Genomic DNA, 71810 nt, shown 5'->3' on the forward strand with positions numbered 1-71810 from the left:
CTGGCTCAGCCTCTGGATTACGTGTGACCCTAGGCAGAGTACTTAACTGTGCCTCCATGTCCTTGTCTGTAAAATGTAGATTATAACAGTACCTACCCCACAGCACTCTTGTGAGCATTCAATAAATGTACATAAAGCATTTAGAAGAGTTCCTGATGCACCATAAATGCTACAGGAACGATTCTATGTGAAGAAAGGTCAAGGGGAATGAAGACAGCCTGGAGTCTGGTGGGATGATTACCATCTTCAAACATTGGAAAGATTGTCATGTACAAGACCCTATTACAGAAAACGACAACAGAAGTGAGGACTACAGGAGGAAAGCTTTGGCTCATTGTGAAGAATGTGAAATGCTTTGAGCTACCCTAGAGTGACCAACCACTCCCAGTTTTCCCAGGACGGTCCAGTTAAAATAAAACGGAAAATCCCATCTTGGGAAACCTCTAAGTCCCAGGAACCAGGTGGCTGGTCACTCTACCTGTCTGTCCCCCACCAAGGCTTCCCTCAGAAAGCAGCAAGTGCTTGTCCCTGACAGGTCTGAGCAGAAACTGAAGAGCCACTCACGCTTCAGTTAGAGCAGTTATTCCTGCATGAGGAAGAAAATGGAACTACATAAACTTAAATCCAGATAAAGAACTATGTTTTAATGGAAATAGCTTGGATCTGGAGACAGAAAATACCCAACTTCAAATTCTGGCTCTGCCTAGCTGTGTGATCTTGGATAACTTAATTAACTTTCTGAGCTTCAGTTCCTTAATCTATAAAATAGGAATAATCATTCCCAACTTGTAAGGTTGTTGTATGGATTAGACATGTTGTATGTAAAGTGACTCACCCGGTGCCTGGCACAATGTAAGTGTTCAGAAAATTATAACTTTTCTCTCTAAGATGCAGCTCTAGGCTTCTGGAATCCCAGCTTCTCTAAGCGCTTTGAGAAAAGTGTGGTCCCTGGACCACTAGTGTTAGTGTCACCTGGGAGCTTATTGAAATGCAAATTAGCCACTCCACTCCACACCTACTGAATCAGAAGCTGGGGGTGGGGCCAGAAATCTGAGTTTTAACTAGCTCTCCAGGTGATGCTTGCTACACTAACAAGTCTGAGAAGCACTGCTCTAAGCGACAGTCCTTTCTCTGAAACACAAAAATGGAAAATCTCTCCAAAACTTGAAAAGCTCCCTTTTTATTCCTCCATAAAATAAAGTTATTTTAAAATGCTATTAACATTGGAAAAAGATTTTTCCAAACAAAAGAAAAGCAATTAAAATAAAAGTAATGCTGAAATTTTGATTTCAATGCCTTTTGTTTCTTTCTTTTTTTTAATTGCCTTTTAAAACAGGCCTCACGTGCCTGAGCACTCTGCTCTCTGGGGTAGATATGTCAGCATGACCTGGCATTGACACGTCCTCAGCCAAAAAGCACTGATAAATTGGCTAAGTTTAGTTACACTGTGTAAACCGCTAATTTGACTAACCATAAACTACACAGTCAAGTTGATTTTCCACACTAACTGAGGGGGATAAGTGGGCAGGATAGTTGAGAAAGAATTTCGTAAATTGTTGTAATTTACTTCTTTAGGCATAAAATCATCCCAGTGTAAGTAAAAAGAATCCTCACTGGAGTACATGTTAATTTTTTCTCTCTCCTAGCAAGTCCCAGAACACAGTGTCATGTTTACAACATACATTAAGATAGACAAAGAATCAGAAAAAAGTATTTTAAAACATTTCTAAACACATTTTATAAACAAAGATCTTTTAATATACAGAAATCTAATTCAGTCAGAATAAGCTATTTTTTCTTAAATTTGAAATATTTTTTACAACTTTTAGGAATGAATGTGAAGAACAATCTTCCCTTTTCAAGGTCCTGAAAATATCTTCAAAATATTTACACTGAAGCAGAAAGCTTCATCTACACAAAGCAATAACATGCAAATTCCACGTGTTTATTAGGTGTGGGAAGCAAAGTCTTTTGCTGTGCTTCCAACTGTGGTTTTTATAAAGCAATTCAAAGTCTGTTTATGAAGTGAGCACTTTATAATTTCCTTGCACTGGGAGAGGGGAGTATCCAGAGAGTCTCTCTCCAAGAAGGTCAGAGTCAGATGGAAGCAAGACTACACACACAAAAATGTTATTTTAAAGAGAAAAGGGTAAAATATACTGTGTTATATACTGTTGTCCTAAATTTTGAATTGAATATAGTTCAATGCCTAGATTTTTGGGGGACAGTAAGAACAGTATGAAGGAGAAAGATCCTTGCAGAAGGATGACAACAAGGAAGACTTGCTGGAAGAGATGGAACATACGATGGATGTCAAAGAATTGGTAAGTTTTAATGCTGGGACGTGTTCCCTTGTCACTGGCCTTAAAGAGTGCTATTCTTGTCTAGACTTTGCTCCTGATATCTTCTCTGCTTGAAACACCTTCCCACAATTCTGCCTATCTAAATCTTACCCATCTTTCAAGGCCCACCTCACGTTTCATGTTCTTTCCTCATTTCCTTCAATGAGGATCAATAATAAAATCTTTAAAACAAGCAAGGAGGGATCCTGTGCTTCTTGTCTTTGTGGACTACAAGAGAGAGGAAGAGGAGAGTTTGAGAGTCTGTGTCCCACTTGAAGTGAGAAAACCCCATGGGACAGTGTAGGCGGTGGCAACTTCCGAAGTAGAGACATACAAGCACTGACTTAACACATTATACCTCATCTTATTTTCATACCAATCCTTGGAGACAGATGTGACTACCCCTACTCCCACCCTTACCCCCACCTCCATCACCCTGCACCACTGACAGATTACTGTACCTGTGTGTTGTAAGGTTGTTCTGAAGATTAAATGAGTTTTGGTTGTAAAGTTCTGACACAAGTAAACATTCAATACCTGTTAGTTATTATTTAATTACTGCCAGGGAAAATAAGGATCAATCAACAAAGTTGTATAACTTGTCCAGGCATTCCAGGGATACCACACATTTAGGGATAATCTCTATGCTAATCTCTTGCCTTGGGGATTCCAAGACCAAGCGGGTAATGTCAAATACCAAAGCTACCTGAGATACAGACCTGTGATTGCAAGTTCTGAGGGGAGACTCTTCCCCACTACATCATCTGTAACTAATAACCAGAGGCAAGACCACCATCTGTGTTGGTGGGATTTTTTTTTTAGTCCCCCTTTTTACTTATAGTCTTTTCAGTGTTCTAGCATGAGTCCAAAGCTTCTAATTCTGTTTCCTTGTTAGCATTTAAACACAAGTCACTGGAATATGAAAAAACATCCTGCTCTCACCCACCACTATCTGAGTAGTTTTAGCACAGGCTTAAATACCTGTTATCTGGATTATTAGATGGCTCAGCTGTGCATTTATGAAGACATTTACTATTTCTTGTTTTTTGTTGTTTTTTTTTTAATCAAGCAAATGTAGGTGTTTTCTTGTTTTTCCAATCTGCTGGAACTAAGCTTCCTATCTTAGTTTTTTTACTGACAGTCAAGTTAGACTTGTTAAACTTTACTCCCAGTTCTTACCTAAGGGAGCATTTTGTGTAGTTTTAAATTCCTGAAAACTCACACACTTATAGCCAACTGATCTTTGACAAAAGTGCCAAGAATACATACTGGGGAAAAGAAACTCTCTTCAGTAAATGGTGCTGGGAAAACTAGATATCCACATGCAGAAGAATGAGACTAGACCCCTACCTCTTACCATATACTAAAACCATCTCAAAATGGATTACAGATTTAAATGTAAAACCTGAAACTATGAAACTACTAGAAGAAAACATAGGGAAACAATCTACAACATGGGACTGGGCAAGGATTTTTTAAATAAGACCTCAAAAGCACAAGCAATAAAAGCAAAAATAGACAAATGGGATTACATCAAATTAAAAAGCTTTTGTACATTGAAAGAAACTGTTAAGACAGTGAAGAGACAATCTACAGCATGGGAAAAAATATTTGCAGACTATACATCTCTCAAGGGATTAATATGAAGACTATGTAAGGAACTTAAACAACTCACCAGCAAAAAACCAAATAACCCATTTGAGAAATGGGCAGACGATCTTAAGAGACACTTCTCAAAAGAAGACACACAAATGGCCGACAGACATATGAAAAATACTCAACATCACTAATTATCAGGGAAATGCAAAACAAAATGACAATACCACCTCACTCTAGTTAGACTGGCTATAATCAAAAAGGCAAAAGAAAACAAGTGTAGGTGAGGATGTGGAGAAAACGGAACACTTGCACACTGTTGGTGGGGATGTAAACTAATATGGCCAATACGGAAAACAGTGTGGAGGTTCCTCAAAAAATTAAAAATAGAACTACCGTATAATCCAGCAATCCTACTACTGGGTATATATCCAAAGGAAATGAAGTCAGTATGTCAAAGAGATATCTGCACTCCCATGTTTATTGCAGCAAAATTTGCAATAGCCAAGATACAGAATCACCACACTTAGTCCAACAACAGATGAATGGACAAAAAAAAAAATGTGGTATATATACACAATGGATATTATTTGGCCATAAAAAAGAATGAAATCCTGTCATTTGTGGCAACACGGATGGACTTGGAGGTCATTATTGCAAGTGAAGTAAGCCAGGCACAGAAAGACAAATACCACGTGATCTCACATATGTGGAATCTAAGGGGAAAAAAAGTTATATCTCAAGGCAGAGAACAGAATAGTGGTTACCAGAGACTGGGGAGGGGAGAGAGGGGAGAGAAAACAGGGAGAGGCTGGCCAATAAGTACAAAATTACATTAGATAAAAGGAACACGCTCTGACGTTCTATAGCACAGTAGGGTTGCTGGAGACCAGCTCCGCAGGATTCGTTGGACCTGAATAGGTGGTGTGGCGTCGGCGAGGAAAGAAAGAGATGGACCACAGATGTCTAGTGCAAGTGTGGACAACAACCACAAAAATCTTGCTTTATTCATATGTTTTACTTAACCTTATACATGACGATTTATCTTTTAATCAAAACATTTATTATTTCATCTCTATAGAAAAAGAAAAACAGAATGTTCCAAAGCAATTATGTTGTGATAAAAGCACCCACTCATGCATCAATAGTTCACCCCAAAGCCTGTGGCCTGTGGCCAGGAAACTATACAATAGCAGCATGCTTAGCATTGAAGAGCGTCAGACTTTTAGTTTAAACTATAATTCTTAAACTTCTTAGCTTACAATTTAACCCTTTTTAAATCTTACTTATACTTACTATACTTGATTTTAATAACAATGATTAGTTATGGTTAACAATTTAATATTGCTTATACTCTATATTGATCATTTTAATTTATAATCAAAATCACAATGTTTATACCTTTTATTTCCCTGCCAATAGACTCCGGGAACAGCACAGAGGACAAAGCGAAAAGTTAAATGATCCTACTCAAACTAACAAAAACATACTATATCATTCTTATTATTACTAAGGAAAGAACACGTTCTTGGTAAATCAAGTGAAACTGTGTGAGTGGGGAGAAACAAAGAAATCTGTAACTGGTTGATGACCAATTAGTTATAAACATTACAGCACCCAGACCCACTGTCTCCCTGGGGGAATGTGGATAGAAATCCAACACAATAACTTCATTCCACACGTACAAGAGCATGACCACAGCCACAATGGGTTAATGCACACATCTCTAACAAGGAAGATTAATGACAAAATTAAATGGAGCCAGCCCATACCGGGAACATGCATCAAAAACACCTTTAGTACTGACAATGCCCTTTAAATAAACCAGTTAATTTTGATGTATTTTAACATGTCCTTTGAGAAACTGCAGGGAATTTCCCAAAGCCATACTAAGCGAAAAGGTTAAGCTGTTTAATTCTGGGAAGCCTTGTCAAGCAACCAAAGGTGAACAAACAAGAACTTCCATGGAGCCGTGCCACACACACGGGACCCCCTTGTAGCCTGCAGAACAAGGGGTATCACTCAGGCTCCCATGCCGTTCCCTATAGCAGGATGGCTCACAGCATAGGGTGACTATGGTTCACAGTTAAGCTTTGCATATTGCATAATAGCTAGAGGAGAGGCTTTTGAATGTTTTTGCCACAAAGAAATGATAAATGCATGAGGTGGTTGATACATTAACTACCCAGACCCAGTTATTACACAACATTATATGTGTATCAAAACATCAGATTGTATCCCATAAGTATGTACAATTACAATGTATAAGTTAAAATAATAATAATAAAAAAATTCCTGAAAACAGGTCATGTTTTAGAGATAAATGTTTATTGAAAACCTAGAGGAAACTATGGCACAGATTATTCTAAGACAACTGTCTAGACAAATGTAATGATAAATTACAAACCCTAAAATTTTTGCCTAATGATCATACATCCTAATATTTCAGAAACAAGCCTTATTTTAATAATTGACAGATAAAAGTGAAATTTAAAAATTCACCTGCGGAGATTTATCCTATTAATAGGCTTCTGTTAGGAGTTGTGTTGTGTTCCCCTAAAATTCATTTGTTGAAGTCCTAATCCCCAGTACCCCAGAAAGTGACTGTATTTAGATATGAGATCTTTAAAGAGGTAATTAAAATAAAATAAGGTCATTACGGTGAGCCCGAATCCAATATGACTGGTGTTTTTATAAAAAGAGGAGATTAGAACTTAGATTCACACACAGTGACCATGTGATGACACAGGGAGAAGACAGCCATACACAAGCCAGGGAAAGAGGCCTCAGAAGAAACCAGCCCTACCAACACCTTGATCTTGGAGTTCCAGCCTCCAGAATTGTGTGAAAATAAATTTCTTTTGTTTAAGCCACCCAATCTATGGTACTTCGCTATGGCAGCCCTAGCAAACCAATATGGCTTCTTATATTTTATTAATAATTTCCACAAACTACTTAAAGCACTTGCATTTGTGTCCTTCTATTTAAAGGATATCTAATTTAAGATGTCAACTATTCTTTGTTAAGATCAAATATTCTTTACTCCTTTTTAATAATTAGCATATTTTATCAACATATGAAATAGATCACTCTTCAAATGTATATATTTACCAACACTACAACCAACCACGATATCAACAATATAAAACTAAGAATCTTAGCGATCGATTTATGCATGTACTCAACAAAACACACACTGACCAAATACAAAATTGCTTTACCTTGATCTGGTGCACACAGGCTCAATGTGGAGCATGACATTTTACAAACAGACATTGCACAATCATTCCAGTTGAAATAAAATCTTTGAAATCACTCCAAAACTGAATCTACAGCTTTAAAATGTCTAATTTAATCAGTGTCTGCCACAGTTAGAGAAAAACATAAAGCTGCCTGTGTCAAGAGTCGCAGTTGAAGTCCCAATTGTCTCCAGGTTTGCGGTGGCGGGTCCCCTCTCCATCCAGTCCTCTCTCTGATTCCTTGAAGTTCATCTTCCTCTTCATGTCCTCTGCATGCTAGAATTCCTCTGGGCTTGATCATGGGCCCTTTTCTTGTCACTCTCCATTTTCTCTCTAGATTATCTCATCTAATCCCCTAATTTTAAATTTCATCTATATGCCACTGGCTCTCAGACTTACTTCTCCAGCTCAGAAACTCTTCTGAGCTCCAGATCTGTATATCCAACTGACATATCTGCACTTGGCTGTCTTGGAGACAGTGTAAGCATATCTGAAACCCAACCAGTGATCTATCCTTTCCCAAATGTGCTCCTCCACTAATCTTTCCTATCTTAGGAAATGACACATCATTCACCCAGTTGTTCATGTCAGAACCTGGAAGTTTTTTTGACACTACTTTTTCAGTAACCCCTATATCCAGTACATTGGTAAGCCCGAGTGATTAAGATATCAGTAGATAGATAGATCTTAAATTCATCCACTTCTGTCTACCTCTACTATCTTAAATCTATTCCTAGCTATTTATCATCTATCACCTGGACAGCAGTTTTCTAATTGGTCTGCCTACATCCTCTCCTATACTTACCACAACAGAGAACAATCTTTTAAAACCACAAAACCATTCTCTCTCATTCTCTTTCTCTCTTTCACTGGCACATACACATCACTTAAAACTTCTGTCACATTACACCTAAGATAAAACCCCAAATCCTTAACACATCCTATGCCAAAAGAAATTCCCAAGAGACAAAAACATTTAGAAAAAAAATTTTGCTTACAAAACACTTGCAAAAGGTTACAAGTGGTTCAGGCTTTAGGAGCACTGGTTCATCAATCACACACCGCCCCTGCACCCCAAGATTATAAGGTTTATAGTTAGTTTGCTCATGATGGAAAAAGAGCAATATTCTTATATGATTGCCATACGTCCTCAAATTATTTTATTTCTTCAGACTTTAGTATTACAAAGGTCAGCAATTAAATTTTTTCTTTTTGTTAGGGAGTAACATATAGGAAATGACACTATAGACAGTGTGACACTGTTCTTTTACAGTTTATTTCAGAGCAGTGTTTTGTTTTTTCCTAGCTGTGGGATGTGATATGTACAGTTACTCATACTGGAAGCAGGACATGATGCTAGTTCTGCTTTCTCTGGATAAAGCCCAGCATGATCTGAATACTTCCTATGTCTTCAACATCAACTCATGCCACTCTCCCCCTCATTTTTTAAGGCCTTTCATGGCCTTCTTTCAGGTCACAAAGCCCTTTCCCAGCATACTATCTCCTCTGTCTGGTACGCCCTCCCCTATATCCTTTGCCTAGCCTAGTCTTACTCATTTCCCAATTTCCACTTAAATTTCACTTCCTCCAGTCCCAATCGGTATTGAGTTTTCCAATTATTTGATCACAGTGTCCCACATCATCAGTTAAGATGCCTTTGGATGCCAGTAACTGAAAGACCAAACACACCAATAGGATCTTTAATAGCAGGGAGGCTTCTGAGCATGGAGAATAACAATCACTACTATGTGTACTTTTGTTTAATGTTCAATTTATCAACCTTAAAATATATTTCTTGGAAATACTGTGCTCTACTGTCAAATACACTACTCACTAATTACATGTGGCTACTGAGCACTTGAAATATGGCTAATCCAACTGAAGACTTAAATTTTATTTACTTTTAATTAGTTTAAATTTTGGAAAAACTAAATTATGTAAATCTATTTTTCAACTGTAAATTTTATGAAGCCTAAATACAGATCCAATATTTCCAATTAAAATTAAGCAACCAAGTTGAACATGAGTGTGCAATACTACTAAATTTCCAGGAAACTTTTTAGTATAAGAAAAGTGTAAATTATCTCAATTTTTACATTGATTACATGTTAAAATGATAATATTTTGGATATATTGTGTTAAATAAAGTGTATTACTAAAACTAATTTCATCTGCTTATTTTTTTATTTTAGAAGTTTTTAATGAATGTTATATGTAAGATTACTTTATTCTTGCATCTTCTCAATTGTTTCTTCCTTAAATTTGCCCTTTTCCTTTCCTGCTTGATGAGATTTTGTTTTCTGTTCAAGGATCTTTTTGTGATCTTTGTCCATTTTTCGCCTAGTAATAACCATCTTGCTGGGGTGAATGCCCACATGGGCAGTTGTGCCATTAGCTTTCTCTTGCTGCACCTGTTAAACGTAGATGACCTATTTCTTCCTGTAAATCTAGACTACTTTGCCAGTTGGCTGGCCTTTATAGTGTTCTTGCACAATATGAACTTCGTCATTCTTTCGGATGGACAAGGATCAAACACTGTACTTCTATCTCGGCTCTTTGCAAAGAGGGGAAGACAATCTTCCTGGGAATGTGAGAAGGTGCACTGAGATAACTTTTATAGTTCTTGCTTTGGTCAGAATTTACAAATGGATGGAACTTCATTTTGGCCATGGCTGCCTGTGCAATGGCCACAAAAGGGAAGAGCTGTTTTTTCTTTTTTAATATGGGTACTAGAAAATTTTAGGTGACATATGTTGCTAGCATTCTATTTATTTTGGATACCACTGTCCCAGACATTGAAATAGTTACACAATCAATAAATCAAAACATAAATTTAAATCTCCAATTAAAGGTTTTAAAGGAAGTGGGAGGAAAGACAAACATCAAATTGGTATTTTTTAAAGATAAGAGTGTAACATAGCTGAAGCTGGATTGGAGTTGGGGCCAAACTATTGGGTAAAACAGAAGGCTATTGCAGTAAATCCAGGTGAGTGATGATACTGGTTTGGGCTACAATGGAGGCGGTAGAGATGAAGATAAGGGGGTGCATCTGTGAGACACTTGGGAGGTAAAACTGACACTATTTACCAATTTATTTAATCAGACTCTTCTCTAGTTTAATAAAAACACTGATCACAAACTAATTTAATCATATTCTTCTATAATTTAGTGTAATCACTAATTAAAGCTTCTTTACTTAGACTCTATAATTTATCAAAACACTGATTAGAGGTTTAATCAAATTCTTCCAAAAAAAATTCTTCCACAATTTTATTAAAATCACAAATATAGCAGATCCTCATATGCTTCAAAGAACTAAAAAGAAAAGATAAAATACATGAATGATTACAATGATTACAGAATTCACTTTAACGTTTCTATTTAAACTGGACACAAAGGCATCACCGGTATAGCGCACAGAACAGTTGCTGAACGATGAACTAATGATTGGATTGTGGAAAGAAAGAATTAACCGCAACAATCTTGAGAAGAAAACAAGATTGGCCAGGCCCATCCTACAAAGATCCAGTCAGTCAGAGGCCCCGCCCACCGCAGGACGGATGGCCACGCCTTCGGAGCGTTTACTCGGACCCGCGCCAGCGCTGGGCTCAGACTCCGAAGTGGCAAGCCCCGGAGGTCCTTTAGGCTCTCGAATCACCTACAGGCGACACGCCATCGAAAGCCTCGGACTTGTCATCCCAAAGTAAGAGAAGACCAGAGGCACAGGCTGAGCTCACGTCGAAAACGGCCCTCCCGCGGGAGTGCTTCCGGGACAGGGGGCGGGGCCTCCGGAAGTGGTCGGACGCCGTCCGCTGCTCGTTGTTTGAGCGGCTGACGAGAAGGAGACGCCGGAGATCCGGCTGCGCCGCGGGGCGGCAGTCACGACCAGAGTCCGAGCCGTCGCTAAGCTTTGGACAAGCGAGAAGCGAGGACGGCCGGCTGCGGAGCGGCGGAGCGAGACGCCCGCTTGCCTTCGGATCTCATCATGTCGCGGGGCTCCATCGAGATTCCCCTCCGGGACACTGACGAGGTAAGTGTCGGGTATGGAGGAGGGTGGGGGCTGTGAACTTGGACGAAAGATCTCTCCCCACCCGCTCAGCCCCCTTCGACTTCGCTCGACTTCGTTTCCGAAGCGGGAGCACCCTCGTCCCGAAGAGCCCAGATGGAAATCCCAGATCAAACCTCCGATCACCTCCTTCCCCAGCCCCTGCGCCCTCCCAGGCTGAGGACACCGCGTCCCGGCAGCCTCGGGGCCACTCCAAGAAGGAGTTCTTGAAAGTTCCCCATCAACCTGTTTTTGTCGGTACTCTGCTCTTTTCCTAATTCACGGACGCAGAGGTGTGAGAGTGCCCGACCGACTGTAAAGCACCTCAGGTTACAGAGGTGGGCGCTCATGTCACCGTGGTCTGTCTGCTGCTCAAACTCGGTATCTTTCCCTGGAAATACAGAAACTGTGAGTCTGTCGTGGTGCGCTGCGTTTACCTCACAAGGCTCCATCAGCGACATAGGGAGCCCAAGATTTAGCCGCTGCTGTGTGCGGATACAATCAACCACCTCTTACCGATGCCTCAGTCATGGGTGGTCTATGGCTTGTCTGAGTAAAGCTCTTAGTTTTGATGTTCAGTCGTCTTCTTTATTTCATACCTTTATTTTTGTTTGAGAAATAATATTGAGATATAATTCACTTACCATAAAATCCAATGGTTTTTAGAATATTGGCAAAGTTGTGTAACTGTTATCTCATCTAATTGCAGAACATTTTCCTATTATTATTTTTTGTGCCCACATTCAAGAGTGTCTCCGACACACAAATGCTGCCGCCGTGATTAATGTGTGCAGTGGCATTCAACTTTGCATGGCCTCTAGGTTCGTGCTTCTCAAGGTGTCAGATCTGTGGCATCAGAGTCTCTAGGGTGCTTATCTGCACTTTATGTTGATTCTGTGTTAAGCAGTATATTTTGTTATTTTGAGTTAGCAAAGCATTTGTAGCATTTTATAGTTCTAGTGATTTGGGGACAACTAGTGATTTGTTTGCTTCTCTATGCTTTTTACTTTAATATTATAATATAATCTATTTGTCATGTGTTCCTTAAACATTAACATGTACAGTTGGTCCTCAGTATCTGTGGGTTCCACATCTGTGGATTCAGCCAACTGCAGGTAAAAAATATTCAGGGGAAAAAAACCCAATAAAAAGCAATACAAATAAAAAAATACAATATAGCAACTAATTTACATAACCTTTACATTGTATTAGGTATTATAAGTAATCTAGAGATGATTTAAAATATATGGGAGGGGCTGCCTGGTTAGCTCAGTTGGTTAGAGCATGGTGTTCACCAAGGTCAAGGGTTTGGATTCCCAAACTGGCCAGATGCCAAAAAAATAAAAAATAAAAATAAAATGAAGTATATGGGAGGATGTGCATAGGTTACATACAAATACTATGCCATCTTATATAAGGGACTTGAGCATCCTTGGATTTTGGTATCGTGGTGAGGGTGGGGGTCCTGGAAACATCTCATGGATACCAAGAGATGACTGTATTAGCTCAACCCTGTTGAAAGTGAACACATACCCTACATATATCCATATTGATATATATTCAAGAAAAGCAGCAGTCAGTGGAGAAATGTGAATTTAAAAAAGAAATAAGAGTTAAAACCTACATTTTGTGTTTTAGGTCATTGAACTTGACTTCGATCAGTTACCGGAGGGAGATGAAGTTATCAGTATTCTGAAACAGGAACACACACAACTGCACATATGGATTGCTTTGGCGGTCAGTATTTATGTAGCAAATTTTTTTTATTATTTGTTGACTGGGAAAATATGTGGTTTCTGTTTTCAGATATAGTAATAGCCAGCTTGGGTTCATGATAAGTAAATTAATTATATCATGTGTATGGAAGTTAATTGTGTTATCATTTGTGGAACAATAAGACCAGTTTCTTAAATGATGTGCTACTCTACTGGTAAATTAGTATATGTTGGTAAAGGCAAAATTCATTGAACCAAAATAGTACTGTGTATTGAGTATTGATTATTCAGTGATTATTCAATAATGACTGGCTTAGCTGAGGAAAAAAACAAGGGGCTAGAATGTAAACATTTCCCATAACGTAAAACAATTCCTGTAAAATACTCTAGAATGTGATTGGGTTATAGGCTAACCCACAAAAGCCCTTTTGGGTGAAGTTTATCTCAGGCTTATGTTTTTTGTCCTGTTTGGTCCCCTCCATAATAGTAATGTTACTGGAGGTTTTCAGGAAAATCCAGAATGAAAGCCTAAAATTCTATATATTCCATCCCTTACCACCAGCTGCATAATGATGAGTGTTTCCTTTATATGGGAATAGGTAGTGGAAATACTGTAATCATTATTCCTAAGCAGGTGTGCTACAGGTTGCTTTCATGTAAAGATACGTAGGAGGCTCCTTATTGTCTTGAAGGGTCAGAGAATTAGGTCTGGAATTGGGCTTCTGTCCATGCTCAAGCCTACTCTAAGAGTTTCCTCTTTTTGGATGTGGATTTACAGAGAAGTACTTTCAGTGACAAGCAGTGCCTTCTTGACTTGAAGTGCCAAGTTTTCCTGTTCTGTGGAGACCAAGCCATTAATTCTTGTCACACATTTTTTAAAACCAGAAGGGAACTTAGGATTGTTGTTGTTGTTTTTTAAAGTAAATATGCCTTCTTTAACAACACTTAATTTAATAGCATGAAAATTAGAATGTTGGGGGATTAGCATGGCACCTGTGGTAAACTGATGAAACATTGTGGGGTATATGTTGTTTTAGGGAAAAGAGTGTAGACTTTGGTGTTAGAGGAGCCTTTGTTCAAGTCTCAGCTTATCTGCTAACTAGTTTTGTGACCTTAAACAAATGATATAAATTCTGAGCCTGTTTTCACATCTAAAATATGGGAATGTTAGTACCTACTTCATAGGTTGTACAGATTAGAGAAAATGTATGTGAAGTTCCATCCCTGGCATGATATGTGATCCATAGTAGGTGGTTAACAAATGACGGATATTCATTTTATTATTTACAAAAGAAACAATGCCCAGGGAAGTTATTCAGTAGGCCCAAAGTCACAGATAATTTTTGTAGATCTAGAATAAGAACCCAAATTTTCTGTTTAGAATTCTTTATACCTTCCATTATTGCTTTTTCTATCAGGATCTGCTTGCTTGAAAATTTTAGTTTGAAATCAACTATTGCTAGATAAGAAGCAGATTGGAAACATTTTTAGTGATACCAATTTCTTTTAATAGCCCTGTCAAAGTCTAATTGATCTATAATAAACTGCATATATTTGAAGTATACCATTTGGTAAGTTTTGTCATATGTATGCACCTGCAAAACCATCACCACAATCAAGATTAATGAGTATACCCATCATCCCCAAAAGTTTTTCCTCCATACCATTCCTCCCCACCCTCAACCCTACCCCCAGTGCCAGGCAACCACTAATCTGCATTTTGTTACTGTAGATTGGTTTGAATTTTCTAGATTTTTATATAAACGGAATTGCACAATAGGTACTTTTTGAGGCGGGGTCTGGCTTCTTTCACTCAGCATAATTACTTTGAGATTTATTCCATGTCGTAGCATGTATTGATACTTAATTTCTTTTTATTGCGGAGTAGTATCCATTGTACAGATATACTACAGCTTGTTTATCTGTTCACCTGTTAATCAACATTTGGATTGTTTCCAGTTTTTGCTATTACAAATAAAGCTGCTGTAAACATTTGTGTACAACTTTTTATATGGACGTATGTTTTAGTGATTCTAATTTGATCCTTTATCTTATAGCTGGAATACTACAAGCAAGGAAAAACAGAAGAGTTTGTAAAGTTGTTGGAAGCAGCACGTATAGATGGCAATTTGGACTATAGAGACCATGAAAAAGACCAGATGACTTGCTTGGATACACTGGCAGCTTATTATGTACAACAGGCTCGGAAAGAAAAGAATAAGGACAATAAGAAGGATCTCATTACACAGGCAACCTTGTTGTATACAATGGCTGACAAAATTATTATGTATGATCAGGTAAAGTAAGTCAGATTTCTTTAATTTTTGAAAGGGGAAAAAATACCAAATGAAAGCAAAATGTGTGTGATAGGCAGCAGATTTTTTTTGAAAGAATTTTTCTTAAAATTATGTGATTGATATAGTCAAAAAGAAGGAGGTTTCCTCATTAAAACTGGAATTCTTTGGTCCTTATACTATTGATGTAATATGAGCAAATTTAGTATGTAAAACTTACCCACATGTTGAGTCAGTCATTCTAACATCTCTAGGTGAATTTCAAGTGTATTTTAAGGAGTTTGAACTTTCCTTTTTGTCATTGTTACTGACACAGAAGGCTTGCATTTCAGGATAATTTCTCATTTTGTAATTAAGAATTGCGTATTGGTAGTTTAAGCACATTACAGTTGATAGAAGAATTACCTCCTTCCATATGGTTTTCATCTTAGTGTTATACTTTTCATTATAAATCATGGTTAGTCTTTAGTAAAATCTAAGATGATACTTTACAGAACCATTTGTTGGGGAGAGCCTGCTTCTGCCTACTTGAAGGTGACAAAATGGATCAGGCTGATGCACAGTTTCATTTTGTACTCAACCAGTCTCCAAATAATATTCCAGCCCTTCTCGGTAAGTGATCTTTGACAACCATCTTAGGGATCTATTCTTTTCAGCATATGCCTAGGATATATCTCTTTGTAATATCTCCTTAATGACTGAGCTGGACAGCAAAGAAGAATAGCTTTATATTGTTAAAAATGAAACTGTCTACAACATTATTGTTGAAATTGCAGAAATAAAATATATACCAGTTAAGAATAATTTATTCATTTCCAAAGAGTCAATAAACGATCTCTACTTAGACAACTCCAAGCTGTTTCAATTATTACTCTGTAACATTTAACATAAAAACAGGACGTCCTATCTTTAGGCATAAATAATATACCTACCCTTATGGAAAACAAGTTTTTAATCTGAAATGTTCAGTATTTTCAGGTATTTCTAATTGAGAAAACTATTTAATTTAGGTGAGTTAGTGTAAAGCATAGAAGACTTATGTTCTTTAATCAAATAGTAAGTGTTTATTTTTCAAATCACTTTATAGGTAAAGCTTGCATTTCATTCAACAAAAAGGATTACAGAGGAGCTCTTGCTTACTATAAGAAGGCATTGCGTACTAACCCAGGATGTCCAGGTAAGAGAATAACTTTATTTTAGGTCTAAGCTGTGTATGACCCAACTTAAAATATTGAGGATTTGACAGTTGATTATGAAGTTACTTGCGAAAAGATGTTGGATTATTGAAATGACAGAATCGAGAATTTTTTTTTGTAAGGGTTATGTTTGATTCAAAAGCTGAATAGTAGATCATTATAATCTTTTTGCCCTATTCTGTTTTTTCTTCTCAAAATGTCATTCATTTAGAAAATGCATGGCCATGCAGATATATGGGAGATTATTCCCAGAGAGAGAGAGAGGGAGTGAGAGAGAGCATAGGTGGTACAGTGGTCCTGAGGAGAGTGTGCCTTGCAAGTTTGAGGAACAGTGAGGAGACTGATATATCTGGAATGGAGAGGGAGAGAGAGTGAGGGAGAAAAGTAATAAGAAAAGGGGTCAAAGATATAACCTGGGACTAATCATGTAGGGCATCATAGATTATTATAAGGACTTCAGCTTTTACTCTGACGGAAGTAAGAAGTCATTGGAGAGCGTTGGGTAGAGGAGTAACATGATCTGACTTATATTTAAAAAGATCATTTGAGCTTCCGGGTTGAGAGTAGAGTAGGTTGTGGGGGTAAGAGGCAAGGACAGATGTAGGGAGACCAGGAAGAATGCTAGTGCAGTCATGCAGGTCAGAGATGATCGTGGCTCACACTAGGTTGGTAATAGTGGAGGTGGTACAAACGGTCAGATTCCAAATATATTTTGAAGGAAGAGCTGATAGAGTAGATGTGGTATGTGATACAAAGAGAGGAAGAGTCAAAGATAAATCCTTTGCATAAGCAATTGGAAGAGTGGAGTTACATTTTACTACATTTGGAAAATAGTTCAAGAGAAACTAGTTTTAGATATGAAAAGTTTGAAATGCCTTTTAGACATACAAGTAAAGAGGTCAGAAGAGATGGAGTTCAGGAAAGAGGTCTGGGCCTAAGTAATTAATTTGGGAGTCATGAGCGTATAGATGTTGTGTAAAGTCGTGAGAATGCATGAAGTCTCTAGGCCAATGAGTGTACATAGAAAAGAGGTCCAGGGATGGAGCCCTAGAGCACTCTGACATTTAGAGGTGAGGAAAATGAAGAATCAGCAAAGGAGCTTGAGAAGGAGAAGTCAGAGGTATAGGAGGAAAACTAGATAAGTGCATTGTCCTTGAAGCCAAATAAAATGTTTCCAGAAGGAGAGGCTGACGAACAGTGTGAAATTCTGTTGTTAGGCCATGTAAAAGAGGGAAAGAAAATTGACCACTGGATTTAGCAGCATGTAAATCATTAGTGACCTTGATAAAAGCAGTTTTACTGGAATGGTGGGGATGAGAGCCTCATTGTAGACGATTCAAGAGAAAATGGAAGAAAAGGAATCGGAGGCAGCAAGTGTAGCTAGATTTTGCAAGTTTTGCTGTCAAGAAAGAACAGGGTTAGCAACTAGAAAGGGAGATAGAATCAAGAGAGGATTTTTATAAGATGGGAGAAAGTTTGTATGTAGTTGAGAATGATTCAGTAGAGAGGAAATATTTTATGATGCAGGAAAAATAAGGGAAGGTTGCTGGAGCAGTGTCCTTGAATAGATGGAGAGGGGATCTACTAACCAGTGGAAAAGTTGGCCTTAGATAGGAATGTTTGTATTTTGGCATGGCCTTGAAATGAGGCAGCATGTATAAGCATAGCTCTGAAGGGAAGACAGTATGTGCATATCATAAGCACAGTATTTAAGGTCTTGATGGAACTTTTTGTCCTCTGTTCAAAAATTTCTCTTCAAAAATTAGAAATCGAAGGTACAGTGTAGCAGGGGTATTGGAAGACAAGACATATACCAGTATTATAGGTGTTTTATTCTATGATGAGAAAAGTGTCCATGATAGGGGAGAGGGTGGAGAGTGTTAGAGTCTAACCTCCAGTGAAACCAAGCTTGTGGTAGGCCAAAAGATATTATAGTGTAGTTATACTAAGGTTAATTTGGGGGATTTTGCAATTCATAAATAGAGAATGTTTAAGCATTTTTGTAATTGAATCGAACCCTAAAAATGCCCTAGTTTCACAGATTGAATGGCTTGATTTTATTTTTTTCAGCGGAAGTTCGTTTAGGAATGGGCCATTGCTTTGTGAAACTTAACAAACTAGAGAAAGCCCGTCTGGCATTCAGCAGAGCCCTCGAACTCAATTCCAAATGTGTGGGAGCATTGGTTGGACTGGCTGTTCTAGAACTCAACAATAAAGAAGTATGTGATTGTAAAAATTGTCCTGTTCCTGACTGATTAGTCAGCCACAGTTCCTTATCTAAAACTCTTGGGACCAGATATGTCTCAGAAATCAAGATTTCAGATTGTAGGAAGGTAATATGGTGCCTGTGCTACATAATATATAACACCCCAGTTATTTGGGCACCACCCAAAAAGCAAACTTATATTCTGTGGCAAGATGAGTGACTGTTAAACTGATAGTATAGCCTTATAATTCAGGAAAAGTGTTGCCACCAAATGAGTTAGCTCCAAGTTTTTAAAAAAACTTTTTTTTTTTTAAAGCTTTTTAGATTTCAGAATCTTAAGGAATTGTAGACTTGTATATAAGTTTGGAATGCTTTCAATTCCAAGTAACAAAAAACGTACTTAGTACCTTAAACATAGGGGTTTTCATTGTTTACTAAACCAGATGTCTAAGGTCTCAGAATTGGCCCCTCAGTGTCATCAAACCCAGGATTTTATATATTTCTGTCCTTCCTTCTTTAATGTGTGGCCTTTCTTCATCATGTCTGTTACCTCATAGTCATAAGGTGGCTGCTACATCTCCAGACATCTCATTATTACATCAGTCTGTTAAGGAGGGAGAAAAGGGAAAGGATAAAAGTCTTTCTCTTAAGGGAAGTTCTATCTTATATTGAAAAGGAAGCTCCCCAGCATGCTTCTTCTTATGTATAATTGTCCACAACAGGGTTACGAGGATTTCTCAGCCTCAGCACTTTTGACATTTTGGGTTGGATAATTCTTTGTTGTGGGACTTTCTAAAACACCAAACATAACCAATACTTCTCTTTGTTAAATCCCCCTTGTCTTGCCTGATTTCAACCCTTCTCCACTTCAGAGGTAACCGCTATTCTTAATATAGTGTTCATTATTTCTTGCATTTTTTTATACTTTATATATGTATGTACCCCTAAGCAATATATGGTATTGTTATGCATGTTTTAAACTGTGTGTATGTAACTATAGGCTATGTATATTTTTTTGCAAATGGCAATTTTTTGCTCAAAATTTTGTATATTAGAGTTCTTTTTATTCATTTTCTTATAAAATATCATATTAAGAATATATAAAATATATCAATTCTCCAGTTACTTGAAAAACAAATTCTTTGTTGTGGGGAACTATCCTATTTGTTTGAGGATGTTTCGCAGCATCCCGGACTCTACCTACTAAATGCCAGTTGTGATAACCAAAAATGACATTGTTCCCAGTTGAGAACCACTGCCTTTGGCCAATCTCCAGAAAAAAGGAATAGATTATCTTGACTGATTTAGATCAATCATAATTCATCCCCTGGGGATGGGAAATAGGGGAAGGGAGCTTTCTTCCCTGAACTCAGGAGATCTCCACAGGGTACAAAATCTGAATTATGTTAGCAGGACAAGAGGGGTAAAACGGCTGTTAGGGAATCCACAAATGTCTACCACATCAAGAAGACAGCTAAGACCTACAAAACCAAAGGTGGCTCTTTGCGGGGAAGGTGGAAGATGAGGACTAATAAAGTAGATAAATCTCAAGAACTGAACAAGAAAATGAAAAGGAAAACAAGTGACACAAACAAAAAAAGAAAACAATATTAAGGACTAAAAGGCGGATTTAATTACAAATGCAATATAGATATTTAAAAATCATCAGAGGCTTCTAGTCACAATGGTGAAATGTCACAAGCTGCTGTCTGTCTCTCTCAACATAACACATACTAATAACCCACTTAAAGTGTACAATTCAATAAAGCTGTTGAAAAATGTTGTTTTTAGAATATTTTCTGTTATTGCCCTAGGTAGGGATCAGCAGTAAATCATTTAAGACTATGATATCAAATATATTTATTATATGCATCCAATATCAGAGGACAGGAACTTCTTTATAGTGGGGATAATTCTACAATTAAGTTTTGTTAATAAAACTAAATTCTAACAGTTTGGTAATTCACTATTTGAAATGTTTTATCCCTGGTGAAGATTAACTAAAATAAGAGCTAAATTTTAGTGTCTGAAATTAGGGTTATATAACATTATTTCCTAATATGATAGTTGGCCCTCCATATCTGCAGATTCAACCAACCATGGATGGAAAATATTCAAAAAAATAAAAGATAATACAACAATAAAAAATAATACTAATTTAAAAAACAATGCAGTATAACAGCTATTTACATGGCATTTGCATTGTGTTAAATATACATATCTAGAGATGATATAAAGTATATGGGAGGATGTGCATAGTTTATATGCAAATATTGCCATTTTATATTAGGGACTTGAGCATCCTCAGATTTTGGTATCCTTGAGGAGTCCTGGAACCAATCCCCTGTGGATAATGAGGGACGACTGTATAAAGAAAACTTTGGAAAGTGCTAATTAAGTAATGTTTTCACTCCACCTTGTTGCAATGTTTTCTTTTAGGCTGATTCCATCAAAAATGGCGTCCAGCTTCTTTCCAGAGCCTATACTATTGATCCTAGCAATCCTATGGTATTGAACCACTTGGCAAATCACTTTTTCTTTAAAAAGGTAGGAGAAGTCATTTGTTTTTAAATCTTGATTTTCATTTTTTCTGTACTGCAGTTGATACTTTATATTTTTTTAACTTGGATAGAAATTTGAAAATGTCAGAGTTTTGTTTTTTTTTTCCCATCCAGATTCGAGTTTGTATTAATTATCTGAGGGTGGGTACATTCATTCATTCATTCATTCACTTGTTATTTACTGACCCAACATTCATTCACTTGTTATTTACTGACCCAACTTGTTATATATGGTACCCAACACTGCAATAGGGATGTGGAGATGAGGAAGACATGATTTCTGCACTCAAGGAGTTCAGTTCCATAGAAAACATAGACGTGTAAACAAATATAAATGTAAAAATAAAGGTCTCTACCCAATTATGGCAGAAAAATGAGGAAGTGGGCAAGTGGTTAAAGAGAGTTTTCACCAAGACAGAAAAGCTCTTGAAGTAGGTTTTTAGGAGGTTACTAGGTAATTGAAAAAGGAAAGGCACAGATCTGTGAAAAAGCCTTAGCAGTTTGGTTTAGTAAAAACATAACATATGGTGGCCTTATGAAAGCCAGTACATTGGATCCAGATAGTGGGGCACTTGTGAAATATAAGAATTTGGATATACTTATGTAGGCAACTAGGAGTCATTGACATTTTTGTTTGTTTATTTTTGCATGTTGATTATGATGTATTTTTAAAGTTGCCGCTAATTCTGTAGAAGCAATGGTATTTTAGATTTCTTAAAATACTAAATCCAAGAGTTCATTGACAAAGTTTTTATTGCAATGAACATGAAAGTTTAATGTGCCACATCAAAACTGGGTACTAAACTAAGAGCTTTAAACTAGTTAAATAACAATTTAGGTAAAAGTTCACAAAACTGAATCAATCCTTATTAATAATAGCTACTATGTTGTTGTTGTTAGTTTGCATTTAATGCTTATTAAATGCTAAGCACCATTAAAAGTACATTCCATGTATTTCCTTATATAATCTTCACAACAATCCTATGATAGAGGGTAAGATTACAAAAACCTATAACTTTAGAGTGTATCTGTTACAGTACCAAAAAGCAACTATTTAGGGAGAAGATGGAAATGTATCTTATAGGTAAATAAAGTGTTACTGTTTAAGGTAAAAGAGCTGCACAAGCTAGTCTTAGGAGTTTACTTAGTTGGATGTTCTGCTCTTCATTGTTCAGGATTATAGTAAAGTCCAGCACCTGGCTCTCCATGCATTCCATAATACAGAAGTAGAGGCGATGCAAGCAGAGAGTTGCTATCAACTGGCTAGATCATTCCACGTTCAGGTAAGATAATTTTATAACTTCTCTAATTATCTCATCCTCTTGCTTTATTTATAGTTTTTCAAGTCTCTTTTTTAAGACTTTTGTACATATTGTTGGTCTTGTTTTATTTTCATTTTTCAGGAGGACTATGACCAAGCTTTTCAGTACTACTATCAAGCCACACAGTTTGCTTCATCCTCTTTTGTGCTACCATTTTTTGGTTTGGGACAAATGTATATTTATCGTGGTGACAAAGAAAATGCATCTCAGTGCTTTGAGAAAGTTTTGAAAGCTTACCCTAATAACTATGAAACTATGAAAATTCTTGGCTCTCTCTATGCTGCCTCAGAAGATCAAGAAAAACGAGATATTGCCAAGGTACATTTAAAAAAATCTTATCTATTTTGTGTTTGCTGTCCTGAGAGTCCTATTCCTCATTTCTTGTAATTTCAAGTAGAAATATGATAGAAGCAGTTTCTTTAGCTGAGTTTGTTCCAGTTTAGATAACAACAGTTGACTTATTAAACAGATTAAAATTGCCACTGGTTTTTTTTTATTTTCATGGTCTATAATTGGACGGCCTTAGCTTAACGATCTCTTTTATCCCAGGGCCATTTAAAGAAAGTCACAGAACAGTATCCTGATGATGTTGAAGCTTGGATTGAACTGGCACAAATCTTAGAACAGACTGATATACAGGTATTTTAGTAATACTTTTCATCTCCTTCATAATGTGTTCTTTGTAAGCTTGATGTAGTGTTTCTCTTTCATTTTCACTTATACCTTATTCTGTCCACCCTAAAAATGCAGGGTGCCCTTTCAGCCTATGGAACAGCAACACGAATCCTTCAGGAGAAAGTACAGGCTGATGTCCCCCCAGAGATTCTGAATAATGTGGGTGCCCTCCATTTCAGACTTGGAAATCTAGGGGAGGCAAAGGTAGGAAAATAAAAAATTCACTTCTTTTATACTTGATCAAGTTTAATGCACACCTTTTTTAGATGCATCAGCTAATTTTCACAATATGATTTTCTTTTCTTTGTCATAGAAATATTTTTTGGCATCATTGGATCGTGCAAAGGCAGAAGCTGAGCATGATGAACATTATTATAATGCCATTTCTGTTACAACATCATACAATTTAGCCAGGCTGTATGAGGCAATGTGTGAATTCCACGAAGCAGAAAAACTATATAAAAACATCTTACGCGAACATCCTAATTATGTTGACTGTAAGGATTTTAAACCTTTTTATGTAATAAAATTCCTAAATTCTCATAATAGCAGCAAAAATTTAGTCCTAAATGAAATCTTACTTAGAACTTATAGTAAAAATTTTCAAAGATTCTTATGTCCGCTTTTCTTCAAGACAAATTTGTGGTCTTAAAAAAAAGGGGGTGCAGCTTCGCTTATATTTATGCTGGAAAATAAAAGAAATAATTAAAACCAGTTGGACCATATTGTAATGACCAGGCTATCTTCAGTAGGTCAGCTAATGACATTTAATAACTCCTTGGCATGTTTGATAATGGGTTTACCTTTGTTACTGAAACTAAAGCATGATGTTTTGACTATTGTAAAATTGGGAGCTGTTTACTTGGTGTCTATCATGCTGTTATGGATGCAAAAGTGATTTAAAATAATTAAGATTTTAGTTGAATGGCAGACTGAATTGAATTGATTTGGTAGGCAGTAGTGAGCCATTTTTGGTTTCTTGAGAAGAACGACATTTTCTAGAGAAAAAAACTTATGTTTATGTGGTGTTTTATTGTTATTTAGGTGTAAGAACCACGGTTTGACACTAAGTTTTCTAATTAGTAGTCCCTAGTCCATGCTTTCACTGTTTTGCCATATGATGAGCAGTTTTTTATGAAAAAGTAATTGACAGTGGTGTGTGCTGGAAAGAAACTAGAAACAGAGAGCTGCTCCAAGCTTTTTATTTTCTTTTTTCTTGTTTTATTTTTATTTTTATTTTGATTGCTGGCTGGTATAGGGACCCAAACCCTTGACCTTGGTGTTGCCAGCAGCACACTCTAACCAACTGAGCTAACTAGCCAGCCCTTGAGCTTTTAAAATGACTTAGCTTGAGATAAGGACTTGGACCAGGGGGCTGGCTTTGGAAATGGAGTGGAAGAGATAAATCTTAGATTTTTTTTTTTTTTTAAAGATGACCGGTAAGGGGATCTTTACCCTTGACTTGGTGTTGTCAGCACCACGCTGTCCCAAGTGAGCTAACTGGCCATCCCTGTATAGGAATCCGACCCCGTGGCCTTGGTGTTATCAGCACCACATTCTCCCAAGTGAGCCACAGGTCACCCCTGATAAATCTTAGATTTCAAACAGTAAGACTTGATGGTGAAAAAATCACTCTTTAACTTATTAAATTCATGTTTGACATTTTTTTAACCTGTGAGACATTTCTGTTCCTTGTATAGATGTATTAACAAAAAATAATTGTTTCAAAAGTGTGACTTTAAAATTATGCTTTTTATAGCTAACATTTTAGACATAAAAAATTTTTAAACGTATGTTTTCAGGCTATTTGCGCCTAGGAGCCATGGCCAGAGATAAAGGAAACTTTTATGAAGCTTCAGATTGGTTTAAGGAAGCTCTCCAGATTAATCAGGTTGGTAACATTAACTCTTAGGTTTGAGAAATAATTATTTTTTTTTCCACTTTTTCTCCCTCATAAATTAGTTTTTTCTTTTAATGGTTGTAATGTTTCCAGTAACCTAGTAACCTTGGTATCTCCCTGTTTGTTTGTTTTTTATTTGCATGTTAAAGATGCTAAAGAGTACTAATGCTAAAGATTACTAATCATGTAATGAATAGGGATCATATTTTTATATATCTCTTCTTGTTACTTCTTCTCTTACCCCATCCTATTCCTTCACCTGCATTTCAACAAATGTGACCTGGCTCATGTGTCTTTTACCCTCTCTAGTTTACCTCACTTGGGATTTAGTACCATATGAGAAAAATTTATAGAATCATAGTTTCTTAGTATTTTGAATGGAACCATAGAGGTTGTCTTAACTTTGTGATTATGGCCCACAATAAGAAATAGATTTCACATCATAGCCTAGAACACACACATATGTGTGTATACAAACAACTGAAATAAAAGTTTCACAAATAGTTATTTACTCTTGCCAATGGACAGTACACCGATATTTTTACTTTATTTCATTATATAGCATTTCTTATGCTGATAACTATACACTAAATTGATTTTACAACTCGCTAATGGGTCTGAAGTCTCAGTTTGAAAACCACTGTTGTAATGTAGCTTGTAAACCTCTTTAGTAATCAGCTGTTGTGGAAAAATGATTGATCTTTCTCAATCTGCATTATAGATTTTGCTTCTTTACATGTATGTGTTTCAGGATCATCCAGATGCTTGGTCTTTGATTGGTAATCTTCATTTGGCAAAACAAGAATGGGGTCCAGGCCAGAAGAAATTTGAGAGGATATTAAAACAGCCGTCCACACAAAGTGACACTTATTCTATGCTAGCCCTTGGCAACGTGTGGCTCCAAACTTTGCATCAGCCCACTCGAGACCGGGAAAAGGTAATCTTATTTTGTCTTTTTAAACAAAACTGATTCTCTACATTTTTGGCTTGAAAATTTTTTAATAGCATTTGGTTTTTTTTAATAGGAAAAGCGTCATCAAGATCGTGCTCTGGCCATCTATAAACAAGTACTCAGAAATGATGCAAAGAATCTGTATGCTGCTAATGGCATAGGTGATTATAAGACCTGAATATCCATAATGATTTGTAAAATGAATGCTTTCAGAGGAATGTTTGTAGAGCAGAATTTTTCTTCAAATGTAATAAATGTAGTTGTTTTAAAATAGGACTTTTAGTTGTTTTTCTGGCTACGATTAGAAAATTCTTAAAAATGAACCTTTTTATAACCTTAGGAGCTGTTTTGGCCCACAAAGGATATTTCCGTGAAGCTCGTGATGTTTTTGCCCAAGTAAGAGAAGCAACAGCAGATATCAGCGATGTTTGGTTGAATTTAGCACACATCTATGTGGAGCAAAAGCAGTATATAAGCGCTGTTCAGATGGTAATGTCTTATCTTTTGAAATATTTTTATATTATGTTAATTCTTGAGCAGATGTTTTCCTTAACCATTCTGGCCCTGTCATGGAGCTGCATGTTATCTCTTGTGATACTCTTGTCTATTCAGAGGTTTATAATTATATAGGGTTAAGACCAGGATTTGGTGTCCAGTGATATTAGTCCTGGTTCTACCACTAATTGCACACCTTGGGCAAAGGACATCCTCTCTGAAACAGTTTCCTTATGTATAAAATGGAGATAATTGTACCTTAACCTCATAGAATTTTATGAGGATCCAGTACGAAAAGTACTTGGCACTAACACGCCTAGCATATTAGTAAGTACCTAGTAAATAGTAGGATTCAATATTCGTTTGTTCAGTTTCTGAAACTAAGCTGAGTTTCAGAAAGGTTAAATGACTTTTTAGAAAAAGAAAAACTCCATGGGGATAAGGTTTCATGATTGTAGAATTTTGTATTATTATATTTGTTGAGTGCTTGAACTTGAAATAAAAATTGTAGTCAGGATCTATAACAAAAAGTAAACAGACCCTTGGGCTCTGTGGAAAGAAAAAGCTTCTTACAAAAGATAGAAGAAAAGAGGAGTCTAGACTCTGGGAAGTGGTTTACCTTTTTTCTAAAAAAAAAAAAGTGGGTCATTATTAGTATTCAAAATATTGGAAAGGCACTAGTCACAAGTACTCACAGAACCCAGATTGCATATGATAACCTCAGAGGTTGTGTTTTTTGAGGTGTGCCTTCCTGATCTGCAGAATGATAATGTTGCCTTTTATAAAAGCACATTAATTACTAGAGATATTCAGGGAAAAACTATTTAACCATAAAAAAGGTCTTACTTATTACAAGACCAAAAAAGAAAAAACAAAACTTGCCATGTTCATATCAAAATTAACACTGGTGTTATAGTATTGGTTTTACCAAAAGTGCTAGAGAGTATAACCCAAAGGTGGCAGTTGCATGACCTCTGTTAAGTGGTCAATAAGCAGATTCTAGATAGTCTGGCTAAAGATATGTAAAGGATTTCCGATCTGTTTGCCCTTTACTTCAGTGTTGGTCCAAATTTAAATGGAAAAAGCTTTTGAGTATCTAGTTTTTCTAATGATCAGATTTGTATTTTGTGAAAATGTGTCCTGATGAATGTCAAAATCATTTCCCAGATTATTCTCTGAAATTAACCATTCAAGGAGTAAAATACTTTCTCACAGAACTTTAAAACTGCTTGAAATTTTGCTACAAAGTGAAAATATAATTTAATCCCTGTTGTATTTTAATTAACTTTTTTCTTTTTTTGTAGTATGAAAACTGCCTCAGAAAGTTCTATAAGCACCAAAACACTGAAGTTGTGCTCTATTTGGCCCGGGCCCTCTTCAAGTGTGGCAAGTTACAGGAATGCAAACAGACCTTGCTGAAGGTAAAAGGGAGAACTCACTATTATTCCCATCCATTTCTATGCTGCACTGTATTTTTTAGTTCTTTTTAATGAGTGTTCACTTACCTACTAACGTTCTTTTTTTTTTTTTTTTTTTTTTTGCGGCTGGCTGGAAACGATCCGAACCCTTGACCTTGGTGTTATCAATACCATGCTCTAACCAACTGAGCTAACCTGACAGCCTAACATTCTGTTTGACTAAAATGCTTTTCATGTCATTACATCATATGAAATATTTGCTTTGTGTTTTATTTACAGGCTAGACATGTGGCACCCAGTGATACAGTTCTTATGTTTAATGTGGCCTTGGTCCTGCAAAGATTAGCTACCTCTGTCCTGAAAGATGAAAAAAGTAATCTGAAGGAAGTACTCAATGCTGTGAAAGAACTGGAGCTTGCGCATAGGTAAAGATTTTGTAGAAATGACCTTTGAAATGCTTTGTTTCTTTAAAGCCATTTGTCTCAAAAGGTGCGAAAAATCACTTCCCTCGAAAGATAACTATTCGAATCCTTCCAGTGATATTTAAGCCAAAGCAGACAGCTGCCACTAGGTGGCGCCAAACTGTAGCCAGGATCCTGCCAGATTTGGATCCTGTAGCTCAACCACTAGAACTAACTGGCTAGCTAGGTTTGCAAGCTTGCCCTTGATTTTTCATTAATCTGACAATAATATGACTCAGCATATTACACATGTGAAATTTTTAGACTCCATTTATGTTGGTTTTACTTTTTTTACACCAATGTGTGTTTTCGTGGGATGTTGGTTTTCATGGAGCTAGGATTAAGGTCTTACCTCTTAAATACTGCTTAATGGGTTTATTCAGCTCAGCCCCAAATTTATTTAACCTTATTGTATTTATTTGTTAATTCACTGTGTGATTAATTAATACCTAAAGTTTCGGTTTCGTCTAACCTTGTATGAATTCTTGCTTAATATTTCTTGCCTTGCCTGGTAAATTGTAAGTGCTTTCATGGCCTGTGCCCCTCACCTCCATGCTGACACATTTAGTAAATTTAATGTTTAATGACTCTTCACTGCTTGAATTGATTTTTGGTTATTGGTGAATTTACTGATAATATTAAATATAACTTTATCTATATTGATAAACATGTCTTTTATTAAACATACCTAGTGGCTTATTGATGAGAGTTTTTTTTTTAAGTGAGTTGCATATATAGTTTTCCTATTAAGGTGATTGCCTTTTATGCATTAAATAAATTCATGTAAATCAGTCAATATGTTAGTCTTTTTTTAGACTATTTTCGTAGAAGTTTAAAAATTTAAATGGCCTTATTTCATGAGAATCTTTTTTTAAAGTAAAGTATCTTATTTTCTCATTCCATTTAGATACTTTAGTTACTTGAGTAAAGTGGGAGATAAAATGAGATTCGATTTGGCTCTTGCTGCTACAGAAGCCAGGTAATGTTATTATTTATGAAAGGTGATTTTGGGTAAAGCAGTGATATTGGTGTGGGCTAGGAGAGTGACATAGTAGTGAATAGGGAAGGATTCCTGGCCTTCCAGGGGTCAGTCTTTCACACTCTCTCAGGGACTCCCTAACCTGTACCAAAACTTTTTCCTTTTAGGGTATTTGGCAAAATTGACTTAGTACAAGTACTTAGGTTGTAGGGAAAAGTACTTTTGTATTTCAGTAATATCACCTATATCTCCAAGAGTCAAGATACAATTCTTGACTCTTTGAGTCATATGTGAAGATAATAATGTTGGAAATCTTTTTAGCTGTGCTTTGGGGGGACATTTATATTAGCATAGTTGACAATGTTGGCTTATGATGGACTAGGTTAATTTTGCTAATTAAGACTTCACATAGGTATCAGCTAATGGTCTTTAATGCTTCAAATTTTTTAATTTGTGTAAGGAAAATAGATACTCTGAGTTTTTGAACAAAGTATGTCAGCTGCATTCATGTTTCTCTAAATCTGAAATGTTCTAGGCAGTGCTCTGACTTACTGAGCCAGGCCCAGTACCATGTGGCCCGAGCACGCAAACAAGATGAAGAAGAACGGGAATTGCGGGCCAAACAAGAACAAGAAAAGGAGCTACTAAGGCAGAAACTTCTTAAAGAACAGGTATCTATTGTATTTTCCAGTTATAGTAGAATCAAAGAATTCTGTGCATACATACACTTTGTATGTTAAAAAGAAAAAGTCTTCTGCCTGGGATAGTAGTCATAAATTTTTTCAGCATCAGAACATTTTGATGAGTTTTTTTTTTCTTTTTTCCTTTCCTATCGTTTTTCCTCATAGGAAGAGAAACGTCTCAGAGAAAAGGAAGAGCAAAAGAAACTTTTGGAACAGCGGGCCCAGTATGTGGAGAAGACCAAAAATATTCTTATGTTTACTGGTGAGACTGAAGCAACAAAAGAGAAGAAAAGAGGTGGTGGTGGTGGACGGGTAAGACGCGACTCCTGCTAGCACCAACGACATCAGTCCCTGGTTTTTGGCTTTTAGAAATGAAGATAATTGGTTATGTTCACTCTGTGCTTAGTTCTTAGCTTCAACTTCTTCCTTTGCTGAGAGACAGTGTTCCAACACAGACAGTGATTTAAATGGTATCCAATATGAGGGTACTTCAAAAAGTTCATGGAAAGATTTGTATTAACATTTAATTCTTTTTTTATATGAACTCTTGAAGTACTCTCATATTTAGAGATGCATTCCAAGGTTAGCTAAATACATTTTGCCTTGTAGTGACTTCTTAAGTTGTTGATGATTTTTGCTGTGTTTTAACTGATTGAGACATTCATCCCAATTAAAAGTCTTTAAAATATGGACCTAGCCATGCACCTCTTCTACGTGGCTTAGTGAAAGATCCTTCATTTGTCAGATGACTGATAGAATATGGCATCTTTTTATACCTTAGTATTCCAGCCACATTCCACCAGCCAGGAAATAACTGATTGTAGTCTTGTTTGGATTTTAGCGTTCTAAGAAGGGAGGAGAGTTTGATGAATTTGTCAATGACGACACCGATGATGACCTACCTATTTCCAAAAAGAAGAAGAGAAGGAAGGGCAGCGGTAGTGAGCAAGAAGGCGAAGAGGAGGAGGGCGGTGAGAGAAAGAAGAAAAAGAGGAGAAGGTAGTATCATCATTAATGTGTTTTTAAATAACTTTATAAAAATGGCAAAAGACTTTCCACCTTTTGAATCTCTTTATGTTTAGAATTTATGAACGCCTGGTAATCACTTGATCTTCCCAAACAGTGAAGCCTTTTGTGCCCCCACTTCCTATTTTATCCTAAGATAAATCCCCACTACAAAATGCCCTGAGTATTTGGAATTTCCATACATCTCCACAGCTTCCTTCTGAGAGCTACAAGTTAGTCATAATTGCTTTTTGTGTGCCTTTAAAATTATAGTATTGGAAAATGTATGCTCTTTAGAATGAGAAGAACTGGATTATGTTCACATTAACTATGTGTATGCAATCTTGGAAAAGTCACTGAACCTCAGTTTCCTCTCTGTAAAATGGTAATAGCAATCCCGTATCATGGTTTTGCTCCATGCCTAGAATGTGAATGTGTATGAAAGTGCCTTTTAAATCACCCAGTCTCATCTGCTGTTAAGATCAAGAGTGCTCTGCCCATCTTTGACATGGAGGTGCCCCTACGCTGTACCATTCCCTCCCTCATTCATAGTGCTTCCCTGTCCAGGAACCTTCATTCAGCTATCTTACCTAGACCTGTCCTTCCCAGCCCTTGGCTGATCATATTCAGGAAAGAACCTGATGAATTCCTTCAAACAGACCTGTGGAATTAAAGCTGTGATGAGGACATTAGTAGCAGGCCTGGAATCAGTACTCGGGAAGGAAGGAAGAGGAGAGAAAAGAAGGTCTGGAGCCTGGGTCTTTTCTCACATTCTCTATCACGTCACTTAGTGTAAGATTCAAACATAGATTAATGAGAGATCTCAACAGTGACTCAATTAGTCAGCAGATGTTGCATAAATACATGGTTTTTGCAGGCTTCTGAGCCATATGCAGCAAGCGTAAGTTATGGCTTCTGCCCTTAAGGAATGTACAATATGGTTAAGGACATTACCCATATAGAAGGATATTCAGAATGAATAATATATTGATGGTGAAATAGTCTTGAGTGACTCTTGTCAAACTCTCTCTTGGTGTTCACTATTTTAGACCTCCGAAGGGAGAAGAAGGATCTGATGATGATGAAACAGAAAATGGCCCCAAACCGAAAAAGCGCCGTCCACCAAGAGCAGAGAAGAAGAAGACTGTAAGTTTATAGTACTGTTTTTCTAACCTTTGTAGACATAAAAGATTGCAGTACACTAGAACACATTCTTTCCCTACAGCTTCCTCAAACACCAGTGCTGTTTTCAAAGTTTATTGGTGGCTAATTGTTATCACTATAATGCAAACTCTGTTTAACAAGATGTCCTCATGTAAAAGTCTTAACTAATCTACTATGTTTGACATTCTTTCTTTAGCCCAAGCCAGAACGTCTGCCTCCTTCAATGAAGGGAAAAATAAAATCCAAAGCCATAATATCATCAAGTGATGATTCTTCAGATGAGGATAAACTTAAAATCGCTGATGAAGGGTAGGACTTTTTTCCTTGGTAAATTTTTTTAATCATGTGGGTAAACCATATGTGATTGTTAATCAGCCTGTCTGTACTAGGGAAAATATACTTTTTTTTTAATAGAGGGGAAACAAACTCTTGAAAATTGGAGGAAATAGATGACTGGGAGTGGTCACTGTGCTAGAATGTCTTCTCTCCAGCTTCTTGGAATCTTTTAACTGGAAGAAATCTTCTATCTTGTTCTGACCCTCTCATTTTGTCATATGACTTGTTTCTCTGTGGAAGAAGAAAACCAATTTTGAAGTCTTATTTCTTCATGGTTATTAGCTGAACTTTCCTAGTTGACATCCTTGTAAATGAAATGTATCATTTTGCTGCCCCACTGTTGACTGACTAAAAGTATTATGGGTAGCCTGATCCTGGTCATGTGAAGGTAGAAAATTTCTCGACTGTTTCCTCCCTTGTTGGGCAGTTGTGATTCAACTCTACCTGCTCTGCAGAAGGCTTGTCCTAGACTGCTTATACAGTACTATCCTTAAGATCATGGCATACCTGGTGAAGCAATACTTGAACTTATTTGTCTTCAACTCTGCGCCTCAAGCTTGAGTTGCCCCCATTTGGATTCCTAAACTAAGATTCTTAATACTATACCCCATGTTCTTTCATGGCCATTTCATTCATTCATTCAACAGCATTCGAACATCCATTCTTTGAGACAGTGTGTTAATTGCTGGGGATACAGAGAAGAAAGACATAGACCTATAAGTTCCCTAAGAAGTTTTTGCTTTAGAGGGGCAGAGGAGAATAACAGATAAACCAGAGTCACATTGTAGTGGGATAAGTGTTACCACATAAGTTTTGCATTTATTGCTGTCCAAGGACCATACCTAATCTGGAGTTGGAGTGGTGGTGGGAGTTGTAAAAGTCATTTTTTCATGAAAGAGAAGGTGTTTGAGTTGAGTCTTAGAGGAGGAATAGGAGGTTCTGGTTGGTTAGAGGAGAGAGAGAGTTTAACGTGTCGAGGGGGCTGATGGTGCTTGTGGAAGGCTGGCCTCATAGGGTAGAGATCTGTAGAGAATGATCTGTGAAGATTTGCAGTTCCCTTTTTCTCTGAAGACACTGGCTGACCGTGGATTGCTTTTCTTAAAGTGCTGTTTTGCCCTTGCCCCAACATCGTTGCCCTGGTCCGCTGATTAGAAGCATGCCTGATTAATATAGTGAAATGTGTGGTTTCAAATGTTTAGGCAGAAAGTGTGAGAGGCTGAGCTACTGCCAAACCTGTACCTGAGACAACGCCAAGTTTATTTGAGCCACTTCCCTCATTAAACTTTGTCCTGACCATCGTGAAATGTGTTTGTTTATGTGGCCAGGTGGAATGAGGTGAATTGGATCCCAGGGGACCCACTGGCCTTTAATATATCTATGGAATGCATATACAGTGTCCTCTTCATAGTCACCGTTCTTCATGTTCTCTCAGAGTGATCTGGGTTACATAATGTGTGCCTAGTTTCTTCTTTCAGATTTAGACACAAAAAGCCTTTCTTTAGTCTGCGGGGATGTTTTCATTTCTGAAGAGAGTAATATATTTCCCCTCCTTCATCTTTCCGACTGAATCCTGTAGGATTCAGTATTCCTTTCTTGGAATATCTGTCATGGAAACCAAAACTAAGGAATATGCCAGTGAAGTATGTCTGCTCCAAAGCAGCTGTCATAGTGTTTAAGGGAATGTTCTTTCCTCCAGAGCCTCCAGGAAGCCAAGATTCCATGGGTGCCACCATCATTCTAAGCATGAGCACCACTTCCCTTTTCCTTTCACGTAGGAACTGACAAGTAGAGGGGAACTCAGGAGCAAAGGCAAATAATCCAAAGGACCCTTTTAGCCCCACTTCCTATCTCTAGTAAGTCTAGTCATGGACCTAGTGCAATAGCAAATCCCAGGACAATTTCTGTAGTGACTTCACTCTTCTTTAGGTATGTGTTAGCACAGGTGGTAATAGGGCACTCTTCCAGCCTTGGGAGAGGGTTAATTCTTCAAAATCTCAACAACCAGTTTAGATCCTGGGTTTCGTCTTTGTTGCTTTTAGTTTGTTTATAAAGATAAACAAATGTATCCCTTCCTTTTCATAACTGTATATACGAATTAGGAAGTGCTTCATTCTGATGAAAAGTGCTTCATATAACCCCAGTGAGTCATCCTTCCCTGTTTGTATTCTGACTTACAGCAAAAGCGCCTTATTTTTTTTTTCTTTTTAACCCTTTTTTATTGTGAAATATATCACATTTGTGGAATAGTACACAAAACAAATATTGCAGATGAACACCTGTGTAACCACCATCCAGGTCAAGAAGTAGAACATTAAATGCGCTTATTTTTTAAAAGCACATTTTCTTCTTGTCAAGGCCTCAGTTGGCCAGAATCATGAATGCGTCTAACCAGTGCTTGTTTTTGCCAGACATCCCAGGAACAGCAACAGCAACAGCAACAGCGACTCAGACGAGGATGAGCGACTGAAGAAACGTGCCTCATCAGAGAGTGATTCCGATGAGAACCAGAACAAGTCTGGCAGCGAGGCTGGCAGTCCCCGGAGGCCCCGAAGACAGCCGTCAGATGAGGATTCAGACAGTGACCAGCCATCCAGAAAGAGAAGGCCCTCAGGTTCCGAACAGTCTGACAATGAATCGGTGCAGTCAGGGAGAAGCCGCTCAGGAGGTTCTGAGAATGACTCCCGTCCAGCTTCTCCAAGTGCCGAATCAGAACACGAATCAGAGAGAGGATCTGATAATGAGGGTTCTGCCCAAGGCTCTGGAAATGAATCAGAACCAGAAGGATCCAACAATGAGGCCTCAGATCGAGGCTCAGAACGTGGGTCAGATGATAGCGACTAGGTTTCATTTCATAAATAAGCTTCATCTCTGGAGGAAACTTTTAATACATGAAAGCTGTGATAAAAACGTTTCAGATGTTTAGTCAAACAATTGTGAAATTTTTCTTAAGGCAATTTTTTTTCCTATCTGTTTGTATATTACTAAGCCCCAGGAGACATTTCCTGTGCTGGAGTCCAGTATTTGAATCTCTTGTGCAAATGAGACTATTCTCCATGGTGGTACAATTCCACCTATCGTATGTGAAAACTACAGTAAAAATAACCCAGATGCTAAATCATTCCTACAAAGGTTTGACTGAAACTGTGGCAGATGTCTCATCTTCTTTGTAGTAAGCAGCATACTGTTTTGATTTTTATTGCAATCTTCTACCAAGTGGTGCAGAAACTTGGTGTTAATGTCTTTGTTCCTTTTGAGTTTAGATTGAGAATATTTTTATTTTCTGGAGGAAGAAGTATCTACAGTTGCACCAAAGTACATGTGAAAGGAAGGTTTTCTTCAATAGTGTAACAAGTACTGCAACCATGTAGATAAAATCACAAATATATAATTTGTTAGGTTGAGTAAGGTGTGGAAAAATGCTTTTCTGTTAGTAGAATGCAAAGACCTACCTAAACCACATAATAAAATTCTTTTACCAACTTTTGTGGGTAACTTTGTGTCCTCTTTTGCTTGATACATTTGTATATGAAAATTTAGTATAAATAAATTATGCAAATATTTGGAAGAAACTCCATTAGGCCAAAGGTTGTTTTTTTGATATTTTTATAATTCTTTGCAGATTCAAGGAGTTTTTCTTGTTCTTTTTTGTTTTTTTTTTTTAAATGTTTAATTGACACATAATAATTATACATACTTATGGGGTATTGTGTGATATTTTGATACATGTATACAATGTGTAATGATCAAATCAGGTTAGTCAACATATCCATTGTGGAGGTTTTTTTAAAAAAGATGCAAGAAAACTAAGGTACTGCTATATATTTTTGTTTTTAATAATTCAGTGGTTAACAATTTAAGAGTAATATTATGTAACAGTTTATAAAAGAGCTTTAATTAATTACTCAACAAGTATTATTAAATGCACTGTATTAGACATTGAGTTGGAAGGTGAAAATGCAGAGATAAAAATGCTCTTCCTGTCCTCAAAAATCGTAAAAATAAGGTGTGAGAAATGGGGTGATTATGTTTGCACAGATTGTGGGAGCACAAAGGAGGCTGCCAAACAGCTCCCAGTGGGAGGGAGCAGTCAAAGCAAGGTTTCTTGATGGACAGGAGTCCTGAGGTGACTCAAAGGCCCAGCAGAGTGGAGAATTCTGGAAAAGGTGTTACCGGCAGAGGGAGGGGCATGTGCAGCTCTGGGAACTATACTGACTGTAAGGGAGGCCAGGAGGATATCCGGCTTTGAAAGGTGAAGAGCCTGAGATTCAGAGGTTCATTGAACTGGCGAGGTTCAGACTAGAATCCAAGTCTGTCTCCTCTTTCCCTGCTTTTTCCAATATGTCACATACTACTTGAGGTGAATTAGTTAATCCCAAAGTGACATCTAAGAATTTAAATTAAAAACCATTTCCAACTGGCTACTCCCTTTAAGCAGCAACTAAGCAAAAGTATATTCATAGCCAGTCCCTTGGAAAACTATTTATGGAGGGATTTAACCTCATGTATAGTGATTTCTCCAATGATTTGCCTCTTTCTCCAAGTTTAGGCTACAAAGGTGCTTTTGAGTACATATCCCCGTTTGCAGTTTTGGAGTCAGTTCTGCCTTTATGTGATATCTCTCTCAGATGTGTTCCCAAATTAGCAGAATAGGAATATTCTCCCCTGACTATGTTGCCACATCAGAAGACACTGTGAGGTTTCTTCAGGCACAGCTTCCTTCTGTGGTTGCAATTTGGAGCCTAAACACTACAGAAGTGATGCAGGAGTGGGAAGTGCTCCACTGAGGAAGAGGAAGGCCCTCCTGACAGGAAACCTGACTGGCCTGTTGCCTTTGCTCTGCTTCTGATGCCCTTGGGAACTGACAGAAGCTTGCCTCTGGTTGTCCTGGAGCCGGGTCTCCTGCCTGCACATCAGACTCCTTCCATTTCTTAGCACAGTTGGTGTCAGGAGAAGGCAGTGTAATAAATGGTTAAGAGCAGAGATGCTGGAAGTCAGGAGTTCTGTGTTGGAATATTGTTTCGTGACACTTGACAAGCCATGTGACCTTGGCCAAGTTATTTCTCCTAAAGAGGCCACTTTCTTCATCTAAATCAAGCCATTTCTCTTACACTGTAAGTTTTGAAAATATCAATTGGATCTGTCAGAATTAGAGAATATGATTTGCATTGTCCTTGATGTTAACTCAGAACTAGACCAAGAACCACAACCATAAAATTCAAGCTATTAAATTTAATTTGTTGTAGAAATTTATGCAAGAAAAACCATTCTATTATTCTAAATATGAAACTTTAAAACACTTCCCCCACTGAAATTACTATTTTTATAAGTTTTCTAAGTAGACAACTATTCCATTATAGCAAAAGACTATTCCTAACTCACAGGATTATTGTGAGGATTGTGAGTTAGGGTAGATTAAGTGATGAGCATGTTGTAAATTCCCAATAAATTTACCCATACGATTGAATCAGTTCTGAATGTCTGACACTATTCATCAAAGCAGTTTGTTTGAACCAAGTCAGTTACTCTTTCATGGATCATCCTTCTAAAACTTCTTGCTTCTTCCTAGTTCCCTTTCAGCAAAATATTTTTAATCTCCAGGAAATATGACTTTCCTGGAGCTTTTAAGGTATCCCTTGTTTTGATTACACTAATGAACAATTTCCGTCCCTGGGAGCCAGTAGAGGTAAGGAAGACCTTTTAATGAAGAATGTCATCTCCTCAAACTGGACATTGGAGCATATGATCAGTGCAGCTTTTCCTAAAGGTGGTTTCTGATGCTCTGGTCTTTTGGGTGTGTTAGACCAGCACAGGTAAGTGGTAATGCTTCCCACAGTAGCATTAAGAACACAGGAAGTGTATGTGCTACAGGCAAATCGAGTGTGTCTAGATCTCAGTGATTCCTCTGAGTTGGTGTCAAGCAAATCAACAGGCTGCAGCCTGCTGTCAGAGATTTTCACTCTGTATCAGGTGCTGGTGATAGGAAGGCTGCCCTGGCCACTAACTCACACTGACAGAACAAAACAATTCACTTTTCAGCCTGTGTCGCTATCTATAAAATAAGGCTGTGATCCTTTTAACAATCCAGGGTCTTTGCAGAAATTTTAATATAAAGTGTCTCTACTTCAACTGCATTAGTAACTTGTGTTTCTGTTTCAAGTAATTGAAAACCGTGTCTGCTATTTCAGGCCTTATTTTTCATAGATACAGATACATTCTATTTTTGCTTATGAAATGTATGTATGTATTTGTTATTTTTTGCTTTTCTTCATTCTGCTTTGTAGCAGAAATGTTTTTGGTAACATTTTTCATTTTTAAAATACTGAGTTTTGAAAAAATCTCGACTTTTTATGCATTTGCCTTGATCAGGTCTAGATTGCCACTTCTGTAACACCCAGGGGCAAATCCATGCTTGTCTGTGAAGTCCACAGCTAAACAGTGAAGAGAACACTTACTGGGTGTTAGGCATCTGAGGCTGGATTTTCAGGTGTCTTATTCAGAAACTGTTAAATTTGTGAATTCACCTTTTGTCATTTCTGTCTCCTAAATAGATCTCTAATCCAGTATATTCCCCAGAGTGTTTTCCAGGACACACTAGTCCAAAAGATATCCTTAAGAAAGAATTCCATAGTCAAGTAAGTTATTAAAAGGCTGCACTCTATAGCCCTATAACAATTAGGAATCTTTTGGTGAGAAATCACAGAAAACTGTTTCAAACTAATTTCACAAGAAGGAAAGATAATCATACCCTGTAACTGGACATCTGGAGAACTGGTGAAAGGCCAGTGCAGTTCAATCAGAGAAGTCTCAGAGTTGTCAAAGACTCAGCTTCCTTCATGCTTTTTATCATGCGCATAGAAGAATATGTGATATAATAAAATATAAAAAGAATATGCCTCTACCCTATCAGAGGTTTCCTGTGTACCCTTTCTTAATTGCACCCCTCTTCTTTCCCACATATTATACTTCTGAGGGAAATATTTATGCCTATCTGGGATTTAACCTTTCGATGATGCGCATTGGTTATTGTTATGTGCTACCGTAGAGACTGAGCTGTGCCAGGCTCCTCTGCCCTGCATGACCCAGACTATATTGATTGAAACAATCTGTTTATATGCCCCCATCAGACAGTGAGCTTCAGGACAGGGCTTAAATCTTTTTCATCTATTTTCCAAGGGCTAATCATAAGACTTGGCAAGAAGTAGGTGCTAATTTATATTTTTTTCTTAAAACCGAATTTCTTATCTAAAAATAGGGGTTGTGGAAAAGGATTGGACTCTAGGCTCTGAGGTCTCTGGTAGCTTCACCCTTCTCTCCTACTATGTATTTTAGCAAAGTCATTTTGTGGAGTCATGTTTACACTTGAACTGTCAATGGCAGTCATTTGATTGGAGTCCATGTGCCCCTTCACAGATGTGGCGGCTAAGGGCAAACGTGCTGCCAGACGCTTGGTGTGGCTGTGAACTGTAAGGTTGCTGTTTCTTAGGAACCGTTCTTATTGCTCACCAGATTTGGTTCTCATTTTGGCCATTGTGAAGGCATTGAATGTTAGTCAAACTACTGAAAGATCACTGTTCTTGAGCATAATTCTAATAAGTGATCCTGTAGGTTGGTCTTTAGTTCCAGACAGTCTGGATTCATCTAAGTTGGATGGAGTGTCCGTGATAATATCTTCTCCCAAGATCAATGCCAAAACTTTTGTTCTTGTCTGAACTGCTGAGTTCTTGGAAACAATACTGCTTTGATTTCTCCCATGGGAGCTGGTGCTCTGATTTCCTTAACTGGAAAGAAGTGGAGACTTCATTTCCTGCCTTAGCCCGCTGGCAGATTGTCCTGGCCCACACGTGTGTGCCCGCGCCTGTGTGCAGATCTGCTCCTTGCTTACCTCACCTCCTGCTGCTTCCAGCACCAAGTAGCAGCTGAAGCAATGCGAAGGAGTGCCCCTGGGCCAAGGTGGTGGGAGAAGGGAGCACCACCATATTCCCTGGCCATAAGCAATTACGTGAGGGGCAAATGCTGGGGTTGGTTGAATGGGTGTTAAATCTCATTCAGCAGCCTGTAACCCTCTTGTGGGTTCTAGCCTGAACTGTCTAGCCTTGAACCATGCACATCCATTTCATGGCTCACAGAAATTACAGAACATAGTTCCCACCCTTTTGATCCTCTAAGAAGACACAGGGACTTTTCCTTCTGGAATCTCACATTGCAAATAGCTGATCTTGTCCAAAACCCCTATTCAAAGCAACTTCGAAGTTCTCAGTTGTCAGTTGTCACATGAGCTGTCAGTGTGCTCCCTATCACAGCTGTGCTGTGGCCAGTGGGCCCTCATTCCCTGGGGTGGGGACGACAAATGCTTTGCAGTTGTTTGGCCCTAGGGAATGGGTTCCGAGCACAAGAAGAGGGTTTGGTCTTCAGGAAGAGCAGAGCTGGGGCTCCGCATCCATGTAAAAGGAAGGGGTCACGCATCAGTGCAATTGTTGGCAAGTCAGTGGTTTCGATGGTAGGAAGATTTAAGGGGATAGAATTACTTCTCGATGTAGAAGCTGAAGCCCAGATCACAGTGGCTGGGAAGGCTGACCCCTTGGTGATCAGCAAGGGGCCCGCGTTGATTAGGTTGTATGTATATCAGGACACGTCAAAACTTAATGGTTAACAAATCACCTAGGGATTCTAATCCAGTAGGTCTGGAGTGAGGCCAGATGTTCTGCGTTTCTAACAACATTCCAGGTGATACTAGTCTGAAGACTACACTTTGAGTAGCAAGGTTGTATATTATTAAAAATGTGCCCCCGCTGGGGGAACACACACACATTTTTTCATTGGGACTTAAAGGCCTAAAAAGGCAATTTCATCAGCCAGCTGAGTGTGGGGTATGGAGAGACAGGGTCTCAAGGAGGCTTAGGAGGAGAGGAGAGGATGTGAAATAGTTATTTTGAAGAGTGGAAAGGTGAGGATACCAGGAAGGTAGTAGAATCTGATGGCACAAGCTTAAAAGGATCTGGATCTTTGGAAGAAAGGAGGAAGAGGAGTGGTTAGAAAGTGATGTTGAGGGGCCGACCCCGTGGCTCACTTGGGAGAGTGCGGCGCTGGGAGCGCAGCGGCGCTGGGAGTGCCGAGGCCGCGGGTTCGGATCCTATATAGGGATGGCTGGTGCGCTCACTGGCTGAGCGTGGTGCGGGCGACACCACGCCAAGGGTTGCGATCCCCTTACCGGTCACAAAAAAAAAAAAAAAAAAAAAAAAAAGAAAGAAAGAAAGAAAGTGGTGGTGGGGAACAAAGTGGACACTGGCCACTCCAAGGCCACTGTGCATGAGAGGAAAGACAGCAGGGGAAGTGACAGCATCAGGGGACAGCCAGGTTTCCTTTATAGCAAGATGACAGGAATGTTCAGAGAAGAGAGTGAGGATATGGGACATTTGCTGGTGATAGACTGTGGGCCCCAGAGTATGTAGAGGAAGGGTTCAGGAGGGCAGGGGTGTGGGAACTGAGACAGATTAGCAGATGTATGGAGAAGTTCGGGGTGAGGGGTCCAGGTGAATGAGCTGAGGCCCTGGGGCTTCTGGCAGGCTGAGGTGGGAGTGAGCATGATGGGAAGGAAGACGGGTAACCTGTTCCAGGTTCATAGAGTGGGGCCATTGGGATGCTCTCTCTTGCAGCTCCGGTGATGCACAGATCTTTTTCGGGAGGCATAGGGGAGACGCACAAGAACTTCAGGAGAGGCATCGCTCCTGGGACGGGAGGCTGGGCCCTTCTCTAGGGCCCTGTTGCATGGTGGCACTGGACATGGGCATGTGGATGTGACCTTGATTTTCCATGACATCGTTATTGATGCTGCCTTTTTTAAAGCAATGTGGTTAAACAATACAGTCCCCACATTACTCTGGTGACTTAGTATTCTGCTCGGCACTTCCAAAGATAAAGCAGTAGTTGTGTTTTGAGCCCCAAATATCGTATGTGCCCAAGTATAAGGTGTCCTGAAGATAACATGACCCCATGCCCACTATAAAGGTTATCTCTGCCCAAAAGACTTTTGATTTACTTAAATTTATAAGCGTTCAAGATATAGGTGAAATAGTTCAATGTCTACTAATAATATTTAATTTTTTTCTACTTTTTTTTTTTTGGCAGCTGGCGGGTAAGGGGATCCAAACCCGTGACTTTGGGGTTATGAGGCTCTGCTCTAACCACCTGAGCTAACCAGCCAGCCCTAATTTATTAATTTAACTTAAAATGCACATTTAAAGTCACATATTGCATAAAATAAAATTTTAAGAACAGTGTTTTCCTCCATTTATATTTCATAAAATAATTTTATTCAAATTCAACCTAAAAATCTTTGACAGTGTCTTGCTCCTGAGCCACTTCCCAAATCATCTAACATGATTTTCTTTTTTTTCTTTTCTTTTTTTTTTTTTTTGGTCTTTTTCGTGACCGGCACTCAGCCAGTGAGTGCACCGGCCATTCCTACATAGGATCCGAACTGGCGGTGGGAGCGTCACTGCGCTCCCAGCGCCGCACTCTCCCGAGTGCGCCACGGGCTCGGCCCTAACATGATTTTCTGGAAACCTTCCCACCCATCACATTATTTGAGATCTAGGTCTTGAGAATCTGTGTCTCTGCTATGGCGGGAAATGTCCCGAGCTACCAGTCCTCATCTGCATCCCATTAGGACAGCTGGCCTTTCCATTTGTCCAGTAGGTGGGTTTTTTCTATGTCCATTTAAGGCACTGCTTTTTAAAATGATCTTTAAAATGCTGTGTATAACTTTTGCTAACTCTTGAGACTGTGCGATAGATCGCATTCCCAGGAATAATGATTAAATCTGTGTTCAATTTCCTTGACACCAAACCCCTCAAGGGCCTCCAAATCATGGAAAACTAGCATTGGTTGGGACCATTTCAGGTTACTGTGTCATCCCCAAACAGCACATTGTGCTCAAATAAGTAATTGAGGGGACCTCTTGTAATTGGAAAAAAATTATTAGAGCTAAAATGTCAGGCCCCTCCCTTTTTTCTGAGGAGTAATTTGGGGATTAAAAACTGTGCAGGTATTTAGAGGTTGCCATCTTTTGTTTCATTTTCCCCACCCTTGGAAACCAGCTCCAATTTTGACTGTTGTGTAACAGAAAAAATATGGGCTTTAGAGTTATTCAAACTCTAAATCCTGGCTTTTCCCCTTACAAACCGCATGACTTGGAACGATGGCTTCCTCTCCCTTAGCTTTAATTTCCTACTGTTTCAGTTGGGATAACGATGTCTGCATCCCAGGACTGTTCTGAGAATAATGTAGACGGGGTTCAAAAAAGTTAGCCTTTTTTCCCATTGATTTTCTAAGAACTTTTAGCAGTTAACCCTTTATTGTATGGCAAATATTTTTATTAGGGTGTCCTTTATAGTATTTTGAGTCACACAGATTAATAGACAAATCCATGAACATTTTTCTTTATGGTTTCTGAATTCTTTTTTTCATGCAGAGGTGGATTTTCCATGAAGTTAAAAAAACATGCATCAAGGCCCCTCACTTGCTTGAGTCTCTTCCAAGGCCTGTACCTAATTTTGTACTCACAATTTGGTATTCTTTTCCTTAAAGTGAGCTGCCCCCCCACCCCCAAAGTATATAAACTTCAAGCCCCACAAAATCTGGAGCTTCCTCTGATCCCATGCTTAGAAAGGTCACCCTCCCCCCACTCCCAAACTATGGAAAACTTCAGTATGATTAACTTCATATTTTGGTTTATTTTTATTTTCTAATGTTTCAGTGCTAATGTGGATTACCAGTGCAATAATTTTCTTCAAAGAATTTTTCTCAGAACTAAATAGAGCTCCACTGCTCATTTGCATCCATTCACTCATCAGTCCCAAGCCTTCCCTTATCCTTTGCACGCGGCTGAGTTGTGAAGCAGCTTGTGGGTTCCTGAGAGGAGACAGGAAGAGAGAGAACTGGAAGGCTTGGTGGCCCTGGGTGGAGGTGAGGTAGGTGCTGGGGGTTGGGGGAAGTATATTAGTTTCCTCGGGCTGCTGTAACAAAGTACCACAAGCTGCATGGCTAAAACAACAGTTTGAGTTGTTTCCTCTCTCACTGTTCTGGAGGCTGGAAGTCCAAAATCAAAATGTCACCAGCACCATGCTGTCTCCAAAGGCTTTAGGGGAGAGTCTGTTCCATGTCCCTCTCTTAGCCTCTGGTGTTGCTGGCAGTCCTTGGTGTTCCTTGGCTTGCAGAGATCACCTCCATCTGCCTTGTCGTCAAATGGTGTTCTCTCTGCGTGTCTATGTGTGTCTCTTCTCTTCTTATAAGGCCACCATCATGTGGGATTAGAGTCTACCCTAATGACTTCATCTTCATTTGATTACACCTGCAAAGACCCTGTTTCCAATAAGGTCATGTTCACAGTCCTGGAGTAAGGACTTCAATATATCTTTTGTGGGGGACACAATTCAGCCCATTCCTGGGGGATTAGGAGGCTGATTGTTCCTCACTCAGCTCCCATAGCCCAACGCTCAGAGGCACCTGCACCTCCATGTGCTCACCCAGCTCTGATACATGATTCCAGGGAGGAGTTCATTGCCTCTGGGATGGGTCCTTTCCTTTCTTTCCTCTTTTTTTCTGTCCCCCCAGCATGCAGTTTGGTGCAGTGGTTATGAGCACCAGCTCTGGAGTGACAGTGCAGGGAATAGCTGTGTAGCCTGGCTCTTTGAAAGAGCACACAGAAGGTGCCCATAAATACTTGTGGAATAATTAAAACATATTTGGCAAGGTGCTTAACTTCTCTGAGCCTCACTTACCTCATTAGCAAAACGGAGAAAGTAAAGTACCTGCCTCAAGAATGTTGGGAAGATTAAATGGGGTGATTAATCTAGTGCTCCTGGTACAGCCTGGCATATACTAAATGCTCGAAAAATGTGCGCTAGAATAATCACAGCACAAGACACAGTGTAGGCACTGGGTAGTCTTAATGAATGATTGATATTATTAACAAATAATAATAATCCTCTAAAGACCGTCAATTCTACTTAGAATAAAAGCTGAGGTCCTCACTACATCTGACTAACTCTTTTTGTTCTCGTTTTGGTGACTGGCTGGTACGGGGATCCAAACCCTTCACCTTGGTGTTATCAGCACCATGCTCTAACCAACTGAGCGAACCAGCCAGTCCCCTGTGTCTGACTCGTTGTACCTGTCAGCTCTGCCATTCTCCTGCCTCCAGCCCTTCACTCTCTGCTCAGCCGCACTGGCCTCATGAGTGTCCCTCAGACACTCCACGTGTGTTCCCATCGCAGAGCCTTTGGCTTCTTTTCCCCTCTGCCTGGAATGCTCTTGCTCCAGATAACTGCGCACTTCACTCCTTCGCTTTACTTCCATCTTCATTCAGCAGTCACTTTCTCATAATGCCTTCCCTGAATACCCTGTTCAAGTAGCGTTCGCATCACTCTCTGTCCGTTGTTCTATTTCTCAACATATAGCTCTTTTTTACCACCTGACACTATATATTAGTTTATTAGTTGTCTCTCTCTCTCCTAGCACCTGCTGTGGATTGAACGTTCCCCCAAAACCCATTGAATCTTGACCCCCCCTTGTAATAGTGCTAAGAGGGTGGGAAATCTAATTATGGTATTTGAAAGGTAGGGCCTTTGAGAGGTGACTAGATTGTGAGGACTGTGCCCTCTTGAATGGATTGATGAATTCGTGGAGTCATGTGTGTGGTTCTGATGGCTTTGTAGGGAGGGCAAGTGAGATGGTCAGCTCTATCTTGCTCATGCCATTCTCTTCCCATGTGGTACCCTGCGTTGCTGTGTAGAGTCACCACCCAGAAGAAGATCCTCACCAGATGTGTTGTTCCCTGGACCAACTGTGGATAAACTTCATTTCTCTGTAAATTACCCAGTTTCAGGCGTTACAGGCAACAGAAACGAACTGACACACGCCCAGAATGTTTGCTCCATAAGAAGCCTTTGTTTCATTCACTGTTATGTCACTAACACTGGAATAGTGCCTGGTACATAGTAGGTACTCAATAAACACTTATGAGATGCATGGACTTGTAGAATAATCCCGCAGCTGTCCAACACTGTTTTTCATTTCCTTTCTATCTGACTCCTCATGATGACCCCAAGAGGTGGGCAGACCAAGGATTCGTTTACAGATAAGGCACATGAAGCCTGGAAGGGCGAAGTAATCGGCCTAAGCTCCCAGCACTAATTATGGGGAAGCTGGGATTCGGGCTCCGGTCTGTGACTCTCCGTGTTCCACAGCTGATCTGAGCTGACATGAAGGAGTCACTGCTTATCAGTCGCATTGTTGTATCATCCACAGTTGACAGGGGGCCAAGACGAGGGCAAAATTCTCACTCCTCTTTCAATGACTGTGACCAAGAGGTCTTGGTCTTGCTTCCCTTAGGGATGTACAGGAGGACAACCCTGTACCCTACCTGCCCAGGGGTGTTCTCCTGGTGGCCCACCAGAGGGCGCTGTGGTGACAGCATTGCTGTTGGTGGCCTTGTTCTAGCCCAGCCTCCTGAGCTCACTCCGGGTGGGGGGAGCGCTCCTGGTCTGGGCAGCTCGTGTGGCCTCAGTATCCTGTTCCTGCTACTGTCTGCTCTGTGCTCAGGAGTCTCCAAGGAGGGCTGTCCTAGGGAAGTTGTCTCTAAAGCTAGTGGGACACACAAGTGAGGAAGAGATTTATAGCCCCTGTCCCCCTCCTGGCCCCACTGGACAGCTGACAGAGCAGCTGGCCCACACTGTGCCCTCACTCAGATGTGTCGGATGGAACCTGTTCTGGTGGTGCAGACGGAGGGGACACGGAAGCTCTGTGGAGCCAAGAGGAAGGTGAAGCTAGGTTACCAGGTGGAAGAGACCCGCCTCGGCCTGGACAGCTGCCCCACACAGCTGCCCCGCACGGCTGCCAGGAAAACCAGTCTTCCCTGACGTCTCAGCTCCTCAGCAGGCTTCCTGCTCTCAGCTCACGGGGTGCCTGTCGCATCTCAGTGTGGCCCCATCACCTTGCTCCCCTCGCCGTGTGGGCTGTGCCGAGGTCTGTCTTCCTACTGGACAGCAGGTTCCAGGAGGGGAGAGGCTGAGTCTCACTCTGTGCTGTATCCCCAGCCCCCAGCGCCTGCAGAGGAGGCCGCGCTTCTGAAGGCACATGTGGATAGGTGACTTTAGGGTGGGGGACTGGTGCTTTCTAACCGGGCTGGAGGCACTGGGAAGTGGTGAGGGCGAGGTGGTCACAAGTGAAGAGAAAAGCTCCATCACTTCAACAGGCAGGTATCGGTAACTACCCTGTTTTTAGTTTCTGTCTAGTGGGTGGGGGCAGATAGGTATAAAAAGTATTATAATTTAGCATATCAACTATAATAACTCATTCAGAGTTACCACGAAGTCGATGAAGTTTCAAGGCCACCCTCTCACACAGGACTCTTTCTGGACCCTGATCCTAATTTTGTATTCTTTTCCTTTAAGAGCTCTCCTCCCCCAAATGTTTAAAATTTGGGTTCCAGAATTCATTGTTGCATTCAATATCTGTTACTGCTCTGCAACAACATCATAGAATGTAAAAAAATAATATTAATAAAAAAAAAAGAAAAAGAGGGACACACTCCCTGCCCTCTCTGTGCTGTCCTCAGAACAGCAGGAAGACGGGCAGTGAGCAGGTGGCCACGCTGCAACATAGTACGGGTGGGGATAATGGAGCATGTGCGGCACAGAGGGGCCTCAGAAAGGACAATTACCTTTCTTTTGGGCTGTCCACCTAAATCCCTTCCAAAGTTCAATTTTTTTTCCTACGGTGTAGGCTGCAGTGGGAGTCCAGGCCTGCTTGACACAACAGGGGCCCACAAGGCCAGATCTTGGCTCTGCTACAGGAAGCCATGGCAGCAGGGGGTGGACACATGGGCCTCTGAACCTGCATCCCTGGGGAATTCATTCAGATACTGGCAGGGGAAGCTCCAGGTCTAATGGGCTGGTCACAGCACTGCCCTAGCCGGGCTAGTGCTATGGCTCAGGCTACCCAGCTTCCCTTAGTCCCTGTTCGTTTCTAAGCCTTGTTCTCTGCCCTGTGGGTCCCTTAGTGGAGTTCTAATAATCTTCCTTTATACTTAATTTACCCAGGTTAAGTTTCTCTTCTTTGCAACCAAGAACCCTGTAGGTACTGGCTCCTAACTCCGCTATGGCAGAGGAAGGCAGGCTTCCCAAGAGTGGGACATTTATGCTAACACCTGAAGGATGAACTACTAGATGAAGGGGCATGAAAAGGTGGGAATAGTGAGGGGAGTGATGTTCCAGGCAGAGGGAACAGCGTATGCAAAGGCCCAGAGACAAGGAGGTGAAAAGAAAGTAAAAGAAGGCAAAGAGCAGATGACTTGGGGCCATGCTTGTTAGATTAGGGAGAATAGAACGTTATTCTTAGGAAAACTGGGAGCTGTTGAAGGTGGAGGAAGAACCTGAGAAAAAGAAAGACCACCTGGACTGGAAAGTGGAGAACAGACCAGAAAAAGAGCAAGACCAGAGGCAGGGAGACCATTTGGTAGACTATTGTAGTAATTTAGGCATGAGATGATGGTGCTTGGACTAGGGTGGTGGTAGTGGAGAGAAGTAAATAGCTGTAATGGAGGTAAAATGGATAAGATATGGAGACTGGTTGAAGGGGAGGAAAGGTCAAGGATAACTCATGACTTTGGCTTGGTTGGGGGTATCATTCACAGAGTTAGGAGAAGAGGGAATGTGGGTTTGGGAAGTTTAGTGATGGGTGTTGTTTGATGTGCTTGTGGCACATTCAGATAAAATATTCAGGAGCTGGTTGGATGTGTGAGTTTGACATTCCGAAAAGAAGTTTGGACTCAAGATATAGAAGTCATCGAACATGGCTGGTAACTGGAGCTACAGGGGTGAGTGACAATGTTGAGGGAGGAAAGAACAGCTACATTCAGGGATCAGGCTTCCAAAGAGGGCCTTAAAAGGAGACTGAGAAGTCGAAGAGGAAAACAATGTAGGAAAGAGGGAGTAGTCAACTATTGAGTGCATCTGATCAGTCAAATAAGACCAAGACATACCCATTAGATTTAGTTGGAGATCCTGGAAGCTCAGCAGATGAAAGCAATTCTCATGGGAGGAATCTTCAGAAAGCTATTGAGAAGGTAAAATATTTATTGAAAGCTATTTGTGTGTGAGGCTCTTTGCAAGTGACTTTCATACGCTACTTTGTTTAGTTCTCATGGCAATCTTTAAAGTCTTAGCCTCATTTTCAAAAGAAATCAAGACTCAGAAATAAAATATCTTGCCTAAGATCACACTGTTAGTGTGAGGGTACTTCAAATAGTTCGTGGAAAAACAGAATTAAAAGTTAATACGAATCTTTCCATGAATTCTTTGAAGTCCCTTGTAAGTGGTAGGGATTAACCCTAGAGATACCTACAACTCAAGTCTTTCCTATACTTCCTTCTTTTATGTCCAGATCCTGTCATGTAGGATAATTTTATTAATTCATGATTTGGTTCAACAAGTATTTGAGTGCTTACTGTGTGCTGGGTACTGTTCTAGGTGCTAGGGATACAGCAGTGAACAAAACAGTCAAAAACTTCATGCTCTTCACATTCTGGGAAGAGTCAGATATAAATATATAGTATGTCATTGTAGTGGATTGAATAATGTCCCCCCCAAACTCCCAGAAGCTTGAGTTGTGTCCCCCAAGTTTTATGTATTAGAAACTTAGCTCCCACTGTGAATGTTAAGAGGGTGGGAAATCCTATTATGGTGATTGAAAGGTGGAGCCTCGAAGAGCTGATTGGATTGTAGGACCCTGCAGTAGTGAATGGACTAAAAATGGTGGTCAGGGGCGTGGTTCTGAGGGCTTTAAAAGGAGAGTCTGCCTTTTGTCTTCTCTACTTCCACCATCTTGCAGTGTGAGACCCCTGGGTCGCTGTTGCCACCACCAGATGTACTTTGGACTTCCCAGCCTCAGAAACTGTAAGCAATAAATTTTTTCTTTATAAATCACCCAGTCTCAAGTATTTTGTTATAAGCAACAAAAACGGACTAAGACAGTCATGTAATAGTGATAGGCATGGAGATATATAAAGCAGGAAGGAGGGAGCAGTATGTGTTTAGTGTATGAGGACTTTACTAATAAAAATGACAATTGAGCCAAGACCTAATGCAGGGAGAGAGCCAGTCATCCAGTTATCCGGGGAGAAGCAGGAACAGAAAACTTCCAAGGCGAGGGGTTTGGCATGTCGCAGGAACGGCAAGGCGGCCAGTATGATGGGAGAATGAGCAAGGGCCAGTAGCAGGAAATTAGATCAGAGAAATAGGGTGCAGGGCAAAGACGGGGAGGAGGGACTAGTTCAGACGCAGGGTCATGTAATCCAAATTTAGTACCTTGACTTAAATATCTGAGCAGGTGGAAAGCCATTTGGTGGGTTTTGAGGCTAGTGGCAGGATGTCCCCCCCTCCGGCTGCTGTCCTGAGACTAAATGGAGAGCAAGTCGTAAGCAGGGGGACCAGTTATGGCTATTGTAGTAGCTAGGTGAGAAATGAGGGCCATGGTTGAAGAGGTGAGAAGCTGTCCAATTTTTAACACATATGGACGGCACAGCCTACAGGATTTGATAGATCGGACGTAGGGTTTGACAGCAACTGTAAAGGTGTTTTTGTTTTGAAAGAGATCAGGCATTTCCCATTGAAGACTGAGTAGTAGTCAGCAAAGACAAAGAAAACCAAGTGAGGCGTCCTGGGAACAAGTGGTCTTTAAGACTGACTAACCATCCAATGCTGTCTACAGGATGCTCTAAACCTACTGGGCTGAGCACTGGAATTACTGGTGACCCTGAGAAAGCTGTGGTGGAGGGGACTGCAGCATTACTGAGATATGAGAATGGGAAGACAGGAATTGTCAAAGTGAATATAACTGAGTTTTGCTGTATATGAAGGAAAGCAGAAACTTGGGGTGATAAAGATATGCAGTTTTTAAGAGGTCACTGTATTTAAATGTTGATACTTAAAACATTATAGGTCATTTGTGCAAAGCACGTCGAGTACATCCAAATAGTGTTATTCATAGTACAGTAGGTTATAAAATAACTGTTCAGTGTCTTTAGAACAAGATAGTATTACATATTCTCCAGGGGTAGGTCTCTGAATCCGCCTTTAAGTATATGGAGGGAGGAGGGGGAGAATGCATGGCTTCTGCAACTGCCAAACCACTGCGTGCAAAGTTGACTCTAAGCCCTTCTTTCTGCCCACCCCACTAGCTGAACTGGAAGAATTCTGGCTGTAAGCTGAATCAAGTAGGCAGTCACATGCTACTACCTTCGCAGGGTTAAAAAATCAGTCCCAGAAGGCCAGGAACAGAGCAATTTATAGCTCCTTTATTTGTTCAGCCTTGCAAAGTCAGTCTCCTGAAATTTAAAGTAGGTTTATGTCTCTGCTTAGCTTTTACTGTTGAGACATCCACCTAAAGCTAAATTTGTTACAATGACTGCTATAACATACCGTTAGGTTCCGACTCAAATAACAACACAGTCACTGGTTTTATCCAATCTCCCCCCAGTAATTGGAGTACGAGAGCCTCTCCCAGTACCAAAAGGTTCCATCAGATTCAGCAGTACTACTGTCTGCCTGGAGGACTGCCCCAACACCAACAGATTGCTCTTAGGTTCTAAGACAGCAATCAGAACTCCCAGTGGCACACTTTCTCAAGAGCCCCTGTCCCAAGTCAACGTTTACCAAGTCTAGGATTGTCAAAGTGGATCAGTCAGTAAAGGGCTGTGGAGGGGTAGGGGCCGGGGTGAGATATGGGCAAACCCTTAAGTGATTTCTGAACATACATTTTAACCTCTATAGCATGCTTCAGTTGGATCAAGCCGCCAGACACTTTTATTGGGACTTCTCTCAAGAGGCAACAGTAATCCTCTTGGAAATTCAATGGCAGCTACTGGGAAAGCCTACAGGATAGCTATGTCTGTCTAGAGACCACCATGTTTCTAAACTAAGTATGACAATGCAAAGATAAATGTTAGTTTTTGTTATGCATAGCAATGTTCCTCCAAATTCAAGAGACTTGTGATCTTTGACTATAGAAATTATTTTCTTTAGTTCCAGTAACCTGACCTAAGGAAGAATAACCTTGAATCTTGTGTCTAATCATGAAAAGGGAACTAGATTAAGAATTTAAAAGTCCTGAGGTCTTCAAACTAGGATGGGTCTCTTACATCTCAAAACAAAACCTAATACATCTCCAGAAATCTAGATATTTAAGTCACACACTACATCAAGTATCACAATGTTTATTGATAGATACAAGTATATAAAATCAGGGCATGAACATGACTTGATAAATTAAGTAGACTTAATTTCAATACTATAATAAGAGGGACCAATTCAAATTCACCATTTGTTTCACACCCACAAAAACCACTTCAAGGGCATTAACGATCTCTCAAAACTGATCAGTTTTGTGCAAGTAAACCATGTTTCTTTTAAAAAGACTTGTGCACTTGCCCAGGCTCAAGGATATTAAAATCTAGCACATAAAGCCCATTACTAGAGGTAGAAATACAGGCAATATACTATTACGGCAACAACCATCAATTACAGTTAAGAATTTTTCTGTAACAACCAAATGGATAATCAAATATTGCAACAACTCAAGTATTACTGAGCAAAGTGCATTTCTACAGTATTCAGTGTTGCTATTCAGTTTTCTAACTTAAAACAGCCTATGATAACTGGCAGCAAAGAAGGTCCTTGCAATAGACTGCCTCTGGCTTGAGAACTTATGATGTAATTATTGCATGCTGCTAATATACTATCTAAACATTAAAGATACTCCTAAAATATTTGATGGTAGACTATGATTAAGACATTACACTACAAAAAAACCTTACGCAGAAGGAAATCCTAACTGACGTGCTTCTGCTTTAAATATTGTGAAAACATTACAGCGGAATGAATTTTTCGCAGTGGTTAGGTCAAATGCAGTTACATCATAGCAACAGTATGTTTTGCACAATTTAAGGCTTTGGCTGGTTCTTTAGTCAGCTTCTTCCTCTGATTCTTCTTCTTCAGCAGTTTCTAGCCAGGTTAGCCACTGATTCACCTGTAAATTAGATTTGTAATTTAACAAAGTAAGTAGCAATTACAGAAAATAGAAAAACTCACAGCAGAAGTTTTGACTCAGGATGAAACCACATCCAGCTAAGGACAAAAGTTTTCGGTCATACCACACATATCTTTATTAACAGGAATTAGCTTTCAGAACATGCTACAAATGTACTATTAATATATTAAGTTACACAAAGAGTGGTATATTATTTGGATTTGGGCTAACAGAAGCTGTTTATGGCCAGTTAGAACAAGTACCCTTCTTTGATAACTCTCCAGTTACATTTCAGGATTTTAGTCTAGGACAACGGTTCCTCCAAACCTAAATTTGTTACCAGCAGTATTGTGAGTGGAGTGGGTGTTCCTAATTAGTTTACTTCCAGCACTACCCCAGAATTACTGGATCAGATCCCCCAAGGACAGAGCTAAGGGTGCCAAGAACGAGCCTCACAAAGCTAGTGTGTAAACCTCAGTAGTAAAGGCAAGATACTGTAGACCAGTGTTTCTCAAAGCCTGGTCCTCTGGAAAACTATTATGGGAATCATCTGAACTGTGTTACCAGACTTAGTAAATCAGAATCTTTGGGATCCAGCTTGGAGCCTACTTTTAAACTGCTCTCCAAATGATTAGTGCACACCGTGATTTTAGAATCCCCTGATGTATAAGTTATTTCCCTAAGGCTACAAACAATTCCACTCAGAAAGATAGAGAAGCAATCTCTTCTTTACTCGTTTTAAAATTTTGTAGCTTTACCTCATTTTGCTGCTGTTTAACTGCCTACTTAACTAAGCTTTTAACAGTACAGTATGAAATGTATGAGTGAAGACACATTACTAGGACAATCCTGCCTATATGTCAGTTTAAAAAGAAGGCTCTTCATTTGAAGTACCAAAACAAATAGAAAAAAAGCAGACAAAATTTCTTTAACAGAGCTTTACCTGGAACAAAGCCTTGCCTTTCCCTGGAAACTCTTGGGTTATATCTTCTTTCCAAGCCAAAAAAGCTTCTTCTTCAATAATTTCCATGTCATAGAAGTGAACAAAAAAGCGGAGTAACATGCCTAAAAAACAAAAGGTAATCCCATTCCTTAGTGTGCTGTTTAAGAACTGCCCAAGTCTCATCATTCTTCTGATACCAGCCCTCTCACCTTTTGGGAAATTGCTGTTGTAGCAGTGCACCTGAAGAGCATACAGGGCACTGACTTGCAGATCAACGTGATCATGAAGGAATTTCTGCATTACTGGCTTGAAAGAAAGTAGCAGTTGTTTTTCCTGCTCTAACTGTTCTTTGGAAGGAGCAGAGGAAGAATCTGTTTCATCGCTGGGTGGGTTTACTTCACTAGAAATATACTGTAAGAAGCTGAACACAAAGAGGCCTTGTCAGAACCCAAAATTGAGTTTTCTAGCTCAAGAAAGAAGCAACATAACTCTACTACATGTAGAAAACCATTTGTCTTACCTAGTCATTAAGATGTTCACAAATCCTTTATCTACGTGAAGTTTGGGAGAGATGTTATCTTTAATCCATTTATATATGGTTTGAGGGGATGGATCCAACTTTATTTGCTTCAACAGTTCCTTCTCCAATTTGAGGAGTGGGAATAAGAAACTCAGTCCCTTTCCTTCCAAAATCTCCAACATGCGATCCTTATTCTGATCAATTTCTAAAGAGAAAAAAGCCATTTGCATCATCAGGTACTTCATTTTACACAGTTTGCCTGTCTAGGAGGAACAGCTTTACAAATTTCCCAAGTATACCAGGTTCACATAAAAGAATAAAGAACCCAGCAAATGAAAACTCTTAACATATGAATCAAATAAAAATAATTAAATTATAATAATTGCTTCTTTCTATAAGGTGGTGAGATCTGTGGTCATGTTTGTCATTATCTGAACTGGATAATCATACTGGCTTACACAAAATCCACCCCAGATACTAGGAATCTCTAGATTTAGTATTAAAAAAACCAAAAACCAACATTCTCTTACCTGGAAGCATTTTCTGCATATTGACCTTGCTTTGTTGAAAAAGTTCTGTTAACCACTCTCGATCTTGTAATTTAGCTAATTGCTGAAGACAAAGTAAGAAGAGAGGAAAATGCGTGCCACTTTCCAATGGTTGAGCTAGTTCTGAAATGCTCACCAGCTCTGAAATGATGGCACGAGCTGCAAACTGCGCTAAATATGATTTCACCAAAGGGATGTCAATCTCCAGCTTGGGGCACTGGTCCAATACATTCAGGAAAGCCTTCAAAAATATACAACATAGTTTATTAGTTTTCAAATGTGAGCAAAAAGTTCTTATCACAGAATCAGGAAAGCAGTGCTCTACCTGCATGAAGTTGTCACTTGTGGCTATCCCTTCCTGTTTGAGTAAACTGATCAAAGAACTTGCTTTTTCTTTATCTTCATCACTTCTATCTAGTGACAGGATGATTACTTTGCTTAACATCTCAGGAAGAAAGTGTTTAGGAGCCCTCATTTCTCTTACACCATTGACAGCCTCATTTGCATTTCCACTATTCAAATATTCGGTCACAACAGTTTCCTGAAAAGAACACAACCCAAGTACCTTTAGTGTTTTCCCTATTCCAAATATACTCCAAGATTTAGAGACTACTTATGGGATTACTTGAAACTTACAGTTAGTTTAAGTAGTTCTTCCTTTGATGGTGGTGGCTTTTTGCTTGTCTTGGCAGGCTTTTCCTGGATAAGTGGTGGATTAGTTTTGAGACCAAGCTGAGGTGTCTAAGAAAACAAGCAACATGACAGATACAAATGTTTAGTAAGTTTTAAAAAAAGAGCATGTGAGGTTAGAGGAAGACATCTTCAGAGGACACTGAAATAATAGAAAATGTTGTCACACTATGGCTCATACCTGTCCTAGAGGTGGTGTTTGAGTGCGTGGTGGTTGTGCACTAGGGGGAATCATAGTAATCTGGGGCTGAAGCTTTGGCACTTGATTTTTATTCATTAGGAACGACTGAGCAGGCCTCAGGCTAATCTGCAATTGAAAATCAATCAAAACAGATATCCAAGTTAACAACATGCAGTTGGCTAACATATATATAACATTCTAACAACCTAAAGTTAACTCTATATAAACATGTCAGAATATAAAGTAGAAACTTAAGTTTTTGGAAAAACTAGAAAGGTTACTCCATATTAACAGGTTGTATTTCTGACAAGAAAATTAAAAGATCTGATCCACACAAGAATAAGATACTATTATGAATCTCACATTGACAACAGAATTCTAGAATTAGCATGAGAAAAATATCCAAATAAAACTCAGCAAATTTAAATACCACTTAGAAAATGTCTTTGCTCCTTGTTATTAAATCACCCTACTTACAGGGAAACCACAATTACCTCGACCACCATTTTCCTGGCTCTAACTAATAAAGACTTTAAGAGACTTGCCCTCATATCTCATAATCTTCGCTCATAGGACGCTGGACATCCAAAGAAAGAAAAATAAGCATAGAAAAGAGAGAAAAAGGTAAAGAACTCCAGCATAAATCCTCTTAATAACGCGTCTTTTTATAATCATCGGGCAATAGAGTTCTGAATTGACAAACTATGGTATATGGTATATAAGTAACATAGGCAAATGTACCTCATCTGCATTAAGCTGTCCTTTCTTAGAAAACCGAGGTGGCATATCCTTCGACTGTCCTTGCAGCTGGGATAAGAGTCCCTGACTCTGGTTATGGTAGAGCTGGCTTAGCCCCTATTTCAGAAAGGGAGAAAGAAGGTCTAGATAAAAAGGGGGTCCACAAATTATGGTAATCAGGTACCAAAAGGATGAGCCAAGCCATAAGAAAAGTAAAAGATGAAACAAGGAAGAATAAAAATCTAACCTAACTGTCAAATAAAGTGATTTTACTAATAGTTTAACCAGTCAGTTTGAAATAACTCTCACAGAGGTATATTTGGTTTAGGAAAAAAACATACACACCCCTAAATAGTTGCTTTTTCCTTTTTTAGCAAAAAAAAAAAAAAAAAAAAAAAAAAAAAATCACGTTTATTGCAGGATTTAGTGCTTATTGCCTAAATACTCTAATGTTTTCTTACCTGGCTTTTCATAAACTTGCCTCCCATCTCTCCAAATTGGGATTGTGTGGGAGGCATGATGTGTCCCCCATGGCCATTGAACAGTTGATTTGAACGATGACGTCCCATGGTGGGTGAAAACCTATCCTGGATAACTCCTGGACCAGTACCAATTCCGCTACCTTAAAATACATACATGAACAACTCTTAAAACTCTACAATTAAAAAGTTAAGCTGAATTTTTTGTTTAACCAAACCAACTGTTTCATTCAAAATTACCTGGCATTTGTCCAAACATATCAGCAAGTCCTCCAAGTGGGTCCCTATCCATTTTCATCCTGGGAGGCATGAACGGTCCCTCCAGGAAGAAGTCACTTCTCATCCCTTGAGCCATAGGAGCAGGAATAAAGACTCCTAGATCCTTTAGAAATAAAGCAAATAAGCACTTTTGTCTCAACACTATCTTACTTAAAATTTGTATACTGCGAAAAAAACAGAAAACTTCAAGAATATTAGATTATTTATATCATTTCCGTAAATAACTTCTTCCAAAAATGGCATACGAGACACTAAAAAACATTAAAATCCAACACTAGGATGTGACAGTCTGAAGTAAGTGATAAGGGGGTCCCTGTGTTACTATAAAAAGTCTACTTGATCAAAAAACAAAACTATCTTACTTTTACCGCATCTTGACGGATTTGATTGATCGTCTTTGGTCCATTGTCAAGAAAGGCCTTGCGAGGAACCCAGTGGTGTTCTCGCAACTCTACGGTATCCTTTAATTTAAAAAGTGTAAATTTAATATTTTTTAACCAAAAACCCTCAGCTCATCAACATTAAAAAAACCAAAAACAAAACACTTTTACCTGCAGCAGGAAACGAATCCTTGCTGGCAATTCCTTACTTAACATCAAGGAACACATTCGGGCAAAGTACTGATCCATTAAGGACTGACAAAAAAGAAAAACACACAGTAGGAAAAATTAAAGCAAATGTGTACTAATTAAGGCATTTAAGACTTCTAGATTACAACACCAATATTAGTGACTAAATATGGCAATCCCCTGGTATCACAAAAATAAGTTGTTTTATTTGAATACAATTAAGACAAACTCCTTATATTGCTTCCATCAGCAACATACACACCTTGGCTCGTTCATGGTCTAATCTAGGTCCCACTGTCCTCATTATCTGACAGAGGCACTCCAAATCCTCTCCCATATCTTTGAGTTGGACTCTCTTCTTCTTTTCCAAAAGCTACCAAAAGAATGAAATGCCACAAGCTGACAAAATTTGACTCATTCTGGTTTAGATGTAGTATGTCTGCATTGACTAATTCATCGTTCCTACAGCATTTAGATAGTGCTTTCTATTGGTTTGTGTTGAAGAAAACCCTCCAAATTAAGCAATGTTAAGACAGACAGGTAATCAGTTCTACTACTACTTTGTAAAACACATCAAACACTTCCTTATTAGATACTTTCTACAATATTTAAATAAGTTTTGCTGGCTGTCAAAATATTTAACTAGCCCACCACCCTCTCAGATGAGACAAAACAAAAATAACTGACTCATTTGCCCCAAATAACGATGCACCCATGACTATATTAATCTAAGCCTACATTCCCAACTCATACTTACTGTTTTGATGCACTTATGAAGGATAGATTCATGAATAAGATCAAGCTTGCCGAGTTCTCCAATGAATTTGATGTTCCCCAACATCTTGATCTTAGCAATAGCTCTCTGTTCCTCCTCCTCAGGGAGGAGGGGATTTTCACGCTTATCATAGACTGAAAAAACCAAAAACCAAAGGATAAAGTCATCATTCAGAATTAAGTTAAAAATACACAGTACTACTTAATATCATATAAATTCTTACCATCAACATTTCTGGTTCGGTTTTCAAATTCATCTTGTAATTTGGAAATTAGGAGGCGTCTGAATGTCTGTTTGAAAACAAAAGACATTTGTTAGGCTTTGTTAATGAGATGTTTCAAAACAATTTTAAAATAAGCAAACAAGATCTCTCACTCACTGTGCTTTGCTTCTGTCCTGGTTGACCCTCTGCTGCTGGGCCATCAAAGTTTGGTGCATCTTCTGCCAATCGCAGACATAGCTGAGCATACAGTGAGCTATACTTTGGCTCTTCTAGGGCTTTGTCCACAATCTACAGGAAATGCCATTTTTTAAACTAAATATGAGAACGTTTTCAAGAACCCTTCCTTTACAACTTAATACTTTCTTGTGGTCTTAAGGATGTTAAATTTTATGAGAAATTTCTCACTAACTCTGACAAATTACTTACTATGTCTCATCTGTAATTTGGGAATAAGGACACCTCTCTTCTAAAGTTTATTATGTGAAATGAATTGGATAATGCATGTTAAGTGCTCAGTGCACAGCCTGGAAAACTACAACCACTTATTGTTAGCTATTACAGTATACCAATAATGTCTGATTACAGATTTCATCTAGTTATAACCCCCGCACTCTTCCTGGAGTTAGAAAATATCTCAGTTACCAAAACTATAGACACATTGGAATCTTTTAATCCACTACCATACGTTTTCAAGACTATATATGGTGTTTTCCACAAAAAGAAAACAAATAAATAGCTTGCTGACAGCCCTTGCTTAATTCTTCAAGCACAGTATGAATAATTTAAAATTCACCTCCAGTCTCATTATTCTATTAAAATTAGCGATTCTGTTTTTATCATTATCAGTATTCAAAAATACATATATATCTAGCTCACACCTCAGGGCTTTAAGCAATAAACCAAGTGTTTAAAAAAAACAAAAACAACTTGGGTTTGTCAAATAATTTCCTCTCCCTTGAGTTAAGTCAACATTTAACTTACCAGCAGTATGACCCCTTTGAGGATGAGTTTAGACTCTACACCCACATTGAGGAGCTCAAGGCATAGCTTGTCAAACTTTTCAGGAGTAAGCTTATTTAGTATGCTGGGGGGGAAAATCACATTTTAAGTGTCAGCCAACACAGAATTCTTTTGAGTTGAAAACAGCCTTTAAATTGATTTTTCCTCTACTTACTCCCTTTAATAGCAAGACATTTCTTTTATTCCTTTGAACAAAGAAAAGTTGGAATAAACCAACTCTCACTGTTATTTAGATTATAACATCTGTACTGGATTGGGGTTCCCAGCTGTTTGACAAGAAACTTTCTTACTGTCTCAAGGTCCACAGTGCAAGGACCTCCTTATTAATAAGGCTAGACCATAAGCTAAGACCATTATACAAAAGTTCTTCAGAAGTTCATGGAAAGATTTGTATTATCTTTAATTCAATTTTTCCACAAACTTTTTGAAATACCCTCATATTCCCCTACTTCATTGGGTTACACACCAGGCCAAGGGAAATGCCAGCACAACAGGCTTGTGGATTGTAATCCAACAGCTGTAAGCAACTGTAAGAACATCTAAGATATTCATGTGCTGCTCTTTAGTTTAAGATAATTCTTTAAAAAGAGACCAAAGTTCGCATTCATTAAAATATGTACTCTGGGCATGAACCTTGCCTTCTGACTAGAAAAGCAAACACCAGAGAAATACAGCTAATCTATACCTTTTCCCTCTTCTTAAAACACACCTTGGAACTTACCCTCTTACTTTCCTGAAGATTGCATCATGTCGTTCTTTTTCATTTGCGGAGTTGTTTGCTGCGGAGTTGTCATCTCGTCTAGTGCTTCGTGCAGGAATCCATTTCTGAGCGTTTTGCCCTGGGGTTTTCCCCAGGAACTCGCTGATTAATAAAAAAATTAAGACTTACAATTAAGAAAATTCAAAAATAGCATTCAGTCACATACCAAACGTCATACTCATCAGAAATTCTTCTAATAGAAATAACAATTTAGGTTTTCTCAATTTCCCTCCCAAAGAAACCCTGGAGATCAGTGGTCCTCCAACAGAAGCACGAGTGCGTCAGAATCACCTGAAAGCTTGTTAAAACACTGCTGGGTCTACTCCCAGTTTCAGCTTTAGTAGGTTTGGGGTAGGGCCTGAGAATCTGCATTTCTAGTAAATAGTCCCCAGTGATGCCAATGCTGCTGGTCTAGAGCCACACCTTAAGAATCAACACTTTCTAATGTCTTATGACCACACTGCCCCATGCATACCACCACTGATACCAACTAGTAGGGATAACTACTAGTTACAACTAGGGACAACTGGATTTCAGAAATACCATCAGTAAACATAACCTTTAGGGAAAAATAGTCTGAGAGCCTCATCTCACATTAGATGACTTGGCTGAGGGATAATCAAGAGTTGATTTTCTATATTTAGGGTATCTACAAGAAACCATGCCCATAGATTAGGGCATTCCTAATGTCTACTGCCATAACTACAGTTATGCGTGGGAAAAACTTTCAATCTACTATTAATAAAACTCACTGTTATCACATTTATCATACCTGTTGCCAGCAGTCTTGGGATAGTGCTGAGGTGCACCCCTACTTCCTCCTCCGCCCGAAGAAGCACTATTTAAAACAACAAAAAAACACTTTTTTTTTTTACTATACTCCAATTATGTCTCACTCAAAAGGGATAAAGTCTATTTTTTATTTTAGAAATTACACCACAGATGAAGACTGAATTTGAGACTAAAGGAAAGCCAAATATTTGGTTACATATATTCTTTAGATGGCAATTATTAGAAGACAGGGAAAATTCAAGGACTTTTAAAGATAAAATAGCAGCACATTAAGTCAGAATTTTTGCTGTGGTGGCTTTTGGTTGTGACTGGCCTTTTCAAAAGGAGTCCTCAAAATAAATCTGCACATACCTGAAACGAGAAGCACCCCCTTCTGCAATCGCACTCTCCACTTTGGCGGCTTGACAACGAAGAATCTTCAAAAGAATAATATTAATGGATGGGGTGGGAAGGGGAGGGGATGGGAGAAATGAAAAACCTGAAATGAAAAAGCACCAAAATTAGATACTGCTAACATACAATCTATAAACCATCATTCAATTACAACTTCAGGTCCTAATACTGTAGTCGATCGAACTTTCACTGCATTGCAGTTTTTATTTTGTTTACCCTCCTGAAAATTCCGGGTGTTCAGGTTTGCAAAGAACAGCCTTCTCAGAGATACAAGAACATCTCAAACTGCTAAGAACGAATCTTTTGAAAAAGCCACATTCTACCGCCTTTAAAACTGAACATTATAGAGAATCCTACTCTATCAACACGGGCAACATTACGTGGAAAATGTCTGCCGCAGAAATTTTAACCGCCTCAGTGATGAGCCTAACAGACTGGATAAAGTATCCGTAGAGACTGCTCAGCAGTTTTCTCCACTGTCCACCCTTTTAACCCCTTCCCCGCAGAGGGCATGTGGGCAGGAGCGCGCGCGAGGACGGCGGGTGTACGGCGGCTGGCAGCAGGCCGGGAAGGCCAGGCCCCGCTTTACCCTTCCTGGGAACAAAAGGGCAGCCGATTCCTCCCAGCCAGGCTCGAGTTGGGACAGTGCTTCCGACGCTTCCCCGAGGCCGTGGGTCCCGGGGCGGGCAGGAGCGGCGGAGGCGTCCCCCACCGGCCCAGCGCCCGGCTCTTTGTTCTCCAGGCAGGAAGACGGCCTCCTGCCCACCCACCGCCTCCAAGCGGGCCCCCTCCCACCCCATAAATCCCCCGGGACTGACAGCCGCCTCGCCGCTGCCTCCTCGGCTGACAAAAGAGACAGAAATCCGCTCTCTTCCCTTTGCCCACAAGAAGCAGCCGCGCCGACACTGGGCCCCACATACTTTCTCCCCGCCGGGCTCCGGGACTCCTGCGCCTCGCTGGTCCCGCGCCAACGGCCAGGCCCTCCCCGCCGGCCCGCCCGCCGCGGCGTGCGCGGTCCCCACCACGCTCCCTCACCGCCCGAGCACACCCGCGCCTCCACCCGCTCCGGCCCCGCACGGCCCCTAGCCTCGGCAGACGGCGGCCGGGCCAAGGCTGCCGTTTTCCTTCTACTCCGTCAGCAAAAAGAAGAGCAAACAAAGGCCAAGACTTCCCAAGTGTCCGAAGTGCAGAGGAAACGCTGAAGAAGGGTCGCCCCGCCCGGCTCCGCCTGCGGCCGCCATTTTGTACCGCTCGAGAAGAAGCGGCCAGGGACGGCGGCCATTTTAGGGCGCACCAGTCGGCGGCAGCGGCGGCGGTGACGGCGGCGGCGTCTCCACTCACCTTCACCGAGAACTCAGCAGCTGCCACCGCAGCTGCCTCCTCAGGATCCGGTCGTCGGGAACAGGGAAGGGTGGGGGAAGGGGAACGGAAAACAAAAAAAGGGGAGGGAAGGGGGAGGAAGGAGTCGGGGACGGCTCGAAACTCTCAGCTCAGAGGAGTCGCTGCTGCAGCCACCACCCAGTACACGCTGCTACCCCCATAGAGCTCCGACTCGCTGCTGGCACTAAGGCGTGTCTGATGCCGAACTTATCACTCTGGGGCCGTCGAACCCACCAAGGCCGCCCCGAATGGCTCCAGCGTTACCCAATCAGCAGTCTGGCTGCCGTCCGCCACCAATCCGCGCCCGGCGGCGGGGAGGAGCCACCGGGCCAAGCTCGGTTGCGGCGCAGCCACGCCGCAGTGCGCAAAGCCATATTCGCGAAGGCTCTGGGCCCAGCCGGTGGCGTAAGGGCAACTGAGCTCTGTGGGTATGCGGGCCGCTTGCGTAAAGTCGGAGAGTCCTTTTGAGGCTGCGTTGGTGTGGCTGCCTCATCTTCCTGCACAGTCTCTTTGTTCCCTGGGTCCGCAGCCCGTGCTCGAGGTGTACAAGCCTCTCTTCCTCTACCTCGTTTACTTACCGGGAATATGGGAAGGAAACTCGCCCTTCTCCGGCCTTACCCGACTCCTGCCGGTGGCGTGTCAGAGCACTGATATTTTCCTGGCGGCCCCCGAGGAGGTGTGATTGTCCCTGGCGGGTCCGGCCTCTCTGGGACGGGCTGCAGGGTTGAGGCCGGGCGCCCCCAGGCGCAGCGCCGGGAATCACTACCTGTCCGGCTTCCGCAGGCTTAGCGGGAGGGAACCCGGAGAGTGGGGTTGAGGAGACAAGACGTGCACCCCTGTGCGAATAGAAAGCTTCATCCAGCTCCTTATTGCACCCCCTGCAGAGTGAATTTGAAAAGGATAACAGGAAGGGGTTTATTGTCTTTCTTTGTATCTCGCGCAAGAAGCAGCTTTCCCAAAAGGAATGTCCGGTCAGCGGTCACCAAGGAATACCCAGAATATGCCAGACTTCTTTGGAAGAAGTGTTTGCAGAGCGTGCGCGTTTGGAGGACATTAAAGTGCTAGCTCCTGTTTTATTTTTTGTTTCTATTTGAAAGCACGTTAAAGATTGTCAGCTGTGTATTTTCATTTTTTTGTAAGGTCCACCATAAGAAATAGGATTAGGCTTTTCAAAGTCAGCAGGTTGAACTATTTATACTTCCCAGGTAATATTTTAAAGGATGGGTACCGTGTTCCATGGTTTGCGACATTTTAGCTGTACAAAAATGGAGTCATGTTTCCATATGCTTAAATAAACAACACAAATGTCCCTATCTCCATTTTGAAAATACACTTTTGATAGTATATAATAAAAAGCTAGCGCGCGCGCGCGTGTGTTTGTTAACATGTGCGACTTTTAAAGAAAGTGTCAAAGGCCAGAATTTTCAAAGACCCCAATTTACGTTTGACTTGTCAAAACAGCTCTTGATGTTGAAAGCACCTAGTCAACGCAATTTCCAGGAAAGTTACACAGTTTTTCCCAGGACATTTAAATCTGATAATAGAAGGGTGTGCTGTGGTTCTGAAGGTTTCTAACACAATTTCAGCATCTTTACATCTTTGCCATAGGATAGGTTGATGATTCCCCCACCTTATTATATTACTACAATTATTGCTATTAAATCAATTTCAGTTGAAGTTTACGAACTACTAAAGATATCTTCACTCTTAGAGTTAGTTGCATGTCTTAAAAACAGAAGAGGACACTATTTTGGGGAAAGGTGCAAATTTTGTTTCAAATACAGGAGGTTTCACACTGTAATTTCAGGACCCTTCTAGCTTCAAGGTAACAGCAGAATAATATTTCTTTATAATTTCTGTAAGACTTAGCAGTTTGCAAAAATGTAGTCATGTGTGTGATATTTTTACATAACTGGTTTATATTTTTTTCTTATTTACTTACTTTTTTTTTGTGGCTGGCCGGTGTGGGGATCTGAATCCTTAGACCTTGGTGTTATAACACCTCTCTAATGAACTGAGATGACCCGCTAGCCCTGATAATGAACACATTAGTCTGATAGGAAGAATAGTGTTCAAAAACACGATTCTAGTCTAGACTTCAAAGAGAACACTCACCTAGCTCTAAAACCTGGATATTCTTATAATAATTAAAAATAAAAAATAAAAATCTCAATAATTAAAAACAAAACTGAATCTTTTATTTAATTTTTGCTAATTGTGAAACCCTCTGCTATGAGTTTTTGCAGGTATGAGTGTATGTGAGAAACTGGGCTGGGAAGGATTAACTCAAAGTAGAAAAAGTAAAAATATGAATAAACTTTCTCAATTTGGAAATGGTTCCGTCACATCATGTATATATGAGAATTCAAGTCATTGTCTGGAATTTAACTTTTAGTTTATAGAAAGTTGATTTTTTTTTTTTTTTTTTTTTTTGTGGCTGGGGATCCAAACCCTTGACCTTGGTGTTATCAGCACCATGCTCTAACCAACTGTCAGGCCCCGAAGTTTAAATATACCCACTTCGACCTGGTAGTTTTACACTTCTATTTTGTCAGTTTTCTCTGAGGCTGAAAAACAGAGTTTTGTTCACTCATTTATTTTTTCAATATTTTAACTAGGTATGTCAAATGCTGGTTATTATTCGAGCACATAATACTCCTGGAGTATCTGCTATCCTCTGTGCTTAAAGATTCCCTAATCATACATCTCTAGCCCAGATCTTTCACTTAAAATCCAATTCTGAATTTCCAACAGCCTATTGATCAGGGATGCAAACTTGGATCCATATGTAGTTTGGGCCACACAGTAGTTTTAAACATTTAAATTAGCTGACTTTAAAGTATTTGGAGATTATACATACAAATCCAGGTTTCCATCTTTTCATGAAGTCTTGAAATATGGCAATACTAGACATGAAATTCCCACAGGGCAACATTCAAGTGTAGCCGAGTAGCAATTACTTCCTGTAGATGTTTTCTCTTCATTTCTCCACAGTTAAATCTGACTCAATTCACTCATTTAGGTTCCTGTCTGGCCTCTATAGCCATTTTGCTTTTTTGAGTTGTTTGTTCAAATTTGGCAAATTCAGTATGTAATTTTGGGCAAGTTATTTAATTGCTCTTTTCTTCAGTTTCTGAATCTGTAAAATTGGAATGAAAATATATTTATAGAGTTGTTGTAAAGATTAAATGAGATAATGTATATAAAGGACATAGCATAGACCCTGACATAGTACTTCATGTTAGTTATATTATCAATAATATTGATTAACCAGCTGTTTGACAACCACTTTAGTTTTGATAAGTATCCCACTATTCTATGCTAGAAGCTTGACTACATTTTCTCTTTCCTTTTGATCGGGTTTAATATTCAATCAGTTTCTGAGTTCTGGTGTTACTACTCTCTAAATGTTCTTTGCATTCATCTTCTTCCCTACAACATCATTGCATGCATGCTAATCCAATAAATTAAATCTTAGTAAATTATTTTCCTGAATTATTGAAAAATTCTAGTTGGTCTTCTACAGTACTTTCCCTCTAGTCTGTATACTTTAGTCTTCCTTTAAATGTTTTTCCCCCCAACAATTTATCATTACCATGTTTAAGAATCTTAGCACTTTGCTATTTTCATCAGTTCATCTCAATCTTGGTTGCACATTAGAATCACCTGGAGACCTTTTAAATATCTCAGTGTCCAGATTGCATCCAAGACCAGATAAATCTGAATCTCTGGGAGTTGGATCCAGCCATCAATAGCTTTTAAAGCTCTCCAGATGATTCCAATGTGCAGTCAAGGTTTGAGAACTACTGTAGCAAGTCAGACCATTATAGAAAATTACATTTACAGCTGCAGAAAACCACAAGAAAAGGAAACTGGGTTCTAGAAAAGATGAGACTTTCTCCAGGTAGGAAAACAGGCATTAGAACCTAGGAATCCCAATTTTTTTTTTTTTTTTTTTTTTTGCCTGGCTTTCAAGCCCTTCATGATCTGGCCCTACCCTACCTCTTCCATTGGCCTTATTTTTCACCACTCCCAGACACCCAATCTTCTCTCATGGAGCCAGTTAGTCTGGTATTGCTGCCCCTAACAATTCACTCATACTAATGCTCAATTGCTTGCAATTTTGAGGCCACCCTCATTTATCTCCTCTACCAATTCATTCCTGAAGCACAGACATGAGTATACAAGTGCCCTACTGAAAAACCTCAGTAGCTCTCCCCTAACAGAATAACATCCAAACTATTTAGTTTGGCATAAAAAGCCCTTTGCAATCTGGCTTCAGATGACTTACTATTCCTAGGTACATCTCTCCTTCATTCCTACAGTTATCACTAACAGAGTTCTATAGTACTCAAATTTTGTTCCATTACAACACCAGTGTTTTATATCATATGACTAAAATTTGGTGATCTTTGTCCACATGGCAGAAAAAAATAAAACTAGTGAATTAATATATTAATGGCTAGGCAAAGGGCTTGGGTGTAATCTCTGTTTTCAAGGAGCTCACAATTTAGACAAAAGATAAATACACCAATTACATTAAAGGGCAGGTAAGGGTAGAATCAATTCTAAACTGAACAAACAAACAAAAATGCTGTAAGGTTTCATAAAGGGAATAATAGGAGATGAGACTGTGGCCATCCTTTCTTGAGTGCCAGAATGATGATTTGGTCCTTGAATATAAAGGCAAAGAAAGTTCTTCAACTGATCACAATTCTGATCAGTTTTAGTTTAAAGCTGATCAGTTTTAATGGATCAGAGTGCTGTTTTAGGGAAATTAATCTTGTAGCTTGTGTAGAATGGTTTGAAAGGCAAACCTGGAGGTAGTGAGATCACTAATTACACTGCATTATTATTATTTATTTTTAATTTTTTGGCTGGTATGGGGATCAGAACCCTTGACCTTGGTGTAATCAACACTGCACTCTGTATTATTTTTGTGGGGCTTTTATCTCCCTTCCAAAATCATAAGGTTCTTGAGATTAGGTACTTTTCTTGCATTGCCAATATGGTTCTTTGCACACAAATCAACTGAAAAAATCTTTGTGCATATTATCTTGCTGACATTTTATTCATTCATTTTTCTCCAGGATTTCCTCCTACCTCATTGGCTCTTTAAACAATTCAGCTTAGTCTTCAGCTGGGTTCTTCTCCGCTTGACCTCTAAATATTGAAGTACTCCAAAGATTTATTCTGGGCCTTCTTTTCTTCTCTTTGAATACTTTTCCCCTAGGTAATTCATCTCTTATAACTTTAAATACCATTTATATGTTGATGATTTCCAAATTCATATCTCCATCTCTGATCCACCTTTTCCCCATGTAAGCCATAGATGTGTTTCATCTGTATTGAACTGCCTACTGAAATTTCCCCCTTGAATATCTAATAGGCATTTTAAATATAACATGTTCAGAATAGTTTTTCCTCCATTGTTCACCATCTGCCAGTTGCTTAGGACAAAAACTATGAATCATTCTTAATTCTCTGTTTTTCATCTTCCACATCCAATCCATCAGAAATTCTATGGGCTCTATCTCCAAAAATAAATCTTCAATTGGTTTACTTCTCTTGATCTGCATTGCTATCACCTTAATCTAACCACCATTATCTCTAGCCTTGGTTACTGCAATAGCCTCCTAGAACTGGTCCCTCAACTTCATCTCTTGCTCTCCAATACATTCTCTAACCAATAGCCAGTCATGTTTTAAAAATGTAAATTAGATAACGCCATTCCCATGCTTAAAACTCTCTAGTCATGTATATAAATTACATCCACAATAAAATTCAAATTCTTCATCCTGGCCTACATGACCTTACATGATCTGGCCCTAGAATATCACTCTGACTTCATCTCCTACCACGTTCCCCTTGATTTCAATAGTGCAGTGACACTGGCCCTTTTCCTATTCCTCCAAGATGTCAAGCTCATGCAAAGCTTTCTACTCCTCGAACATGCAAAAGCTATGGCTACTTCTTTTGCAAGTTCCACTGCCCCAAAAGCCGTTATCCCAGTGTTTTACATGGCTGGCTTTTTTTTTTTTTTTTTCTTTTCATAATTTAGGTTTCAGTTTGAATTTCCACCTCTTTAGAAAAACCTTCTCTAGTCAGGCTATATAATGTTGTTCCCTTTTCCAGGCAACCTATCACATTACCCCACGTAATTTTTTTTTTCACAATCCTTATTACTATCTGAAATGATTTTCTGAATTCTTTCTTGTATATTGTTTGCTCACTGCATTAGGATGTAAGCTAAATGACAGACAAGCTCAATACCTTGTCTGTCGTGTGGTACCCCTTAGATTTTTAAAAGAAGACTAGCTTCTGGGCAGAGAATATTTGGGAGAACAAGAGATGAAGAGCTTAGAATAGTTCCTGGAACATGACAGGAATCAATAAATATTTACTGAATATAGGAATATACTCTATTGAGTCTCACTAGAAACCATTTGGGGTAAATGGGATGTGTCATTTCTCCTATTTTACAGATAGGAAAATTGAAAGTTAGGTAACTTTTCCAATGTAATTCAGTTAATATGTGACAGAATCTCACACTTTCCCAGGTGCACCAAGGCGTAAGTTGCTTACATTAGTTTCCTATGGCTGCCATGACAAATTGCCATGAAGTGGGTGGCTTAAAACAACAGAAATTTACGCTCTCATAGTTCTGGAGTCCAGAAGCCCAACATCAACATGTTGGCAGGGCTGCACTTGGAGAATCCATCTCTTGCCTCTTCCAGTTTCTGATGGCTGTTGGCATGCCTTGGCTTGTGGTCATATCTCTCTGCTCTGTCTTCACATTGCCTTCCTCTGTGTGTGTATGTTGTGTTTTACAAAACCCCCTCTGCCTCTCTCTTATAAGGATACATGTGACCACACTCAGATAATCCAGGATAAGCTCCTCCTTTCTATATTATTAATTTAATTACATCTTTTGCCATATAAGGTAATATTCACAGGTTCCAGGGATTAGGACATAGACATAGCTTTCTAGGGTGGGGAGGGGTAGATGGGGCCATCATTTAGCCCAATACAGTGCTCATAGCATTTTAGTACGAAACTAAATTCCTAGAACTCTATTTAATGGGCCAGTCTCTTTTTAAATGGGTCATCATTCATTCTTTTTTTTTAAAAGATGACCGGTAAGGGGATCTTAACCTTTGACTTGGTGTTGTCAGCACCACGCTCTTCCAAGTGAGCCAACTGGCCATCCCTATATAGGGATCCAAACCCCTGGCCTTGGTGTTATCAGCACCATACTCTCCCAAGTGAGTCACGGGCTGGCCCTATCATTCATTCTTTTAACAAATATTTAGTGAGCACCTAATACATGCCATGTAATGTATGTATTTACTACCAGAAATTAGGAATATATTGATAAACAATAACAAGCACTTTGTGCTTGATGTGAAAGAGGGTGCTATTAATAATTACAATGCGACAGCAGGCATAAACCAGGACCATACCAGGTAAACCAGGACCTATGATCAACTTATTTATGATGCATGTTGTTAGGCCAAGAGAATGAAGACCCTACCTGCTGGTATTTTTTCCCTTTGCTATTTCTTTTTTCTAAGTCAAACATAGTGTTTCGTTTTTAAAGTTCTTAAATGGATAGAGAGTAGCATGACTGAGGTGATCTCACTGAACATCAATATGGAGATCACTTACATCTTTGGATATTGGTCTTGTAAGCTGGAAGTGGGAAGCCCATTTCAGAGCAAAATTTTCTGTACTAGATTGGTCAGAGACACACTTGAGCCTTAAGTATAGAAGGACAACTGATACTTTCAGTTCACTGTATTTCATAATTTATTTAATTTACAAAACTAAAGTTAGAGAGTGGGTAGTACTC

The 71810-nt window shown here is 39.4% G+C and overlaps 2 protein-coding genes, 1 non-coding gene and 1 pseudogene across 3 annotated transcripts; 1 reads left to right on the plus strand and 3 right to left on the minus strand.

Annotated features, from left to right (window-relative positions):
- Positions 1 to 9402: 9402 nt before the first annotated feature.
- Positions 9403 to 9838, minus strand: LOC134376975 (large ribosomal subunit protein uL24-like; annotated as a pseudogene).
- A 1008-nt stretch (positions 9839 to 10846) lies between these two features.
- On the plus strand, positions 10847 to 36064 carry CTR9 (CTR9 homolog, Paf1/RNA polymerase II complex component). Its single transcript, XM_063094159.1, has 25 exons — positions 10847 to 11207; positions 12861 to 12959; positions 14995 to 15234; positions 15726 to 15843; positions 16319 to 16408; positions 18498 to 18646; positions 21073 to 21180; positions 22370 to 22477; positions 22598 to 22834; positions 23066 to 23155; positions 23267 to 23395; positions 23505 to 23688; positions 24994 to 25082; positions 25843 to 26028; positions 26117 to 26204; positions 26384 to 26532; positions 27843 to 27959; positions 28236 to 28381; positions 29325 to 29396; positions 29932 to 30067; positions 30245 to 30391; positions 30921 to 31078; positions 32134 to 32230; positions 32445 to 32557; positions 34993 to 36064. The coding sequence occupies exons 1-25, from the start codon at positions 11163 to 11165 to the stop codon at positions 35423 to 35425; spliced, it is 3528 nt and encodes a 1175-aa protein (XP_062950229.1). The 5' UTR covers positions 10847 to 11162; the 3' UTR covers positions 35426 to 36064.
- A 16776-nt stretch (positions 36065 to 52840) lies between these two features.
- Positions 52841 to 67969, minus strand: EIF4G2 (eukaryotic translation initiation factor 4 gamma 2). Its single transcript, XM_063094970.1, has 25 exons — positions 67961 to 67969; positions 64577 to 64742; positions 64189 to 64380; positions 63920 to 64062; positions 62537 to 62601; positions 62166 to 62231; positions 61355 to 61495; positions 60595 to 60697; positions 59770 to 59901; positions 59614 to 59680; positions 59373 to 59524; positions 58878 to 58988; positions 58598 to 58681; positions 58409 to 58507; positions 58008 to 58149; positions 57750 to 57910; positions 57292 to 57405; positions 56551 to 56676; positions 56316 to 56420; positions 56005 to 56220; positions 55662 to 55920; positions 55132 to 55336; positions 54821 to 55032; positions 54612 to 54733; positions 52841 to 53668 (listed from the first exon to the last, which is right to left on the minus strand). Exons 1-25 carry the CDS (start codon positions 67967 to 67969, stop codon positions 53603 to 53605), a joined length of 3258 nt encoding a protein of 1085 aa, XP_062951040.1. The 3' UTR covers positions 52841 to 53602.
- On the minus strand, positions 57092 to 57232 carry LOC134377483 (small nucleolar RNA SNORD97). Its single transcript, XR_010023523.1, has one exon. It is a non-coding gene; the product is annotated as a small nucleolar RNA SNORD97 (small nucleolar RNA).
- Positions 67970 to 71810: the final 3841 nt, after the last annotated feature.

Source organism: Cynocephalus volans, chromosome 4 (genome assembly GCF_027409185.1).
Source record: "Cynocephalus volans isolate mCynVol1 chromosome 4, mCynVol1.pri, whole genome shotgun sequence".
In the NCBI taxonomy this organism is placed as follows: Eukaryota; Metazoa; Chordata; class Mammalia; order Dermoptera; family Cynocephalidae; genus Cynocephalus; species Cynocephalus volans.

What these genes read in the sequence shown, in the direction of transcription:
- CTR9 (XM_063094159.1), top strand. Translation starts at nt 11,163, where the DNA reads ATGTCGCGGGGCTCCATCGAGATTCCCCTCCGGGACACTGACGAG. An exon ending in AAAAACGAGATATTGCCAAG is followed by an intron (nt 22,835 to 23,065) that starts GTACATTTAAAA and finishes CTTTTATCCCAG; the next exon opens with GGCCATTTAAAGAAAGTCAC. An exon ending in TAGAACAGACTGATATACAG is followed by an intron (nt 23,156 to 23,266) that starts GTATTTTAGTAA and finishes CTAAAAATGCAG; the next exon opens with GGTGCCCTTTCAGCCTATGG.
- EIF4G2 (XM_063094970.1), bottom strand. An exon ending in TAGACCATGAACGAGCCAAG is followed by an intron (nt 58,682 to 58,877) that starts GTGTGTATGTTG and finishes CTTTTTTGTCAG; the next exon opens with TCCTTAATGGATCAGTACTT. An exon ending in GACAGCTTAATGCAGATGAG is followed by an intron (nt 56,677 to 57,291) that starts GTACATTTGCCT and finishes TTTCAATTGCAG; the next exon opens with ATTAGCCTGAGGCCTGCTCA.